This window comes from Nesoenas mayeri (assembly GCF_963082525.1).
Source record: "Nesoenas mayeri genome assembly, chromosome: Z".
Lineage (NCBI taxonomy): Eukaryota > Metazoa > Chordata > Aves > Columbiformes > Columbidae > Nesoenas > Nesoenas mayeri.
This window is the reverse complement of record NC_137542.1, coordinates 52,289,679-52,361,767: the sequence shown is the minus strand read 5'-3', so window position 1 is coordinate 52,361,767 and position 72,089 is coordinate 52,289,679. Positions and strand designations below refer to the sequence as shown.

Below are 72,089 nucleotides of genomic sequence, written 5' to 3'. Positions count from 1 at the left end.
CAACTGGTCTGACTCCAGTTGCTGGTGCTCAGAACTCCACACACACACGTGCACAGGGCGAACTGGAACGGCACCATGTGGCTTTGATGCTGTCAAAAGCAATCATAAATAGCAAAATTTTGGACAGACTACTCAAAACTAGACACTAAAATGACTAACCTCACTATATTAGTGAAATAACTACAAGTGATGAACAGGTAACTGAGATTACCTTTTTTATGTGTCAAATTCCCAGGCAGATAGAGCATTAGATGCATAATAAGGTGAATTACTTAAAATGAATAATTATTTTACTAGCTCTAGCTACAGCCTAGTGAATTTAACATAATTTATGATTATCTTTGGAACTGGGCAATACTGTGTGCTACTCTGCCAAATGAATTAGTTACGCAAGCCTGCCACAAGAGATGTAAGAAATGGGGCTGTGCTGTCCGCCAGTGGTGGCATCACAGGGCTGGCTGGCTGCCCGATCCCACCTTCACTGTAAATCCACATTCCTCTGCCACTGCTCACCAAAACAATAAAGTCAATCTGTTCACAGACAGTAACAACCCCTTTTGAGATTTGCATGCACGGAGGTGATAAAACTACTACAGAAAGAAGAGTAACAGTGGCTCAGAAATCCCTTAGTTGCCTTTTTTTAAGCAGAGCCAATTTCGCTAGTGTGCGCAGGGGAAATAGAAATCTTATCCTCTATGAAAATACCTCAATAAAGCAGTCTATTTGTTGTGCCTGTGTCTCTACCCTGCAGCACTGGAAAGGAAAGATTTATGGATGTGTAAACCTCAGTATCCCAAACAGACAAGCAAAGAAATGTGATGGCCTCACCCTTCACTTCCGTCTTCTGCAGCAAACATTCCCATAACAACACAACACAAGCGTTTTAAGGTGTGCTCAGCTGCCAGACTAAGTGGTCCTCTGGTGACAACAATTAAAACACCCAGCAATGCATACTGCAAAAACCAAACCCGAGAACGTTATAGCCATAAGGTCACACTGATGCCGATGTGTTGGGCTGGGCTGTGTCTTTCCTTTGGGGATTCACCATTTAGATTCCAAGGTCCAGCAGAAGAGATTCTAATAAAACATTTTAGTCTCCTTTTCACTCAGTTTTATGAACTGCTTTCTTGAAAGATTTTGAGGTTCATACAGTCATCTTGGCTACATGCCACAGTGGGTGGATTCCCAGCTAAATTCTTCAGAGCTATTTTGATTCACGATGTTTCAAATAATCATAATGCTGCTCTTTAATTTTCATTTGTTGTCACAGACTTGCTTTTTCTTTGTCAAGGCTTATAGTGTCCTAGTATAATGGTCAATACCCCTCTAATGCTTTGTTCTTCTAATAAGAATAATCCTCTTTCATTGTCCTGTCTAATACTTCTGGCACTAGTAATATGCAAATACTGAGCTGAAGATTATTATACTGTACTTTTGCTGGCTGTTTTCCTGAGAAATGTATTCTATTTATGGCACATGTTGACACAGCTGGTTCCAATTTTCCTTCTCATGCATAGCAATTTGGGGAAGCCTGCCATAGTGCTGTATGTAAAAGCAATCATGCCAGTCTTTTGTTTCAGAGTGTACCCCAGCCTTTGGGTCCTTTCTGCTGCCTGGGGAGGCAATCCTTGTGTTCACTTGCCAGATTGTCCTCAGCTTCCTCAGCAGATGTGTAGACCCACCACTGGGGTCATGGCCAAGGAGAATACTGAGAGTGAGACAATGCTTCTCCAGCCTAAGGCCTTGTTCTCCACCCACTATTCTGGAATAAGAGTGTCCACACATGGAGTTAATCAGGGGTAAGTCCCTATGCAGACAAGCCCTCACACTAAACGCACCAGTCCGAAGGATGCTGAGGCCTCTAACCACATCCTGGGTACTGAATGTTCACCACAGATTCCCTCAGCACTGTGCCTTTATGCTGCAATCTAAACCTGAACATTCAATCTTAGCAAAGATCAAAGAGCACATACCCAGAGCTCTGTTATTAACTTAAAAAGCTTTAATAATTATTATTATTAATGTGATAGCTGTCATACTTTACCTGCACATTTAGAAACTAATTCTTCTTCACAGTGTTATTGTAAAGAAGGTTATCAAATGCCTCACACTGAAATGCTTCACACGTATGTTTAATTTCTGCATGTGTATGTCAGGCAAACCATGCTTGATTTTTCTCCTCCTAGATGAGCTGACAAAATAGTGATGGTTTTATGAGTTGCTTTTTTTTTTTTTTTTGTGGGAAGGCATGGGGATTGATTGGGAAATGATTAAATGTGATGACCCCCTGAATTCCGGTGGGACTCTATGTTGAAAGCATACCTTTTTCTACTTTCACATTTTTTTGACAAAATTAAAGGCAAAGTTCCAAGTTCAATTCCCAGTTACTGCTATGTAAAACTGGAATAGCTCCAGCAAACCCATGGGTATTCAGCTAGATTTATGATGCTCTGAGATCAGAATTTGGATGGCAGGCTTTGTGGTCAGTGCTTGACTATAAAACTTTTTGACTTGAGGGTTTTGTATTCTTCTCTCTCAGAATTCTCTTCAGGTGAATTTCAGAAAGCACTTTAGACAATACTGCATTTTTCTTTTAAAAATCTGTACTTTGGTTAGTGAGCAAATGTAAATGCAGTCTTACAAGTCAAAAGTAGAATAAAGCTAAGGAAAGGAACCTGCAAATCTGAGTTGCTTTAATTTGCTCTTCCACTGATACCCAGAGGGGCAGCACCAGGCCGGTCAGTGGCAAGCAACATGATGGCATGCCAAAGCTCGAGGAGCTGCGTGACAGTGATGAACTGATCAAATGAAGTTCAGTTCAAAAATGAATAAAGTGAATTTTCATGCTTGCTTGGCAGGTTTTGCACTGGACAGGCATTGGGTGGGACCCAAAATATGAGGGCCCTTGAGCTGCATCATCCCTCAGGGCCTGGTCATGCCCCACAGGTCTCTTTGGTGTCATCCAGCTCCTCCTAGCTGCAATGGTACCACTTGTGGTGTCCACAGACTGTCTGTGCAGGTGATAGCCTCGCCATGGGATTCTGTTTCAGGCCCTCTTTCCAGCACCAACATGGCCTCTGTCTCTACCCCAGTGAGAGCTATGCCTCCCATAGCAGGTGAAGAGCTGACTCCATACTCGTAGCAGCAATTTTTACGTAATAATTTTTAATATGTCAATTTATGTCAATACTGCCCATTAACACCAACTTCTGAATGTTGATTTGGGTACCGAAAAAAAGAAAAAAAAAAGAAGACTATAAACAAACACTCAGTAGAACACCTCTCCACACCCCTTCTTTGTCCCAGCTTCCCCTGTGTTTGCCTAGGGTTGAAATTAGACAGCCCCAATTTCTTTGATGAGGCAAAGGTCACACAATAGTTTAAGAGGGGATATGATGGCTTCTCCTAGACTGGCTGGAGGCCTGGCACCTGTTTAAAGTGACCAGAATCAAGAACGCCATGTACAACATCATTAACTCCGTTTACAGCCCTGGTACCAGCTGTAGGCAAAGCAACCATTAATGTTGTGTCAGGGATAATAAAACACTCAGCCATACCAGTGTGCATTAATCATCCATTCTCTAGTCACAAGGATGTGGAAACAATGTCTTGTTTGTCTGTTTTTAAGCATTTGTGACAGTAAAAGTTGTAATCAGTATCATCCTGCTCCTCTCCCAGGTGCTGGGAGAGGTGATGTGGTACAGCCTAAAGCCAAAAGCATCACAAGGGCTGCAGCCCAGCTACTGGTGCTCTGTGCATAGTCATCGCAAAGTGCTCCCTGGATGCAGTGTTTCCCTCAGGATGAGCGTTGTACAACCACTGACACAGTGGAATGATCTGGATGTGTTGTTATTGTTTCACTTTTTTTCATGCTCAGATAGAATAGGATAACTTTGAAACCCACGTGGTTTTTTTTAAACCTCACAAACAGGAAGTCGCCTGTAGCTTGATTTCTGCTGCTTTGGGAAAATCGGCATTTGGTTCTTTTACATATTTGAGCCTTCAACAGCAGTCTGGAGTTTATTTATACATTTCTTTCACTGTTGCCCTTTCTCTCTCACACACACACTCCACCCAGATCCTATGAAGCTATCTTTAGACTTGCAGGCGGTTCAGATAGTTACTGGAAATCACCAGCTAATTTCCTTCTAATTTCAAGTCTCAAAAAAAGGAAAAAGAAAAAAAAAAGTAAATTGAACTTTATACTATCACGAGCTATTTTTTAATATGCAGTCTGGAGGGCTGTGAATTTTCATAAAAGCTTGAGCTCTTCAACATCTAAGCTTTTTCTGGAAGTTTCACCACTACCCAAGTCAGTTCCCGTTAGTAACCTCCTACGCAATAACATATTGCCAATGGATAGGACAGAAGTCAATGAGTCATGGGAAAAATTGGAGAATATCACTGACAGTAAAATGTGATAACTCTATTGAACCTGCACCACCAGGTCCACACTGATGGTCTGTGTTTAGGAATGGAGGAGTGCAGGGAAAGGAGTAGATGTATCACAGCTGTTATGAAATGTCCTGTCTCCATTCAGCAATTGCTTCTACTGTTGGGTAACAAACATTATCAAAGGCTTGAAGCAAAGCAGATACTGAGTTTTGCAACTAGCTTGAGCTTGAGTTAACTTTTACATGTTCATATGATTTAGGTTAACTTGAATTAAGTCTTTTATTAATTGTATTTTCTAGCATAGATGCTATATTTTAGCCCAAACATAGGCCCTTTTATTCACACATTCAACTATTGACATATGCAGGGTGTATTTTCAGGGTGACATATGACTCAACAGTTACATTTTATTTGGCTGTGCTAAAAATTTGCCTTTTAAAGGCCACAGAGCATCTTGTCATGTGTTGCAAGCTAAGCTTCACTGATGTCTTTTCTAAATTATGGATGCTGTCATAGATTCTCACTGCACTACCAGGTTCTACCCAGCTTACATCTCCTCTCTGGAAATAGCTAGCTTCCACATGCATTTTAATCTGAGGTGTTGCTGTATGGCCACATAGTTTTAACTAGTTTGCTGTGAGCTCTGTTTTCTTTACCATTTCTTTCTTCTCCCTTGGGAAATCTGCATTCATATACAACATATTACCTATCTAATTCTTGGGAACAAAGACTGATGTCGTAACCATTTCCAGCCTCATATCAAGGGGCCAGTCAACCTGTCTGTGTCTCTTGTCCACACCTTATTTTTCTTTCAAAGAGACTGATATGTTCTGTACGTCACTGCAGGCAGTGCAGTAAATCTTTTCCCTACACTTAGCACAGCTACAGCTCAAGCACTTCTTTCCCAGGGGTGTGCTGTCAGGACAGCTCCACAGAGAAGGCCATGGACCCAACAAGTATGAAGCAATCTGTGCCTTCAGGCAAGGTAAATGTGAAGCGTCCTATATTGGGTGGTTTATTCTTATTGCTGAGAACAGACCCAGAAGAAACTGGCTGGGGGATAAAGCTTGAATAAAATTTTTGAAAAGAAAAAAAAAGATAGATAATTCCATCAATCACTGCTGTTTGACTTGCAAGGGGAAAGAAGCAGTTCAGACTCTCATTAAGATGAAGTTTTAAGTGACTGCTTCTTACAGAGGCAGATCTGCATGGTCCAAGGCATGCCCCTTCAGTTGAGCCAGTTCATTGTCACAAACTCCCTTTCACAAACTCTTGGATTTCCTTCATGCTTTCTTATTCCTCTCAAGAGAAATACATCTGCCTCTTAGATGTAAGCATTTAGATAGAATGATCATAAATGCTATGTAAAAGCTGAAGACATATAGAGTATATGTGATGGGAAAAAATTAGTCTCTTGGTTATTAAAAGTTTCATGGTACTTTTTCAAAATCATAACTGTGTTCTCTCTCCTTCTCTGGCCAAATTTCAAGTTAGACTGCATGCTGTCAGCTTTTACTTTTACTTTTACTTTGACTGGAAATGTTTCCTTTCACTTCCTCTTCTCCCAAGCTGAACACTACCAATACTTGCTTAGTCCCAACCCAGAGATGGCTGCATGATGGTAACTACTCACACAGAGATATAACTTGCAACTGTTACCATTCCTGCAAATGGTAACACAACTTCAATATAAATCATACCTTCTGCCATATTAGCCCTTCATGTATATTTGTACATCTTGTTCACCTCTTACAAAACTTCCTGCCCCAATGGTTATTAGAATATCTTTTTGTGGTTCTTCTTGTCATGTCCCAAACCCAAAGTCAGGGTAGCACACTCATAAATAAATTGTTACATCAGTAGAGGGTGAAATGAATGAGTGTGAGATGCTGTAAAGCCGCTTGCCAGGGCTGAGCCAGAAATGCCCCCATTGAGGCAGACTAAGATGATCGGGAAGAAAAGCACCACATTCTCACACTCCTGAGATCTGATTTTCCTGCTGCCCTCTCCCATGCAGTTTCCTCTGTATATAGATTTTTGGGTGTGAAGTTTATCGTACTGAGTGCCCATCCTACCTGTTAGTTACAGCAAGGCCTAAGATAGCAGCTTAATCTTCTCCTAGGACTTCATAAATGGAGCCCACATTCTCAGGAATGTCCCAAGGTTTCATCAGCAAGGCCTGAATCTTGCAGACTTAGTGACTTCTTCGAATAGTCACTGAGGTGGGGATTGTGACTTGGTTTTGTTGCTCAGATAATGTCTCAGTCTAAGAGATGCTGTGGCAGAATGCAACCCTCCCTTCACTCCCCCTCTCTGCCCCCTCTCTCTCCCTCCCTCCTTCAGCATGGAGGCGTGGGCACATCTCCTCTCTTTCTCTGCTACTTGAGGCTAATGGCTTCTTTTGTTTGGCCCCGGAGCACCCTGGCCCGGGGCCATTAGCAGAGCCCCTGGGTGCCCACGCCCAGGGTGGGGGATGTTTTTGGGAGGCTTCGGGGGCACCCATAGCCAGTGTAGGGGGTGCGGAGGAGCTTTAACAATGCCTACAGTCAGGTCTGATCAAATTACAAAAACGAGATTCTCGTCGAAACTCCGCCCATTGCCGTGGAGTTTTCTCGGAGCATGAGCTTAGCCACTGCCACCAGGAGCCACGGCCCCCACAGCTCCCCGAGATGGAGACTCCGCTTGCCTCGCCACCACGGCTGTGAGTAAAACTCTCGCAGGATTGTGAGTATATTTATACTTTTCGTGCACATATGCACATATAACTTTCCGTGCTCCATATGAGCGCGTGTAAAATTAATTCTCGCAGGATTGCGAGTATATTTATACTTTCCATGCACATATGCACGTGTAACTTTCCGTGCACATTTGCACGTGTACTTTAAATTATTTCCTCGCACAATCGTGAGTGTATTTTCCTCCCGTGCTTACACGTAAGCACGTGTAATATTCCGTGCACATTTGCACGTGTAAGTAAATTAACTCTCGCAGGATTGCGAGTGTATTATAAATTTACCCTCGCGGAATCGCGAGTGTACACTTTCCGTACTCACTACGAGTACGCGTATCTCTTTAAAAATAATCCTGCTACGGGTTTGAGCAAGTGTGTTCTTCTCCGGGACTCAGGGGCGACTCCGGCATTGTTTTGAGTGAAGCCACGTGCATGCACAATGTGGACCGCCTGTTGTAGTGGTTGCTGCCCCTAAATAATTTTCCTCAACTGATATCCGAACCTTTATTTAAGTCACGTTTGGAATGCTAAAACTCTGTTTCTCATCAGTCTAATAAAAGTTGTTTTGGACCCTGCTGTCCCTTAAATTAACCTCGGGGTAATATTCCGTGACAGACGCCGATCCTGTCAAAAGCTAATTATAGTTCTCTGAATTATAAAAAGGAAATAGAGTTACAAGAAAAAATGGTGGTATGTAGATGCTACTGGTGGAATAGAATTCATTTCCCTCTACTGTGATAACATGGATACGAAAAAAATCACAATTTGGCAGACATCAGCCATAACATGCTTCTATTACTATCTCCAGTTTTCATGGTTTTGTGCTTTTACTTCCAGATGCTCAGAAATTTCTCCACCGTGACCGTTATCCATTGCTTTTTTGGTGTTTGCCATCTTTCCTGACATTTTTCTGCTGGTATTATTCTTCCTGTTTTCTCCTGAGGTTTTCTGTTATCTACTCATGGCTTCATATTATTTCCTCCCTGATCACACCATGCTTATTTTAGCTGCTTTTTCCTTCCTCTTACTTACTTTTTCTACCAATATCCTATGTACTCGTATGTCTTCCTTGTTTTTCTCCATACTTTAGCTAGTTGTCCACTCAGAAATCTCTAATATTTGGACATTCTGATGTGAACGTGGTTCATCAAAAACATCTAGAATCCAGAACAGTTTCACCCTCATAAACAGCACCCTCATCTGATTATGACAACCACAACATTTCTTACTGCTTTCTACCATATTTTTTTCCTTAAGGCAGAGAATCAGTTCCCTGGCTGGGTGAAGCACAAAGTCATGAAAACCTCTTCTGTGTCAGTATATGGGAAGAAGTGGGGCATGAGGATGGAAAAGCCACCAGGAGAGGTGGCAGTACTTCTCCAACTAGCTCTGAGCCTGCAGGGATAACTTATGCCAGTCTAAACTGATGGTGAAACCAAGGGTTTTCTCAAGGCAACCTCTTCGTGCCTTGTCCTTGTCAGTAGATATGTGAGGAAACTGAGCTCAAGCCTCAGACTCCCATTCTGAACTAAAACCTATGAGTATTCAATACACTATTTCCACTTTTGTCCAAGCTCCAGTCAAGGCTTTCTCCTGCCTGGAGCCAGCGAAATGAGCTTCTTCTCCCCTGGTAACAAATCACATCAAACTTGCAGTGACTTTGCTGTAGATAGGATAACAGTATAAGGCTTGCATTACCCTCTCTGTAGTTTCTGCTTTTCTTTTTCCTCTACCTCTCTGCATTATCTTCTGCCTGTTTTCTATATTTTATTTACTGGTTGTGCACATCAAAAGTATAGAGGGATCAGAACAAAACAGACAGAAGTATGTAAAGTACAAATAAAGCAAATCAGAACATTATTAACTACTCTAGCAAGGTCTCTTGCACTCGGTACGATTACTGCAAGTCAGCTCACACTGACACAAAAAAAGGTGCACCTGCATTTGAGTTAAACTGTTCTCTTTCCTGAAGTTTAATTTCACCTTGCAGAATTCCAGTGTTTTATCCTTGCTGGCCCATTTTACTGGGACTGCAGAAAGAGAAATCTCCACTAATTTCCACAAATTCTACAAAAACCAAAACCAAAACCAAAACCAAAACCAAACAACGAAACAAACCCGACTATACGGGCTTACTGTTTGCCTTTGAAATGCAATGTGCAAAACTTTCTTATAATGCATGGGTGAGAGTGTTGCTCCTGGATACCCTTGTAGTGCAACAGAAAAAGCATTTGTGGTTCATTTTGCACAGCAAGCAACAGTGTACTTTTTATCTCAGCTACATCCAATTGGATTGAGCACTGGTCAGCAGTCTATGGAGGTTCTTGTAAAATCCTACGGAATTTTGTAGGAGGAATATAAAATTTTATCAGGAATGTTAAAACAGCCTAGTCAAAAGGATGTCACTGTCTATGAAAAATGATGGTATACTGCAGGTTTTCTTCTGTTGTCCTTTTTAATCCCTTGCAGCTCTGCATGTTGCAGCCACACGAATAGCTGAAAGAGATGAAAAGAGTGGGGAAGGAGATAGAGTATATTCCTACGAGCCAAAACTGTAACATTCTTCATCCTTGGCAGTTATTTATAACACAAATTTAGCAAACTTCATAGTATTTTGCAGCTACCATATGCTGTACAGGGGCCTGTGTGTAATAATAAATCAATTGATAAACATAAACAATAAATTAGAAATTATAAACAATAATACCTAAACTGCAGCCGCATCTCAGTAGTTCATGGTGCGACACCCACAGGAGCTTTAGACCACCCAATATGCCAGCAGGATTGTTAGCTCCTTTCAGAAAGGAAAGTAAACCAGAATTATGCTCACATATCCTCACTATTCAGCAATCAACAATCCAAAGCAAGACAAGTTTGAAAAGAAGGACCATCCTTAATCCACTGCTTTGTTAATGCACCTTGCCAGAGACACAGAAGAGTTCTTTATCTTAGGAAAAAAAAAAAAAAAAAGACACAAAAATTTCAACCAGGAATTTCTGGAGTGTGCATGTGTGTGGAAATGTGTGAGTGTGCTTCTCAGGGGTCTTGAAATGATGAGTGAGATACCAAACCCATATATATTATATATCTCTTTACATATATATGAAATTTCTAAGGGGTCTGTACCACTTCAGAAATAAAGAATGTAAAGGTCTGTGTGTCGAAACAGGCTGAAACATAGGGGCTGGCTGGCTTCCCATTAGGGGAAGTGTCAGGATTTCAAGTGCAATCAGGTGTTCACAGCCTTGCAGTGATGTAAAATTGCTGATCAGTAATTGGGATTGCAAGTGGAAAACTTCAGTTCCTGATGGTTTAATTCTATCCCAGGCAAGTTCTGAGTGCAGGAAAGTGCCGTTGTGTGAAAGTGGGTATCTTTTTGCTTTCCTGTGTTTTGTGGCTTGAATCCAAATCACCATCAGAAATTCATTTATTCTGCTATAACCACTGTAAGACCTATCGCCTTTAGACTCAGCTCAATACTGAACAGGTACAAAGAACAGCCTGTGAAATGATTGCACTAGATTAGGCCTGAACTATGTTTTTAAAAATATTCAAGACACCTCCCTGCCAAAGACTATTCTTTAGTTCTTCTTTTGGTATGTATAAAACTTTGAACTCCAGTGGTGGCCTGTCATGTGTACTGCCTCTAATGGAGGAGACATGGTTGGTCTGTATTGTTTTAATGAATGGCTTAAAGGCAGAGTTCAAGTGCTTAACTTTCTGGTCTTTATTTGTTTAAGCTGAACCTTCTGAAGTAATTTAATCTGCATGGCACATCTTCATACTGTGCAGGTAGATTGAAAAAGCCTTGGCATGTTTTCAGACAAAGCACTATGAAATCACCCTTTCTCAGGTGTTATTCACTGCTTTTTAAAAGTCACTTATTCCCTTTCCCCAAAACTTTGATTTGAAGATATACATCTACACAATTGGATGAATCTTTACAGAATGTGTTTGATTTATAACAACATATCTTCTTTACAGAAACTTTTCTTCAGAAATCATGGGAATGATACGAACAAGTCTGATTTTTAAATGTTGATGTGATGTTTAGCCAATATTTAAGCAGCTCACAATGAGCTCAAAGGAAAAGAAATCAGCCTGTGTAAAGTATTGCAATATGTCCACTTTCAGCTGGTGCCTGCATGCAACACTAGTGTTTTTTAATATATAGCATTTCATTTCTTACAAAAAAGGGTCATGCAAAATCACAGCATCTGAAATATTTCTTTTTAAATGAGAGAAAGGACTTTGTACCTTTTCTTACCATTCAGGGGGAAAAAAAAAAAAAAAGTGGGATTAGATGAACTACCAGATTCTAAAGTCTTTTCGAGTCACCACCTAGAAGGCATTTTGACTTTTGTAGGCCAGGATTTCTCTTTTCTCCTTCAGCCCTTCTGCTGGCCTACTTTACAGTGGCCAGTTATAAACCCAGGAGAATCCTCCTTCTCCTATCTGACTGCTGCCTGATACATTTCTTGACTTGTGTGGGTTTTCTTTCAACTTGAGGACTTCTAACATTCGACATCACGCTGTTAGAAATTTGATTTCCATTACTTTATAAGGGTTACTATTTTCATGCCTGTTATTGCTGTCATTGGAAATTAATGATGCACAAATCACTAGTAATTAACCAAAATATTAACCAAAAAAACTATGCAGAAAGTTTCAGTAATATTATTATCTAAGCAAATTCAAACAGCAAACATTTCTGTGGCAGGAAGCTACAGCTAAATAAATGTGCATGATAAACGAGGAAGCTTTTTTTCTTTTAGCATTCCGTATGGTAAACATCTGGAGGAAATTGTCAGGAGTGGTGACGTAATCAAGTGAAGTGATGTGCCCTGTCAGTTCCGCAGCTCAGTTTCCTCGCAGTAAGACAGGAATACTCTTTGTCTACTTTCACATCCTACAGGATCTACCAGATTGTCCTGAGCATGACAGCACAATTGCAGCCTCTGCCCATGTGGCGAGATATGGCCATAAGGGTCAGCTAGCATTGACTTCTTTGTAGGACAGAGCCACAACACTTGCAAAGCACGCAGCATCCTGACCCTGCAACATTTTTCACATGAGTAAGAACCATAGATTCAGAGGTTGAAGAGGACAAGTAACCATATCAGAGGAGAGGGATATCCTGGAAGGGTTCTCATGCAAAAAGCACTGGCGAGGTCAGCAGCTGCTCAGATGGTTGGGTTGCAGCCTGGGGCAGAGCGAGGCTGTGCTGCACTGCACAGGGTATGCTGCTGGACCCATCAGTGCTGGCCTGACCACATCCCCAGCCTCACTGCATCCCCAACCTCACTGCATCCCCGGGTTTGCTTCCTCACATTGGTGAAGACAGTGGCACGGCCTCATAGCTGGGCATTCAACTGAGCCCTGGGTGGGAATCCCACCTGAACTGCTTGAGAGCTGCCAATGGTTCAGGAGAGGCTGTAGACCTTCCTTGTTCCAGCAGAAGGGCTTCCTCTGTTAGTTGCTCAGAACTAGAAATAGTACTTTCTTACTACTTTAAAAATAGCAGATGCTGGGTTCATTGGGTCATAAATAGAGCAAAACCTGGGATGATGCACAGCTTAATGTGCAATGTCAACAAGATTTCCTTTCAGATTGTATCTCCTTTGCATGGTCTGGGCTTTTGAGGTCATCTCCATCTGGGACACCAGATAATTTAATTAGAAGCTTCATTTTGACTCAAGACCTCATTTATCTTTTGGAGTTAGCATAATAATTCACAGCTTTGTGAGCCACAGTACAAGACAGCTGATCTGCCCTCCACCTTGCTCATTGATCTGGCTGACAACAGCACATCTGTCTCCAAGATCTGGAGTTGGTCTTTGTTCCCCTGGCAGTCTGGCTCCAGGAGTGCAAGCAAGAGCCAAGCAACTGAAGCAGAAATAACATCAAGTAGGAAACAAGCCATTTCCATGCCACTGGAAATGCATGTACAGAGAGCGACCATAAGTAGCCTGAAATTATGTTTGTGAATAAATATTTCTGTTACTGTTCTTAGTCTGAGCTTATTGCTGGCAGTGGTCCTGTGCTGAACAGTGGTGTCATTGAAGCTGAGCTTAGTATTCAAACTCAGCTGAAAAACAACAGCAATGCATGTTTTCTGCCAATTTTAATATGAGCTTAGCAGCTGACGTGGCATTCTCTACACACACCACATTTTGGGAGTGGAGGGATTGTTTTGCAGACCAAGTGAGGGAAGAGACATTAGCCAGCAAGGCATCTCTATCAGCAAGCACATTTTGTCTACAGAGACTCCCCAGTGGTCAAAACACTTGAATTTATGGATTTGTGAGTGTCATGTCTCCATTATCTTGCCACAGCTAAGACTGCCTCCCTTGAGGATGACTCAGAATTCAACAAGCATCTAGATAAATATAGTGCTATCTAATAAATAAGATACTGAATGGACTCAGATGACTGAAAACATGGAAAAATTGTATAGACCAGGACTGGAAACAGGCAAATCAGAAGAGATATTATAGACTTCAGTAAGCTCATGGAGACCATGAAGAGACTTGAGTTTAGGCTTGTTTTCTTCTCCAGTATCTGAACAAAGTAATTTTAAGTTATGGAGTCTCACACCATAGGAACCTATGTATGCAGAAAAACTAAATATGTTTATAAAGTAAGTAAACAAAATCATGTCAGAAAAAGCCACCATAGGCTGTTAATAAAAAACCCCACTTATTTGATTCTGAAAATCCTCAGAGTGGTGGATATTAGGAGCATATTAACAAATATGTATGCATCCTCTCTTGATTCACATTTTGGGTAGGTATCCAATATTGACCACTGTTGGACACAGGATAATGGGGTAGATGGACCTTTGCACCATTATGGTGTTTGTTACAGATTTACCTTCTCAAATTGCTGCTGGAATTATCCTGCTTTTCACAGGCAGGTATATCGTATGTACACTCAGTGTGGAAAATGGCATCTTAATAAACTGGTGATAACATGGAAGAAATGGGCAATATTTTTGTGCAATCAGTGGGAACTACACACTCTAATGCATTAAAACTGTCACCTAAGTGAGAATTTTTTAAAACTTGCAATGTCTCTGCCATGTACAACACATTTTTCTATAAAAGAATCTGCCTACACAAAGGGAAATAGGCCTAAACTAAGAAAGAGCTTGTGAATCTTAGCAATAATATGGCTTCAGGGGAATATTTACATTTGAATGGCACACTCAGTTTTGTCAATTTGTGTAATGCTTGAAATCAATATGTCACTTTGTCTTGATAAAGGTTAAGTGCAGATAATGGATTAATTGGATTATTGAGCTGTAATGAAAATGGTCCCAGGAGAGCACAAATGCACAAAGACACAAGCAAGATTTGGGACTGCCCAGCAACAACTGAAAATGCTTCTACTTTTGATGTGCAGGTCATGATCTGACTTTTTAAATCAGTGATCCAGCGGCATATGGTTTACAGTGGAGTTTTAGAGGGATAATCACTATTGGTCAGATATTTTATTGAATGTCAAGGAAGATACATAACTTTCCCCAGTACCATTCAGTAGTACATGAATATTTCAACTTTCCTGGGTTAGCATCTTAGTTTTACTGGTGACAGTTATGTCACAGTGAGCATTCTTTTCCTCATTTTAAGTAATTTAGACATTGTATCCCGAAGATTAAATTACAGAAGTAATTTTAAAGCATTTTCAATGCTGTTTCCTGGTTTACTGTTTTTAATTTATGATCTGTGGACTATTTCTATGTGATTCACAAGCAGATACAGAAAAGCAAGCCAGTTGTCAGCAGGATTAAATTCCCCCTAAATGAACTGCATGTTCATGAACTGCAGTAGAAACGACTGGTGAGATCTGCAAATTAAAAAAAAAAAAAAATCAAATAGGATCAATTTGTGCCACCTCAGATAGAATTTTTTAACACTTGCTTTTCTCCAAAAACAGTGCCTGTTTTACAAAATGGACTAAGGAAGTGATTTATCAATTTATGTAACTGCAGAGAAGCAGGAAAGGGTGCACTGTGCTTTCGTTAACCATTGCTCAGTATAGGCAACGCATACGGAAATGGATGCCTTCCCTATGTTTTAGCTGTTAATGCATAAAACAGCACAAGTGTTCATGACCTAATGACTGTACAAGGAACTTTCATGCTCTCTGACTTCTTTCTTTCTGTTTGTAGCTCATGGGTTTGGGGTTTTTTTGTTCACACTGCCTCAAAATATCGTAACGAAGAGAAGAAGGAAGTAAATTTAGGCAGCCAATGTAATGTAAAAGTTCTTTTTTTTTTCACACTTTCTGACATGTCTTATGCAGGGACAGATTCTAAGCCTTCTTAAATGTGAAGGCAGGTTAAATAATAATTTTTATTTTTAAAAAGTATAAATAATTTATATGCATAGAAACTTCTACATTGGTCAGATGAATTACTCATAACAAATAATTCATTCAACTCCATTAAATAATTTTAAAACATTGAAATCTCTATGCCAGACTGCTCAGATATCTCTTCTAAGATCATGATCACTCTGCTCTTTTGTGACAACCTGCACTACAAGTTCTGAAAACGCAAACCAGACTTTTAAAATTCCATAATTTTTTAAGGACAGGTTAGGTTAGTGTGGAATCAGGAACTGCCTGTGTATAAATCAGGGTCCTTCCACTGACTCGAAATAATCTGAATTCCCCACAAAGTGAGTAACTGTCTTAGGTTCTTCATTTTTAAATGTGGGTCCTCATTCATATCACCAGAACTGCTAGATCCTACTACAGACATACTTTGTATTTCAGGTCAATTGTATGCAGCTAAAAGATCAACTTTTCCTTGTTTCTTTAGGGGATCACCCTATCTGTTCTCTTCTACATGAGCAAAATTACCCTTGGGAAAAGTATTTATACTCTGACTGACAGGTTAAGGAGCACTTTGCTGAGAAACTGAATTCAGCGTAGACAGCAGCACTTGTGATGTGTGGCAACTGGTCAGGCCTTCATTTTGTCAGGAGAACAACCCCAAGAATTATGATATTTCATTTAAAAATATATCAGAACTAAGCCATTAGATTGGTAAATAGTTCCTGTTTGCTGGCAAATGAGTCTTTTCAAACTTACTCAGAATTTTGTGTCAGATGCTGAGTGTCTGTGGTCATAATCTCAAATTCCTGTTTATTTTCAGTGAGTCAGCTGTTTTTTCTTTTTTCTTTTGCCATAAAAACAAGTAATTTCACAGGACTCAGTTTTTCCAGACATTGTGCTTCTCATGAGTAACAGGGCATAAGTCACTTCTTGTCTTCCTTGATGCTGAGGTCATGAAAACCACTCTGATCACTCATTTCTCTCCTGTTCCCTTCACAATGAATGCCCTCTAGAGCCCATCTGACTGCGAATGGCTTACTTCACAAATATGAAAAGCAAAAAAGCCATTCCCTTCTTGTCTTGCAGAAGAATTCAGTGTCAAGGAGATCAGGACAGATAGTACATAGAAACACAGGTATTTTTGAAAGTTTGGCTAGCACAACTCATTGAAGTAAGCTTTATATGACTGTGAAGTGACTGGGATTACACATTCTTCTATCATTCTCTGTTAGTTTAAGCATTTTGTCTCTGTCTTTTGCTGGTGTGAACAGTTTTTTATCTTTTTTGACAATGAACAGAACCCCAGCTTGATTTCATATGAGGAAATCTCCCTGAGGATTTTGCAGACCCACAAAAGATTGAGGCCATTGTTTGCTGGGACATGACGATGCCAAAACAGTGGAATATACAACTGTGAGCCACAGGGCACTGCTGTTCCTCTGTTGTAACCTCATCCACTGGAGTCTTCCAGTGCACAGGGGAAGAATCTCTAAGAGGCTTAAGATTTTTGATCTTATGTACTTACTCAAACATAGGGTCCAAGACCTCAAACATTGCCAGAAAATTTATGTGAAGTTGTCCTGTGTCATGCTATACCAGCTGCGTACTGAGGTTAGTGCTGCTCTGAAGTACAAGGCATACAGGTTGTGCTGGGCAGACCAGTGCTAATGAGTTAAATAGTGATGTGGGATGTGCTTAGGCATCAGCACTCAATGCTGTTTCATCGTTAGAATCATCCTCAGCAAGGTTTTGTTCCAAGACAACAAACTGACTCCCAAAATTTCCTAGGCATGGTAATTTCCAGTTGTGGCCATTGTGTTTGGGAAGGCAATTGGGGTCAATAGGCTACGGGAGCTGCCTTTGTCCCAGAACAACATCTCTGTTATGCTTAATTTACCAGCACAGATGTAATCACCAGGATGAGCTCCTGATTTCTGTAATTGTGATCTTCAGGTTTTATGATTACAATAGCTGGTATCTACAAATGGTACTGTGGCTCCTAAATCTGCTCCAGAAGATGCACAATACAGCATGTTAGAACCCCTCACTGTAATGCCTTGCTATGTGCAAGCCTCCTGACTTAACTCTGGGTTCAATCCCCCTTGTCCGTCCTCCTTCTGAGGCTGACACAAATGATGTGAGACCTTCTCTCTCCACCTGCACCTTCCAGTGGAACATCAGAACTGATAACTGCAGAGGTGGGACTTGGGAGCCCCAGCACACAGATTTCTGGACAGCTAACACAGGAAAATGGAACTTGCCTTTGGAAAAGTAAAAAAATCAAAGCACTGACAAGTACTTGTGCTTTTGGAATGAAATCTAAAACTCATTTTTCCTGGATGGGAAGAGAGAACAAATGCAGTCAACAGCAGCTCAATCCAAAGAAATCAATGGAGGTTTTCTTGTTTATATTTTTATGAGCAGACTGCATACAAGAAATGAACAATTGTTTTGAAAATTGGATGGATGGTTGCTGTTTTTTTCAGATTTTGCTCTTCAGATACAATTGTAGCAAACACATTTAACAGCCTGTGTTCTGTCAGAATGAAGCAAAGGGATGCAAGTTTCAGAAAAAGCTAACAGCATGTAGGCAGTCATCTTTACTCATTGCATCATTCACTTAAAGCAACAAGGGTCTTATAGAAATAAATAATTTAAAAAAAAAAAAAAAGTAGAAAAGGACTACCTTATTCTTTGTGCACTTCAAGAGTGCCTTGTTATTTAAGCACTTGTGCAATGATTTTTCCTGATATTTTGCACCCTTGTTTTTTCCCTCTGTGTTTCCCTTCCATTCCTTAACCCTATATCAGATCATGGAAAAATAAAATTGAAAAGGAGAGGTGCCTGTGGAACTAAAGGGAAAAGAAAACACTGGGGGTGTGGAGGACAGAGGAAATCTACAACAGTGGATTCAGCTGCAATTTAAGTGCAGTTCATAGCCTCATCTTTCCAGACTGCCCAGCAAGCGGCCACATTGCCCAATTCATCATGTTTTGATGAAAGAGAAACCCATGACTGTTGCAACCAGGAAATGTTGACATATTGGAGTTACTAAGAAAACCTGAATGTTAGTTCTTCTCCACATTAGACACATTGCATGCAAGGTCACACAAGTGTTATTCTTTTGTCTTGACAGGGTCTATGACAAACAGGTAAATAGTCTTTTTTTTTTTTTTGTCAGTGCATGAAATGAAACAGCATTTTCCACACACACATGGAGCAGAAACCTATTGAGGCTGTAGCGTGGTTATATCCTGTGAATAGAGAACACGTTTATTTCAAGGAAGGGGCATCATTGAGAATTGACAGAACGACAGATTCAGACACGTGCAGGTATCGTTCTCCTCCAGTTGCCATCATTATCACTTTTCTAATGCCCGTGAAGAGATGTTAATCCTATATTTAAGACCTCTCTTAACACTGAAAAATCTGGACAATGAACTGTCTGAGATTACACCACACTTGGAAAAAGAAAGCATCATTACAGGAGGCAGCAGCAGCTCGATATATGGAAGACTCAACCAGTAAATTCAATTAAAGAGAGTTACCAATGTAGGTGGCATGAACTGTAAAGGAGAAAGGCAGACTAAGCTGTATAATCTGAGCAAGATGAACAAAGCAAGGAGAGGGATGGAAAAGGCATGAGTAGGTGTGGGACCTCATACAGTTGTGGTGGTGCAGATGGTTTCTTGCCTCTGCGGTGGGAAATGAGGGGGTTGGTGCCACTGCGGGCCACAGGACCACCTGCGTGCTGCATGCCAGGGTGGTTTGCAGGAGAGACAGTGAGAATGTGAGTTGTGAAAGCAGCACAGCCAAACCAGTACATCTGTTTTTGCACCCCAGCCCACTGCTGAGACTCCTGCAGGGACCTTTACTTTCAGACCGGTTTTTATTCTCACTCATATGTTTCCCTCTTAGCAGCAATTCACTTTCCACAATCTCCCACTTTCCCAATAGAGGAATATGGCTGAATTCCGTTGTTTCATTCAAAATGAAGAGCTCCAAAATCCTCATAAAAACATGAAGGCATAAATATTTGTGTCAGTTCAGTGAAGGTGATTATTGCTCAAGAAGTTTGGGGCAAACAGAAGATAATGCATATGCATTTATTTTGCTGTTGTTCTTTGATACCTTCATTTTTAGGCCCCAAAGATATGTTCAAATGGTCCCCCCAGTAAGGCACTTCACATAGAGACATTGACCAAACCAGTGCCAGATAGGATCAGAAGCCAGGATTTCTGAAATCTTGATCTTACTATCTTATTATTTCCTTCTTTTTGGAGCAAGTGAGCACAGAGGACCCATAGATCAAAAACGATGCAAAAAATTGAAAATATTTGGGGCTTATATTGAACTGATATGCGAGGACTGTATGAGCAGAATTCGAGTTGCTTCTGTTAACACCCCTGCATGCTGTTAAGCTGGAATTGATTCTAGAATACAAAACGTTTCTTTTGCTTAAAAAGGGCATTAGTACATCAACTTTAACTGAAATAAGCATGAATGAAACAGAAGCTTTTATTTTCCTGTGAAAACAAGTGACCATCAGTAATTTTTGGTTAGGGAAACTGGTAAGTTGCATGATGGGTAGATCTCAGGCAGAACTAACCACAAGTACGTGTCATCCATTATCCACTGTGAAGCTGAGAGGGTAAAGCTGGTCTTTCACATTTGAAAACGAAAGGTCACACTGAAAATATTTTCAAGTTATTAGTAAAATTAAGGCTGTTTCCTCTGCTATAACCCTCTAAACATATAAACACTCTGCTTTGAATATGTATGTTTAAATATACAGTTCTTGCTGTCACCAATGCAAACCAAGCATTTCAGGGTCCTGAAAAACACCCATTTGGATTTACTTATGTTTGTAACTGAACTACAAACAGGTTTCTAAGGGGATGGTATTATACTCTAATGACTCCAAAAAGCATAAAACTACTGACTTAGTGAATCTAATTTAAATTCCACTCAGAGAACAGGAAAAAAAATCCACTACAAACCTACTCTTGCTGAAAAAAAAAGAAAAAGAAGTGGTTAATTTGTGATTGAAAAGTTGAAAGAATTTTCTCAAGCCTGATCTTTTGCTGACATATCATGCTACATAATAATAATGTAATATACTGCATATTTTTATCCTGGGAATGACTCATCCTCTTTACTTCTTAGTCCGTGATCTAACGATGTCCTTCCCCCATTACTTCATTTATTGCAATAGTTTGCACTGTTTTCAGCAGTTTAACTATCACAGTTCAAAACAGCAGCATTTTTAAAAGGTGTCAACTTGCTTTTATTTGTATTTTTTCTAATTTAATTTGACATTTATTTCCAGACTAAGAATCTAAAGATAGGCATACAGCACCCATCATATGGGGTTTAATACTAGAAATACAGCAATACTGAAACTTGACATTAGGGAGTCTCACAACACTTTTATGCAGGGGGCGGAGGGGCAGAGAGAGTGCCAGACGGAAACAAAAATCCCCTGCCAAACCAACCAGAAATCTTCCACACTTTAATGGTCTGAAAAATTAAATTGAGCCTATTCATTATGGAAAGGTTACTTAGACTGTATATGCTCCCAGGATTCTGGCCTCTTTACTAATTACTCTGGTAATTTCCAATGTTATGAACACCTGTTCTCTGGATATTCAGTTCAGACTACCATCCTTGTTTCATCAAGGACAATAAATTGCGGCTAAATAGCCTTTTTCGGAATTTTAAACCAAAAAGAGAAATAAAGCCTGCTTTTCTCCATTTGCTTAGACCACGATACTGTGAAAATGCAGGACAGAACAGCTATAACATTTTCCTCCAGTGTCGCAGACTTTTCCTTGCCTTACTCTTTAAGGTAAGATAAGAAGTTCACTCAGGAAGAAATGCCAGTGTCATTTCCTTTTGGAAATGGGGAAGCACCTGAAGCAGGTCCACATGGCGCAGCAGGAAAGCTGCCGTGCTCTTGGGGCACAGCGCTGCCAGGATTGCCCTTGCTGGGCTTTGTGCAGGCAAAGGTTACTTGACTCTTCCAATGTAAATATTAGCTAACAAAAGCCTAAGCAAGTGTAAGGCAACCCTTCCCACCCTGCTCTTTCCTTCCAGCCCTTTAGCTTCCATCCCAAACCAAAGCCTCACTAGGTTTTGGGAAAAACATCTGCAATGACACTGGTGGAATACACTAGGGCTAACATTTAAAACATGAGGCATCTTCAGTTAGACCAAAAAACGTCTAGCAGAATAAGTATATAGTAGCCAAAATCAAGGAGGTAAAGAGCATACTACAGCTCTTTTATTACTTTAGGAGAGCTCCAGGCTCCAACTTGCCCGTCAGAGCAAAGAGTGAGACAGGCAAGAGCTGAACGAAAGACCACATTTTGATCTCACCACCACAGAAGTCTGTATTCAGACAAGCAGTACATTCAATCCCTGGAGTCAGAGACTGGAAAGTGTTGGGATGGGAGAAAGCAGAGGCCAGGGAAGAGAGACTGTGTGTCCTGTGCCTGGAAGGATGTGCTTGGGCATCTAGATAGACCAGTGTTCATTCCCCTTCCACAAACAGATGAGGGGAGCAAGATCCCTTTGCTTGGCTGCTGGCCTTTCTTTTTTTACCTCATGTTTTCATCAGTACACTTCTGCTTGACAAGGCTTGATTCAATCCTCGAGTTCACCAATTGTAAAGCAAAATAATTGCAGCTTACTGTTCTTCTCATAAGAGGGAGGGGGTTGATTTCCTCAAATATTCCCCCTCACCAATCCACTTAGTTTTAGGTTCCTTTCCTGCTTTCACTACTTTTTCGAACATGGACATTGGCAATGAAAAATCTGCTCTTTTTCACTCTCATCAATGCAGTACCGAGACAATACGCCTTCCTTAAGTCACCAGAGCAAAGGGTTATCTTCTTTGATCTAAATAATTGAATTGATGATCAGGCTGAACTGATTTCTACTGTCATCTGTAGCCATTTGTAGTTCCTGTTTAATGTCACTGCTTTTTAGGAGGAGGCAAATTTCCCTTTGACTTACAGTCTTTTTCCTCAGATACAGGCGTGTGTGAATGTGGTTGGAGGTTTTTCTGAAGCCCAGTCTCCCAGTAAAACTGAAGCAAAGAAAATAAAAAAGGGGGTCAAAAGGAAAACAAAAAAGCCCAATAACTAAGAGTACCACAAGGAAGAGAAACTGTAGCAGGATTTATCCTTGACAATCCCAGAACATGTTTTAGACCCTAATTTCTCATTCTTAAGCTGTCCACATCACATCATTTTACCAGATTGCTTCCATGTAACCGTTTTACACATTCAAGTCTTTCAATGTATGCAACACTGAAAACTTCTCTGGACTCTCTGAATTGTTCTTCTTTCTAGCCTGGTTTTCTAAGGGAACAAGCCCTGTGCAACTATGCCATCTGCCTGTCTGCCTCCCAACTCCAGCTTGAGTGCAACACTCAACTTTAGCCAATTTGGAAAGAGTTGTGAAGGTCTCAAAGATGCTAAGTTCTTACAAGTTCATTGAAAACTGCCAGTCAAAAAGAGGAAAGAAGCCCAATTTAGTACCTCATCGTGAGTGAAAGACAGGCCTGAGTCAGCAGCTTCTCTGTTTGAAGACGCAGTAGCCATCCAACCAGTGTGTAGGCACATTCTGGCTGGTTTGTCAGGACACGTGTAGCTCTGAATGAGCCATAGAATATACTGAAGATTTTTTGTGTAGGATACGTGGGAAGGTGCTGAAGGTGAACCTGAGGAAGGGTAGGACTGCACACATCCAGGGGAAGCTAGACTATATCTGTCTTGCTTCTCCTCGTCTTCCGGTGAGCCTTTTAATAAATTACCACCTTATTAATGAGGCTAAGGAAAGGAGGACCACTGATAACTTTTGGGCTCAGTGCCACATCATCAGTGATTATAATTACGTATCTTACAACAATAAGGAGTGCCAGCACAGCTGAGACACCAAGAAACTCCATGAGACCCCACAAAACTCAATGAAGAGATGACTGCATTATATTAATACATCTGTTGTGCTATCTTGTTCCAATGCATAATCATCACCTCACACCATCCTTACCATATGTAAAAGATGTCTGTGCAGACTGAATGAAATATTTGAGCTGATAAAATTTTATACCACCTTCCTATTAAACATCCTTCTTACTTATGCTTGAAGAGGGGCCTTTCTTTGGGCTAGGCAATATTGTTCCTAACCTATTTGTATCTTATACACTTGCAGCTGTATTATTTTAATATTAATCCAGAACTAGGTTCTGAAATGCATGAAATCTGATGGCAAATCACAAGAGATTTTGAAGTTGAACCCTTCACTCTTATATTACTATTCCTATGCTCTTAAAAGCAGCATTTAAAATAAGTTTAGGCAGTGTTCTATGAAGGCTCTCTCTTGCATTTTTAAAATCAAGCCAAAATAACTTCTTGTAAAGTGGTTCCAAATAGAGTGGGTTATAAAAAAGAGTGTGATCTTGTGTTGTACCTATCTGAGAAAGAGACTCTGCTGTGGCAGATTCACAGCTGCTGCCAACAGGGGTCTTTTATCGGATGTTAGAATAACTGATGCTGAAGCAGCCACAGCGAAAAAACCTGTCAAGACAGAGCAGCCATAGATGAATGTAACTCATAAAACTTGAAAACAGAGTAAGCATTGTTGCAAAATCAATGGGAAAATGTGTCAGTCGGGTAACTGCTGTGTGACAGCAAAATGTCAGAAAAATTACTTCGTCTGAGACTGTAGAGAAATACACGATATGGTTTCTATGGGACTGTTTATCTGAAAACAGAACACAAAAAAATAAAAAGCTGTAAAACAATAAGGGAAAAAAATCCTTGTCACTGACATCTAAGGGCAGTTGTCTGGAGAAGAAAATTTATGCATTGTCTTTGCCCAAGAGGATTTTAATGCTTAGACAACACTACACTGGGAGTCAGTGGCCTTATATTACAAAAAAAAAAAAATTAAAAATTGAAAGTTAGTGAGTTAGATACACAAACTCATGCACACAGTGCAAAGGAGCATTAGATATCTGAAAAAGGGTTTTGCAGTAGCTGGTGAAATGTGCCTGGAGTTGCCTGACCCATCCACAGTGGTGGAAAGGGCAGAGCACTGTCCTGATTCACCGCAGGCTTGATCCCCTGAAGAGCACCCTAAATCATTGTTCAGGTTCTGTCTCCTTGCTGATTTCACATTTTTGCAGAGTACCTGTGGCTCACAGCTTTGGGCTCTCTCCAGGGAGGCAAAGGGACACAGTTGTTACAGTCAGATGGGTAGAACATTTAAACCTGGATTTCACCAATATTATATGAACACCCCAATCACCACTCCTGCCTGCCACCAACAACTCTTTACCAGAGTGCGTGGGATTTGCAAATATAGTGGCAAGGAAACGTGTTTATTTTATTAACCCAGACAAGGTGTAAGTTAGAGCAAGATGCCAAGACTTCGTTTACTCTTCAGCAATTGTATATATATGCTCAGTGGCAGAAACAGGAGTATTAACAGATTTTGAGACATAATACAGTTGTCAAGCTTAACTATCACAGCTGTACTGGGGATTACATTTGGCAGAATGATGAAAAGTTCAGGTAATTTGCTATTCTGAACTGCCAGTCCTGACGTATCTACCCCATCACTGAGGAGGGGGTAGGTCCAAGACAAGCCTGAAGAATAGCCAGTCTAATTTCAACCTCTCCCAGCCAGAACAGACACCACCAGGACTCCAGGTACTGAAGCATCGAAGGTTTTGTGAGTGCTGATACATGTCACTCTATGTATTGGGGAGTGACTAAGCAGGAGCAGTGATACCCAGGTCCTTGTTGTGGTTTACCTTGGAGTAAAAGAGCTCATTAGACATACTTCCTTTTTATCAGTTGTTAGGGCCAACACACTAGATTTCAGAGGTGAGAAACACCTTGGTGCCAACAGTGTTCGCTCCCATTACACCCCTGTGAGAAAATCCCCTGATCTAGGTTTGAAGGATAAAATTGGCACAGAGAAGTGACTTCCAACCAGTCACGCTACAGATTGACTATGTAACTTTCTGCATTTCCAACACTTGTGTTCATTTCAGAGGATGTAGTTCTGTGTCTGCTCTGAAAGCATGAGAGGTCATGCTGTTTCCTCTGTCTGAGGAACCTTCAAAGGCAGATCACTGAGACTTTGAGTCAGCCGTCTCCTCTCCAAATCACGTGCTTGTATGGAAGCTATTAGTCACTTCTGGCACCCATTCTGTAGCAGCATGGGACAAAAAATGGAGCTCAGTGGAGTACTTTGTAACAGGTATCTCCTAATAGTAAACAACAAGTTCTGTTCCTCTGTGGAAACCGTAAACAAGAAAATAAAAGAGCTTCCTGAGATATCTGCTAGATTCACCTTTGGTATTTCTTAAGCATGTGCTGTCAGTGTGACCAGTTGGATGATTTCCCTATACAGCTTCCCAAACACATTTCCAGCTACAGCTGCTCTTCACTTGCTGGAGAAAGGCAGTTGTAGTCTCAGTGGACTCTGCACAGGCCACACAAACAACCGGCTTCATCATTTTTGCTATCTTTCATTTATTATATCAATAGCTAAGAAAGAAACAGATCTGTGTGTCACACCATCAGCAGAGTATGAAGAAGGCAGGGCAAAATGGATTTTGCTACTTAACTATTCTACTGGAAAACAGCTACCCATATATAGAAGGGTTGGCTTGTTTTTTCCCAAAGCAACAAAAGTTGGAGAAGTTGCCAACAGCAGCCATGCTATTCCTTGAAATACACTCAGCAGCTCCAAGAGCTCTGGAGTGATAGTGACAAAGACTTTCAACCATTTGAAGTGCTAGAAACTTTCTGTTCCAAAATCCATGTACTGGAACAGCTTCTGATCAAACTTTCTCATAAACTAAAGAGACACATACTGGTGACTTGCGACCACTGAGTATTAAACCATGTAACAATCCCAGAACAGAAACAAGTAAATCTCATAGGCAGTCAGAATTGTTTGAATAAAATTACAACATCCACAACTGACAACAAGGTAAACTGTCACTGCTATAACGTGCAAAGCTGGGTTCAGGTATGTACATCTGTCCTATATACATGGTAGCTCTAATGCCTGGGAGGTGATGTACTGTTTGCAAATAAACTATTACAATTGCTCCTAGCAGGGGCTCTGATTTATGTAAGTGCTTATAGAGTCTTGTTCTGTATTTGTGGTCGCCCTTCCATGTAACACAAAAGAAATATATATATATATATATATATATATATATATATATATAATTTTTTTTTTTAAGAAAAAAAGAAGTTAAAACTCTAAAGCAGAACATGGGTCCATCGATGTTCCTTAGCAAAGTGCTGTCCTCTGCTCACAGCAGCCCGCCTGAGAATCCCCCAGCAAGGTGGAAGAGGGGAACTGGTGAAAGCAGAACACAGCCCCGCTACCCAGTGGCCTCTGAGGGCACTTCCTTCTGCAGCTGCACCGGTCAAGAAGCAGGAGAGGACCCCTCCCTGACAGCTGAAGGGGTGCAGAAAGGCTGAACACAGTGAAGCCTCTTGCCCTTTCTCTGTGAAACAGCCTGGAATGGTGTGAAACAGCCCGCCAAATAACTGAGGTCTGCAAGGTGCAACACGTGCTGCAGCTGCGCTGGGTACCAAGGGCAGAGGCAGCTGCTTCCCAAGCTGTGGGATCGCTGAGAGGGACATCATGTTTTAAAAACCTGCAGACTTTCTGGGGAGTTTGTGAAATGGAAATGGAGTATACAAGTGTAACTTGTGCTTTCAGATTAGAGTATGACACAACTCGAATCAGTGGTGACCAACAGTTACCAGGTCACTGGCTACTGAGCAACACATACAGAACTACTGGGCTTCTGAGAGTAGACCCCATACTCAGGACCAAGGACCAACAAAGAAACATCTCAGAGACCTGGGAATTAGCACAACAGGGTAGATTAAATGAAACTATGTCCTACAACCAGGAGCAAAGTGACTTAGGGAGGGAAAATGGGCAACTTGATGGTTATACTGTATAGAGGACCTTGAACAGACAATCCAGATTGACTAGAAGATGATAGAAAGTAGCAGCTGTTTGTTCTTCTGGACGATTGGTACCACTTCTACTTACTTCTAAACCTGTTTTCATCTGAGTCCTCGATCTGCTCTTCAACGGTATTTTGTGCAGCCACCTGTAAAGAACAGTTCCCAAGCTACTTTCATTTCTTTCAAGGGCTGAACTCAGGTCCATAGTAATCTGCATTATTTAGCTCCATGCTCAAAATTCAGACCTCCATTGCCTTACTTACAAATACCTTTCAGTGGCTGCAGATAACTGGATTTAGCATTAATTGTTAATTGCAATTGCAGCCATTCAAAACCTGGGGCAAGTTCACCCTGTTTGTTTCTGCACTTTGACCAAGACACTAGAAACATTGCAGCTCTATTTTTAAGGCAGTATTTGTGCTAACGGGCTTTACAATCTGAGTTACACCCTAGGCAACTCAGCTCAGCAAGCCTGAGTGATGGTTTTGTAAGGAAAGATTTCAGTGATCTGATCTGATCTGATGAATCCCTACAACCAGACATCTCGACAGCCCAGCATCACCTCTGCTTGTCAAATAAGACCATGGGTCTGCTTCTAAATCACCTCCCCTTGTTTTGAAAACTCCATCCATCCCCAAAGAACCTGTCTCTGACCCACCCTCCCACCTTCCTCTGCCACCTGAACCAGGCTCTTCCTCAGCACCTCCTGCTACCAAAGCATCTTCCCTGGTGGCTTTGCCATATCTCGATCCAACGATCCATATCTCTCTCTTATGGATCCAATTTCATTTAAATGTACTTGAGTATGTGTTTGTATACGAAATATGAACTTTTGATTCCTTGAATTATTTTTATTCTCTCAAGAATTTCCTCATCAATCTGCTTTCATGTACCTTATATAAAAGTTGCTATGCAAGATGAAGTTGTACAGTGTTTTAGCTGGATAAAATCACCGTGATCGATCACACACTATAAATTGCACATATTTATTCTCATCTATCGCCCGTGTTGTTGCAGGAAATTCTGACACTCAACATTGCCCCATACCAGGGCTCAATCTCCTCAGTCCCCATTTTTCCTAAAACAAATTTATCAGAGCTGATGCCCCTCTTACAGTAATTCCATACAAAGCTTTTGCAGCTAAAACCTGTCTGCAAACAACTTCATGTCTAAGTAGCGATTACTAGCATGTATAAAGCATTAGCACAAAAATAACCAAGCAGCAAGACTGGAAATGAGGAAGCAATCACGTAAAGCATTTCACCACACGGTCTCCTACAAACAGATGTGAAACTATGGATTTCACCAGTGGCAATGAAAGAACATTTTGTTCTGGGACTGCATTTGGGATATGCAAGGTCTGGCAGGAATCATATAGCTTGAAATGAGTGAAGATACATTAATAGAGTTTCCACTGAAAGTGCCAGGACAATTATTTTCAGCCTGTTTAAAAATATTCAGGGAATGTACTTCAACGTAACATCACAAGGACTGACTTGAAAATGGTGCAAGCATGATGCGAGCCTGTAGCTCAGGACACGTAAGCAGATTCACTCCTCAGTTTGGCCTTGCGGGCAGTAACAGGCTACTGCTGCCAAAGCTGTAGCTGGCCCTTACTCATATTTTAATAAAAGGAAAACCATAAAATACTTCTGACCACTTCTGCCCTGCTTTCTTCCCAAACCAACACTTCCTGAGTCACGCAAAGGGGATGTGGGGGGGCATGGCCCCGAGACCCAGCGCCACTGCTGCTGACACAGATTTCTGCGCTCAGGACGCTGACTCACGGCGCAGGGGAAGCTGCTCCCCAGCCTCCAGTGCTTCTCGCATCTCAAGAAAAAAGTTCCTTATCTCAAGTTACAGGAACAACTACTAACCAGCTAAGTTCTGACTAACAAAAAATCAAAATCAGGTCAAACAATCCATTTGGCGTCAGGCTGGAGTGAGTGTGTATTTTTGACTGAGAATAAAAGATAATCTGACAAACTTCAGAAAAGAAAAAACCTAGAGTTTTTAACGTCAAAACAGTGCTAGTGTAGTAACATTTAAGGGTTTGATATCTTAAAATCTTCTAAGCACACACAGTGAAATGACAGAAAAACCTACTGAAATAAACCCAGTGCAGTCCTGTTTCAGCAAGTTCAAATCAATGCATTTATTTTGATGTTACATGCACGCAACTGCCGAACACAGCCAGGCAAATGTGTGATGTCTCTCCTGTTCCAGCCAAGTGCATTATTTTAGAGGCACAACGCTGGGCACAGCACCACAGCACATGTGCAGATTAAAAAATAAACATCACAAAACTTGGAAAAACATTGTCACTGGCAATGGGATCCTGTTGCGTTTCTGCACTGACTGCAGAACTCTCCAGGTCTTTAAAAAAAGCACCAAAATGTTCAGTGTGTGGATTATAAACAAAACAATTTATTGATTTTATGTATGTCTTCAAGGCACTTTCATGCTGCAGTTTAGAATTACATTTAGTAAGAAAGGGAATTCTTCATAAACCCCATCTTTGCTAAACAAAACACATAAATCCAAGGTTAAGTGAAACAACAAATTCAAACTAGATTCTGACCATAAACTATGTACATTTGTGGAATCACAAAAAGAATCCATAAGTACAAAATGTTTTTCCTGAGGACTTTCTAGGTTGTTATTTAGGAAGCCCAGGATGAGATTCATCCTGGTGAGTTTTACCACCTCAATATCAGTTACAATATTACCTCTGCATTTCATATGAAATCCAGTAATCACTGACACAATATACTTACATCCATATAAAGTTCTCATCAAAACATTCCAGACATTTTGGCACACTTGTCTCACAGTAGCACCAACTGAGGGAGAAAACTGAATGCTGGCACACTTCCCTGATGAATTACGCATTTTGGGTTTTTTTATTAAAACAAACAAACCAACCAAAAACCCCGAGATGCTTTAAAAATCAAATGCTCAAATGCTCAAAATACCATTCCATAGTGTCTGATCTTCTTGAACATCTGTTGCTAGCCAAAAGCATTTTCGAAACACAGAAAAATAGTTCAGCTCATTATGCTAAAGCCAAAAAAGCCAGCATAAATGCTAACATTTCTGTATTTTTCATGTATGATTTCTTGCTCAGAGCATGCACATGCTGCAACTCAAGAATTCTCATTCAGTTGTCAGTTCTAATTGCATTGCTGTTTTTTGTGACTCAGTCACAATCATGTCATGGTCTCATTTTTTACCATTGCCAGCACTACAGCAACCCTACACTCCACCGCCACTGCACACTGAGCACTGCGGCTTTGGGCTTACTTGTCTTTACAAAGACAAATTTAGCAAAATCTCACTAAGCACACATTTCACTTCTGTATTTCTGTTCAGCCTGTCACAGGTCCATAGTGTGAACTTCGTCACCAGACTTGAGCAGCTTTCAGCACTGCAATATTTTGGTACCATGTAGAGGCACATTGCTTGGTCTCCCAGAAGGTACTGGAGTATGACACCTCTTTTGCTGTTGACAAGCAGGTCTCAGTTGTAGTGAAATGCAAGACGGGCTTCTTTAAGTGTCAGGAAAAGTGTTGGATTATAACTCCTCCTTGGAGTGAGGTCTTGGAGGAGGTGTAAAGCAATCAGGTTCCTGCTACCAGCTAGAAGGTATTATAGGCAGGCTGTAGCAAATGCTCTGCTGACAGCTGGGATCTGGAGGATGCTGCAGTCTGCATGGTGCTAGAAGAAGAGGTCTCAGAATCGGGGATGGCAACAGACGTACATTTGCAGCTCAGTAAAGATGCTGGGTTGTCCCTGCGATGGCTGGCAGCACCACTTACGTGTCTGAGAGTTCCCAAAAACAGTCCCAAAGATTTTCTTTGGAAAAGCAGAAAAGGTCTACAATGTATGTCTGCAGCAGACCAGCTGGGACACCTGAACACCCCAGCATTTCACACTGACCACACTGCTTGAATTCAAACCATCTCACACCGACATTAGGCAAAAAATGGTAATGACAGAAAAACAAAAAAATGTGTATCAGGCTTTTTAGTTTATCACATGTTAGGCTGAGCATACAAAGGGTTCATATCTTCAATCTCTAGTGCCCAACTAACTTGACCAGGTGAAGATGCGGCTTGCATATTTCCCACTTACACAGACTTTTCTCCTTGAAGTGGGCTCTGAAAAACACATTGCTTCACAAAGCAGAAGAATCATGGTTGACCACAGCACAGGTGCTGAAGGTCAGCAAGACGGCCCCACTGGTCCTGTGGTTAGTTCCCAGAACACAGCAGTAAGCAGAAACTCAACCTGGCCCTCCTCTTGGGTGAAAATTTCACATTATTGAAATATACAAAAGACAGAAACACAGCTAACCATCAGCAATAACAAAAAATTCATCCAAAACAAAGCAGTGTGAAATTAATAGCACCAAGGATGTTGAGGTCCATATACCCATTCTATAAAAGTAAAAGCTGCAGTACCTAGGCTAAAACTTAAATGTTATTCCAGTGTTAACTGATCACAGTGCTAAGATTGCCTCCCAACACCAAGCACAGTGTTTTAACATAGAAGCTACCTGGAGGCTGTAACAATGCAAAAGTAAAAAAAAATAGATGAGAAGCTCAGTGGTTAGTAAGAGACTGGTTATCATCACAGCACCATTCCCTTGAAGTCCATTTGTTCTCTGGAGTCAACAAGAATTTTGTTTTTGTCCTCAGTGGAAGAAAGACTGGACCTTTGTAAATCACTATTGAGCTTGAATTTCCAATAATACAAAAATATTCCCTTTGCAGAGAAATCATTGCACATTTTACCACTAGAGCAAAATTAGAGTAATACTTGCCATAGTGTGTAAGTCACATGTGTTCAGTGTTCCAGGAGATGAAGAGTAAACTGTGAAACTTCAGAATATGTACTTCCTCGCAGGATTGTTTCTGTCAGTAGCTCCACAGCACAGGACCTGATTCTATGTACTGTCATCTGCGTGAATGCCCAGACTCCAGAGAGAGTTGTGTTTGCTTCACCAAAGGTAGAATTCAGCCCAAGGACCAGGAAATTTTGGTATGCAGTTCCAGACACAACCTAAGCCTAAAGATAATTCAGCAGACAGGCTGACTGTCAGATGCACAGTTTTTACCACATGGATTAGAGGTCATAGATGCATTTTACCAGTCTGTAGACATTAAAGGCTAGAGATTGGTATCAAATGAGGAAAATGAAAAAAATGAAAGAACAAACAACAACTCACAGTAAGGGTATTTTACCATGCTATCACTACTGGACTATTGTTGCTGAGTTGAATTCTAGATTTCCAGTTCAGTGACCCAGATGAACACCTGTCAAAATAATCACAGCTTTGTTTCTTTAGTAGTGGCCTCTGAACTGCCTTCAAGGTCAAAATGGCATTATTGAGATTAGCACTTTGGCAATTACTTACACAAACAGTTGGAAGTTCTTCAAATAGAAGTGGTGGTTCAGGAAAGAATACAAGACCTTCAGAGCAAACATTGTTCTTCAAAAAAAGTAATTATATTAAAAATATATAATCCATGACAGAACATTCTATTTTACTTCTGCCATGGGAAATAAAAAAAATATTGCATATACAGGGTGCACTCAAAATCTAGGTGGCCAAATTCTGCACTGAATTGAAAATTTTGATGAAGTACCAATTGGAAATCTTGTTTTATGGCCACTGTAATCAGTAAGGCTTTTATTATTATTATTTCATAGGCATTTGGATTTTATCTAACAAACCATGCATCATTTGACCTATAATAAATAAATGTAATAAAGAACAAATTACATGTCAACCATGTATATTCTCTTTTCCATACTGCATCAATTAGCATGACCAAAACTGACCACCACTACACCCAGTACTGATTGCGCTTCAAAGTTGGGTTTGTTTTTCGACAATACTGGATCATTTCAGGATCAAGGTTTAACCAGCTGTTTTGCAGAGAGTGTTCTACAGTTGGAGAAACCACTGTGGGAAGTGGCTGTTCACATCTTGCTGCCATGAACGTTGAGGCTGTACTTTTCTCAACCCGCTTCGGGAGAGGAGTCACTGTAACACTGGGTACAGTCAAGCTCCGTTCCAGACATCGATCTGGACTACTAAGGGCTGCATCCATTTGACTTCTGACAAGTGGTTTTGTGTTCTCTTTCTTCTGACACATCAACCAAACGCACACAGAAATAACAGCAACAATGAGTAGCACAGACACCAGGACCAGGGGGATGATGATGTACCAAGGGTTGCTGCTTTCAGCTGCTGGCTCTCTGGGACTCCTGCCATTAAACTGGTTGGTGGTCTTCGTCCCCACAGATCCACTTGTTCCCATTGCCAGATTTAGCAATGGACCTTCCTCATGTAGATTTCCCCAGCGACTCTGCCCTGGCCACAAGGTTGGTCCAGGATTCTGCAGTGCTACTGTGGGCTCTTCTTTCTGAGAAGAGGCTGGTGCCTCACCCTTTGAGGTAGTGTGAGTCTTTAAAGTGGTCGTGCTGGTTATGGAAGGCACTTCAGCTGTCAAATCCTGCGCAAGTGGAGGACTGTAAGGCACGATGGAGTACTGGAAACGGCCACGGGCAGGCTGCACAGCATCTGCCCTGAGTATAAATGTGAATGAGTCATTTAACAGATCAATGCCTGTCATATTCGTATCTATGTCTAGAAACACAGCACCACTATCAATGTCAGCCTGGGTGAATGTCCGAATATCTTCAAACACTGCATCATTCATAAACCTTTTCTTTACAATCCTTCCATGAGACGGAGGCACTATCACCTCAAATCTAGGATCACTGTTTGTCAAATTAGCTAGCTCAGAAGCATCCAGGTCACTGCTTCTGAATTTATAAGCTCCTTGATTTGAAATCTGCATGTCAGATAAAACTTGTACTAAAGGCTTCACTGTAATGTTCAGCACTTGCCCTGTTAGATTGCCTTCTGCAGTGAAAAGCATGAACTCCAGTACTTCTTTGGATGCACTGAGATTTGTCAGGTGGTAAGACAGCTTTCCTGAGTACAAATCTGCCTGCTCAAATTTAGTAACCTGCTCATTTCCAATCATCAGGTGCCCATATTTGAGTGGCTGAGTTATTTCATACATGATATTAGTGCTTCTTCCATTTGTGACAGCTGAAAGCTGCACGTTAGTAATAGTGACAGATGTCTGGCCCTGTGGAAGTGCAACATCAGTGAGGTTGACCAGAACAAGAACAATTGGTATGACTTCAAGACTGAATAGTTTGTATAAAGGGCGATGTTTACCATCAGTCACGCTGAAATAAAACACCCCAGAAGATGAACTTCCATCCTGTACAAACCAAACTTTACCACTGTTGACATCAGCTTGTGTGAAGTCATTTATAGAGACACTGAGATTGCTTTTCATTGCTAAATAACCATTATTGGGGTTGCTAACAATGGTGTATTTGAGCTCAGCTGGGGCATTATCTAGGTCTTCAACTTTCAGATTCTCTGGCCCCAGCACTGACGTATCTCCCTGCAGGACTTTCAGGTGCAGACTTTTAGTCTTCAGTTCTGGAGCTTGGTCATTCACCGGAACAACAGTGATATTAAACATCTCCTCTAAAACTTCACTATGGGGCTTTGTTGCAGACTTGCTCTTTAGGTTTAACCAAACAGCGAAAGTGAAATTGTCATTAAGTGATTCAGAATTATCGTGTACATACACAATTCCAAATTTGTTCAGTATGTACTGGGAGAAGTTAGGTTTTTCTTTGGTAATGTTTCTTTCTCCAACAACAATCATGCCATGTTGGGGTAAAGATACAACTTGATACCAGACTTCATACATGGAGCGCTGTACCTCAGGTAGCTTAATCAATAGATTTGAAGCATCTAAATTTGTTTTGTTGATTAATACTCTACCTCCTTCCTGGACTGTGGCACCTAGCAGAAAGGAAAAGATAATCTTAGAAACTGATCATTTTGTAGTTGCAGTATTTCAGAAATTAGATATCAAACATGGACAATGCTCAGAATAGTTTCTCCTTCATTGTATCCTTGATTTCCATATGATTACCACTATTTTAAAAATACAGTCACATGTAAGAGACAAGATTTTATACTGGTGGACACATTAGAATTAAAGAAATATCAGTATTTCAAAGCTTCTGACAGTGTTTTCACCTGCCATTATAGCAAAAAGGAGAATACCCACTCCAGCAGTAGGAAGGATCAAACATAAATAGTAAATTTCATTTTTAAAGATTCAGTAATGCAGATTTCCAAGCTACTATCTACACTACATTCTGTGACAAAAGTATTCTGGTCATTTGTTACTCACAGATCCAAAACAATTCGGAGCCAAAACAATACCTTTACCTGTATTTGCCAAAAGACAGCTGTTCCGATCATGCCTGGAAATTTCATAGGAAATGACAATATGGAACACCTGGAGGTCTAGAGCTGATGGTGGAGAGGAGACAGTAAACGTAAAGAAATCTTCCGCACTCCAGTCAGCTGACTCAGCATGTAAGTGCTCATAGATGATCACACCTTCATCCACCTGTTTCAGGCAAAGAAAAGCCATAAGTGTAAGAGGATAATCATTTTAAACACAGAACTGTAAGGAGAGAAAAGAAAACCTTAAGAACATTATTCAAGAGAGGCCTTTGTACCTCAGTCCATACACAGTGTATATGTAAATTACATTGAAATATCTTGCATTCCTCTTAAGATGGATTTTCTGTTGTCAGATGGGCTTACTTGAAGGTAGGTGAAATGCTACTAAGGTACAAATGCTCAGTAAAGGCCTTATGTGAAGAACAGAGATACAAAACATTGAGAAACTCATCTCAAACTAGCAATAGTAATGGTGAACAAGAGCTCAGCTGGACTACATCTTTAGTGAATTGGACTATTGTATGTCTAGGATTTTTTCTTGATAAGGATACCAGCAGGGCTGGACTCATTTTCCTGAAAAAGTGTATTAATGACTGAAGGCTTGAGAGGGACCTTGATGAGATGTTTTATGGTGAATAGCAAAAGATACTTGGCAAGAGACTATGGAAACTTGGCAAGAGATCATGGAAACCAGAAGGAGGTGCAGTGACCACTGACTCTTGTTTATAACCAAAAAGCTGATGGGGTTCCATGGTGGAAGATTTCAGAATCCCAGCAAGAAGGGGATTCCTAAGAGACAGGAAGGAACCTGGCTTGTCCTACACCTGGTTTCACTGACCTTGCAGATCATCACACCCAAGAGAATCCTATCAGTCCCACCATGAGGATTTAAGCTTCAAAGTAAAGTAAATCTTCAGATAAACACATATTTATACAATCACTTAGCTCTTTAGGCCCCACAGCAAAACCCAGTATTTTCAGAATAGGATTCTCATCAGTTGGAACTACACCTGAGCTTTAAGATCGATACGATGAAACTACAATAGGATTCCTAATAACCACAAGACTAGAACACTTACTAAATCTCATCCAGCAAGTTCAGCATCTGGTCTGCTTGATAATTTGTTGACTGACCTAAGGAGAAGACAGCTTTACCTATTAAGTCCTTGGCAACTTCCCAGGCAACTACAGACCTGGTTTGCATGTCTTAGTTTATAACTGCCAGAGAGATCTCTGTCTGAGATCATGCCAGTTCTAAGTTTACTATTTGTAACATACTCTACATAGTTTACAAACACCCCGAAGGAACTAATTAGCACATGTTCCCATCACACATGCTTCAAAGCTGTGAAAAAAGGAAAACAAAAAAAACCCAGCTGCTATGATGGATTAAGCACTTTAGCACTACGGAATCTGAGCTGTGACTACAGAGAGTCATAATCTTGAATCTACTGCAACAGCTCCCACAGAGATCACTAGGGAAACTGGGCTTGTAGGGCCAGTTTTCTTAGCAGTCTCTACATGGTTCAAACCATCCCATCTCATTGTATAAAAAATTCAGACTGATGTGATAAAATCCTATTAATACATGCCCATGTCCAGGTTTATGCTTTATTTAATTGTTCATGGCTATTACAGTACAAAACAAACAAAATTGATAATAAAAGGATATGTTGGTTCAGGATTCCAAAGGATTCTGCTAAGACTTCAAGTTGGATAAAGCAACTTTTTGTAACAAGAACAGGCACAACATATGTTCTTAAAATTCAATGGCATTTAGTATCAATCTTTCTAGGGTTATCTTTCTTTTTTAAATTGCAAGCCCCTGCTCATATCTAGGCTAAGAAGATAATGGAACTGGTGAGGATTTCTGTGTTTACCTCTGTAACAACTTATAAGTATAATGAAGAAATTGCAGCTTGCTGCAAGATGAAAATACAATGTTCGTAATACCCATGTCATTTTCTCACTGATATTTAACTTCATGTGGCTACAAGATGCTACACAGTGAAACTTTATTTAGGATCTCTTTTCTCTTGGTTGGAATGGTATCCTAACTGTTCTTGACCAGAATAAATAGCAAGCTGCTTAGGATACCTTATTCTACCTGTAATAAGTGAATTAGCTCTGCTTGTTTCAAGTGAAAATGGCCAATACAAACACCTCTGACAGAGAAGAAAAGCACAGACATTATTACAGTTCAAATCCTTGCACAAGTTCAAATGAAAGTTACTTATACACTAGTAAGAACTAAAGCTACAGAGAACAAGTGGCATGTTCTGACATTCTACTGTCTGACAAACACATGTAAAGAAGCAAAAAGGGTAAAAAAAAAAATAATAAATCTTCAAAACCTTAGCTGAAAGATTTTTCCATCTGACATGCTTAACTGTTTCATCTAATGCTCATAAAAATCACACATTTTAGGAACAGAAGGGAACCGTGTCATTAACCAGTTAATCTCCCTCATAATGAAAGACAAAACTCAGCAACTATTGCAACATGACTAATAACATAATGGAACTTGAACACAGTGTTATGAGAAGCACTCTGTGTTCATCTTGATATATAAATTTCAAGTGGAGATGCATTCCACCACAAAACCTAACTAGGTTATTTCGAAGTTGATGATAACTAATAAAAATGTCAACCTTTTTCCAGGTTTTATTGGTCAAGTTTCAATTCCTGGCCAACAGATTTTCTTGTTCCTTCATATCTTAAATCAAACAGCCATTTTTAAAATCTGTAAATGTAGATTAAGACCAAATTATCTCTTAAATTTTCCTCCAGCAAAGTCAGGAGATTGAGCTCCTTTTATCTCGCCCATTTAACTTTTCTGAGAATAACTTACTGCACGCAGATCACACAGCTGTATTCAGATACTGCACACAGACACAAGTCACTTCTTTTCAGTTGCAAAGGAATGTTTTCCGTTAAGTTACATGAGCTGCCACATTTTAGTCATTCAAGTATGAGGCCCTGTATCACAGTTAAGATTCTTTAAACACTTAATATCACAGCCAATCAAGTCAATAAAAGTCCACTTGGGGACACTCATGAGGATTGCATACAGCTGAAATGAATCTGATACTTGGACTTTTCATAGAGCAAAAGGCTACTCCTTCTGCCAAAAACTAAAGGCTTCCAACCTTGGACTGCTGGTTAATGGCACCAGATCAGCTCTTCTCGAAAAATACTGTTACAAGCAAAACAGTGGAAATTGCCAAGACCCTGCTAGTATCCAAGCAGAGGGGAACAAAGGCTCCTCTTGCACTTATTACTAGATGCCAGATATTTAATGACACAGCAAGTCTGGGTGACTGCACTGATGGGTCACATATGCCTGGTTACTTAACAGATATAAGTCGATCAGACAAAAACAAGCAACTGAGATGCCCTTTGAAGTAACAACCTACCTCTGAACTAGTTATTATAAAGTAAATGCTTACCATAGATTGTGTAAAACTGAGGATTTCCTGAGTGGTGTTATCAGAATTTACTCTGATCAGCCTTCCGAGTTTTGGGGAAGCTACAATCACAAAAATTATAGTTCTGTTTCCTGCATTGGTCACATCATTGGTTACGGCTTTCAGATCGTGTCGTGAAATAGGATTCCTGGAACCTAAAAAATGTCAACTGTAAGCACCATAGATTTGCAACAGCAAAAGGTATGTTTTGTTTGAACAACCCAACCTCTTATCTAGGTATTCTACTTAGAATTTTAATCACGTAAGTTCAGCAGGCTTACCCTTTTTCTAGCTACCTTTTTGTTACAACTCTTCCACAGCTTTTTCAATCAAAAAGTCCATAAGTAAGATGTACCTTTGTTTTACAGCAATGAAAAAAGTGTAGTTCTCTTCAGCACATGTATTCGCTGAAGACTAGCTTCTGCTAAAGCAACACAAAGTAGGAAGCAGACCATGTATAAAAAGCCCTGTTCCTATATTACACGTCTAGAACTGAATTCAAACTCCATCTGAAGTCACCATTGTTAATGTTTTCGGAAATCCCAGCTGCCCAGAGAAGGCAGGGTGATTTGGAGGGGAGAAGCCCTAACACAGCAAAGATTCTAGTGAACACACGAACCAAACTTGATTATTACCACAATCTTGAACCACTCTTTATTGATATGAAAGATGACTTTTATTAAATGAAGAACATCACATGACAGAAATAAAGGCCTGAACTGAAATAATGTATTATTAAGATGTATGGAGACAGAGGAGCAACAAAATCCTTTTAATACATAGCACCACACTAACCAGTACCTTGTGGCTTAAATACTATAAAGATTATAAAGAGCATTCTGGCATTTAGGCAAACCAAGACAATTTTTGACATAGCTGTAACAAAACCAAACCTAGTAATTAAATGAAGTTTTATTTGGCTTCTTTTTGATCCACTGTTTCATGGTACACACTCAGCAAACTAAATCTCATATTTAATGATACTTTTGGAGGAGCAATAGATTCCCATAATCCTATTCACCCTGTCCCCACTTCTGCCTTCATTTTTAGATTTTATTTTTTCTTGAGCAACAAACTTTTTTAGGTATCAATACATAACTTCAGATGCTAGTAGTATATATCCTTGAAGTCTGAATTATCAATCATCTTCGATAACAGATAACATTTATGCAGGAATAACACAAAATAACATCTTCCTGCTATAATATTCAGAAGAAAAAATCTGGTAAGCAAACTGAAAAATGGGGATGTTTTGCAAGCCATTATTAACATCAGGATGCTGCCTGCTGACATGTAGTTCTGCCATGGTTCAAACCACACCTACTTTGAAACAGAGTTGTTATAATTAAATGAGATCTTCTGGCTCTGCCTGTTTTCCCCTTCTTCATGCCTCTCTGCGTCAATACAGCTACAAAAAGCAAAGCAGACCCCGAGGTCTACAAAAATTCTCCCACACTGTATCTAATCAAGAAGTCTTCCTCTTCTTCCTGTCTTTTGTTTTGCCTTTTTTTCACGACAACAAGACAGGGAAGCACAACCTTGTGCTTTGTGTACAGCAGATGTGGTCAGGAATGTACAAACGAGAGCATTAGTTAATCAGACGATGTTTACCTGCACACATAGTTATTTCTTAATAACCTTCTACTCATGTAAATTGGGCCTCATTGCCTTAACAGAGTAGACAGAGTAACTCAAACATTACGGTAGTGATGGAACCTACCGCTCCAATTTTTCACAGCCATAGCTGTTTATCACACCACCACCATCACAGTCCAGGGAGATGGGGACAGAGGGTGTGTGCCACAGAGCCCGTTTGTTGCTAATAGACATGATCTCACTAACTGCACAGCACAGGCTGAAATACAGCCTAGGGCCACAGACAATAAAGTCTCTCAACGGCTTCCTACAAAATGGGATCCTCCTCTGAACATAACCTTCTCCTTCACCCACTTCTGTCCTGAGACACAAGAACCTTTCCCAGCACCGCTCTGGTCTGACACCGCAACAGAGAGAGGAAGGTTAATTGCCAGTCAGTAGACTGGGTGAAGGTAACAGAAGGGAGAACACTGGCTTCTTGTTCCCAAACACAGAGATTGCAAAACCAACCCGACTCAACACAGCAGAAAGGAACAAAGATGGGGAGGAAGACACATGGTGGAGCACTGGAACAGGCTCCCCAGGGAGGTGTCACAGCCGCAAGCCTGACAGTGTTCAAGAAGAGACTGGACAACAGGGACAGGAGTTGGACTTGATGATCCTTGTGGGTCCTTTCCAACTCAGGACATTCTATGATTCTATGACAAAGATGGGTGATGTAGATTAGGGCCAAGCTAATCCATAGAAGTAGAATGCACCAGCATAAGGCCATCATTGGTACTTAATAATTCTGGCATCCATTTTTACTTCCTGTCTTGAAGATTTGGAAAGTGATTTGTCATGAGCATTCTGCATATAATTGCTGAACAGTTACGTATCATTTCATCTAGTGGCAGCTTAGACAGCTCTGCTTCTGAATACCTACAAGTCGGGCTGCCTCTCCTTCCCAAAGCACAACCACATTCCTTCTCTGAGCAATTGCTTCCCTGAAGAGAGCAAATGCTCATATTCTAGATATCTAGCATAGGTAAGAAAAAACTCATATCTAGTAGCCAATTTACTAAGCATGATGAATAAAACTCCCTTCTGTTAAAGGGGAAAAAAATCACAAATATATGTATAAACAAATCTGGTATGCCCAACACAAAAGAAGACAGCAGTACATGCTCTTATAAAATTGCAAAACAATATCCTTGAGATAATAGTCTACACCCAGTCATGAAGACATGGCAAATTCTTCACATTCAATTTTTACTTCCCTAGAGAGATGATTCTTCAAGTTGCCTCAAAATTAACTTTTCCTGCAGTGTTATAAAATATAACAGGACACTGGCTACTGGTTTTATGTGTATTAACCATTCGGCACCATCATTGTTGTAACAGTCATTTCACGATGAGCAAGTACAGCTGAAATCCATACAGCTCCAGAAAGTCTTTTAAAAGTATCAAAAAGATAACAGGTGAAAAAACTAGTACTACTTTTTATCACCAGAACGGAATTTCACTAACCCAAACTAAGTGAGAATTGAGGAAAAACTGAAGCTTTAGATGAATACAGATTGCAATGCTGAAAGAAATATCGTGCTTTGCAAATTGCAGAACTGATGGAGAGTCTAGAGCAAGGGTGTCAAACTCATTTTCACTAGGGGCCACATCAGCCTCGCAGTTGCCTTCAAAGGGCTGAATGTAATTTTAGACTGTATAAATGAAACTTCTACATTTCCTGAGTTTACTCTGATCAGCCTTCCAAGTTTTGAGGAAGTTACAGTCACAAAAATTACAGTTGTAACTACTCCTACATTTATACAGTCCTAAAATTATTTTTGGCCTTTTGAAGGCAGCTGTGAGGCTGATGTGGCCCCTGGTGAAAATGAGTTTGACACCCCTGGTCTGTAGACTTTACCTTCTATGGAAGTACCAGACATACTTTTCTTACAATTATCTTTGCTTTAAGATGAATTCCTGTAAATCCTTGTGCCTGGGGCGACCTTACACACCAAAAGTGCAGATTCATAAGCTTTGTAAGTGGATTTATGTGAATTCCATTTATATCAATTGAATTACAACATCATGCAGCTACAATCTCATTTTTTGTTGCCTGTGCTTACATGGCTTTTGTTGCAAGTCTTTGTTTATGCATCTTATATTCAGGAAGTTTAAGAAACTAAAGTGTTCCTCTTCTGTATCAACTTAATAAATCAAGGTACAGATTAATACCTACAGTGCTTTACCAGTTCTCAGTCTCTCTCTGATTTTACAGATCACGTTCAGAGCAAAAAGAATGTAGTGCAAACAGAAGTGTGATGCAAGACATTGCTGAGAGAAGAGTAACCCTCATTTCTCCTTTAATCCTGCAATTAATGTTAGATTAGTACTCAATAAGGGATTACTCTTGCCAATGCAAAGCACTAAATGGCTCTGGTCAGACCCTCTTAACACATGAACTCCTGCAGGAGTAGCATTTCATTAAAAAAAAAATACTCAGCTGCTGATACAACTAGTTCCAAATGCACAATATGAACCGAAGTTTTTCAGTCTTTCTGATTCACCAGTGAGTCTCTGCTGTTCTCCATAACTTAGCTCAAACAAGAAAGAGAACTAGTGATCTGGCCAGCCTACACATGCTATTCAGCAACCCATGGGCACAACCTTCACTCTACTTCTACCAGGCAAAATCACAAACAGCTAAGACACCTCTAAATGCAATATAATATTGAGCTTTTAAACAAATCTGAATGGAGAATGTTCAGCACCTAGGCAGGCAGTATTATTGTCACACTGTGCTTATCTATTCCACTGCCAAATTCCATTAGTCCAAGCACAGGCACATACTAAAAAGTTAAAGGTTACAAAACAATAAAGCAATATGTCGTTTGAGAAAACATAACCATTCCTTTAAAAATCAGATGGAGCAATGTTCCCAGGTACCGTTATCTACAGTTTAGCCAGCTAGGTATCTGACAAATAACCGTATATTCTGCTTTCAAGTGGAGGAAATCATGATAACCTTTAAAAACAGACCTGGAAAGACTCGAAGTCCTTTGTTCACTTCAAGGCTAATGATGAGCGTCTGAGCTGTGATGCTAAAAATCTGTCGAGGTGCAAAGTTCAAACCATCTGTTACCTGAAAGCTGAATGCTCCAGACATTGCTCCTGTAGAAAATTAAAATGTAAATTTATTCTTGTATTATTCTATTTGTCATCCAAAACATACAAACACACATCAGGCACTTTTTGCTCTTGGCTGCAGTGAGATATATCCAAAATCATTCTGAAGCATTTTTTGATCAGCACCTTTGTATCTTAATTAAATAAATTAATAATGCAGAGAACACCTTTCCAGTGAAGAACAACTGGTTGTTTCTTACAATGAAGGCCAGACATTCCTTAGAGGTAAATTAGCAGAGTGCCCCCTTCCTTTCTTTATTCACTGACCCCAGCAGAGCTGAAACCAAGTTAAACTTAGGGACACAATGACTCCCAGATTTCCTAATCCTTTTATATCTTAGGAGCAACTGAAGCACTTAAGCAGTCACGTTTTGACAAAGAGGAATTTGGGAAGAAAAACAACTAGAATATTCTCTTTCATTTTGATTTATTTAAAGGATTTAATCAGCTCTCAGGTTGTTTCCTTTGCCTCTTTGCTTTGTTTCAGCTTTGCTGAAGAGCCTATGTTGTCACAGCTTAAACTATTTCAGAGGTTATGTGTACTCATAATAAATGCACATTTTTTTCTTTAATCTTAGGACCTGTATGTACTTTGGCACAAGCGATAGCAAAATGCCTCCAGGAGCCTGAGTGGATTCCTGCAAAAATACATCTCTTGGAACTGACTTACTGAGGTGTACAGAGCTTCCCAAATCTTGTTTTAAGGAGAGGTCCAACAGACTGTTTAATTAGGTAGAATGAAAAATTGAAACATTAACTGCTACAAACAGTTTCCATTGCTCTTCTACTTGCTTTGCTCAATTTAGCCATGAGATCTTGCTACATGAATTTATATCCTGAAAGTGCCACATACTTTCACATAAAGATCAACACTCATTCCCAACTATAAATTAACATCAGAAGAATCAAAAGTGGGTTCTGAGATTACAGTTAACAACTACCCAAGGCGATTCTCTTACATCCAGCCAGGCACTGAAGCAGCTCGTGAACACCAAGTCATATTGTTTTTATTTTAAAAGCTTTTATACTCTGGTGTTTTCTCTTGACAAAAATAAAGCAGAAGTAGTTGGGCATTTTAAAAAGGCATCAAGGCATCTGGTATTTGCCTCAGCTTGGGAAAAAAAGGCTTACTAAGCCTTACTTGCTTTTTTGGCTAATGCAGGTCAACTGCCCAATTGACACAGACATTTGTCAGTATCAGAGTCAAGAACAGAACTAAATCCTGAAGTGCTGTTTGGGTGGAGAGAGTATTATTTCATTGCAATTCGTTTTTAAAGGCACATTTGATCAGAGGTGATAAAAAGGACATCAGAAAGAGGATTGTAAAAACTGCACTGAAAAGACAGAGAACTGTTGGTTCAGTTCAATACTGTCCTAAGGAAAACAGTGGCAGGGTTTAAGGGCAGACCCTATACTGCTGAAGCAGGATGAGAGCACCCTGGAGTGAAGAGAGGGTGGAACAGGGAAGGAATTCTCACACAGGAAGAAAAGCACAGAAAAGGAAAGGTATGTTCTGGTTCTGTGTCCCTGCTAGTGACAGAACAATTGGGGATTACAGAAGAAACAAACACAAAACTTAAAGGGGAAAACATGAGAACAAAGAGGGAGATTTGCAACTAACAGCACAGAACAAGCAGCATAATGGAATTTGCAAGTCTGAGCAAAGATGAAGATAAAATTTTATGAAGTTTAAGGCTGAAGTATAAAAGCAAAGTATGGTAGTACTTTATTTGGCAGAACAAAATAACCGGAGGATGGAGAGTCACTGCCATGTAGAGATGTAAAAGATCTGTGGTGCCATGAGGAGTAGCCAGGGAATGAAGAGCTGCCTCAGCCAAGAAGATGCTACTCTTCCCCTTGGAAAGGGTTAGAGCGAACAGGAGGAGCAGATGCCAGGCTGTGGAGAGCACAAAGTGGGGATGCTTCCTAGCACGAGCCAAAGAAGCCACCACACGTTAGAAGATGGAAGACAACCAACAGAGCAGCTGAAGACAAAAGCAGTAAAAAGTTGAATGACAGCAACAAGATAAGAAAAGGCCACAGAACGAGGAGAGAAGGTGAGAGTAACAAGTACACTCCTAACAGTCCAAGTTGAAGGAGGAAAGAAAAACACAGACTGAGAAAGGAGAAGCAGCAAAATGTCCAGAGTACTTTCTGAAACACTGGACCCATGAGGCTGAGCAGATGGCAGAGCCAGAGCAGCTGCAAGAGCTGACACATGACCTGGGCGATTTTACATTTCAAATTTACGGTGCAACCCACACTCCAACTCATAGGAAAATGAAATCTGCTATTCTTTTTACTTTTAAATAATCAAGATTCACTTCCTAAGGCCACAGATGTGCAGTTGCCCTTTCTGGAACACAGATTGGATTCATTTCCTCACACTGAGACTACCAACATCCTACCACCATAGGGGTTTTTACATGTCAAAGTCTCCGTTGGAACAAGTTAAACAGCTTGGCTCACTTTTGCCATGCTCTTGACCTTTCACTTCCTGACCAAATTATTTGAGCAGAATGCTTACAGTTCACCGGCAGCTGCCGGTAGAGCAATTTCAGCAACACATGCACATTTCAGCACTCTGCACGACAGTGCACTGGAGTCAAGAGAGCTTCAGCCTGCACCAAGCCTCATAAAGACACAGCACAGGTCTGGAGTGACTGCTGCACCCAACGGAGCACTGGAAATAATTTCAGGCTGCCTCGGGGCTGCCAAGAGAGTGCTGTACCTCTTCCATCTCCTTCCCTAAAACTGGTGTATGCCTTCTTTAGCACCCCTTTTCTTCTTTCAGCTGAGGTAACATGATCATAGAGCTGAAGAAGGAGAAAAGCAGCTATCACCCCATAAAAGTCTCACCTTGTCTGCTGGCTGGAACTCCACTGGGATCTTCATTCCTGTGGTTTCCCAGTCCTGCCATTCAAGGATGAATGAAGCTGCCCTAACTTCTTTTTTTTATTGCCCACACATTCTCCCTTTAGCATCAGCACAAATAACCCAACCCAATCTCTAGCTCTGGCCACTGGCAGAAAAGAGTCAATGGTTAAAACTGAATTCCTTCACAGACAGAAACAGACACTGGTATCACCCAGATGACCCATAACTTCATTGCCCAGAGCTGCTCAGGAACATGATGACACTGTGGCAGGTTCTGCACTCTACCAACAGAGAAAGGCTTCAGGAGATTCTCAATTACAAGGGTGAAAGAAATGGATTTCTTATCTCTGAAAGCTGCAAGGCAATATTCCCTTAAAGCAAACCTGCATTCAGAAAGATGGGTGCTACCTACTGAACCACTGGTACACCAAGGCTTCTTGATGAGCACATATTTAAGTACTCATCAGACCCCTTCCTGTTTAGTTTATGAGATCATGTATCACATAACCAGTGCTATGAGATTTTTGTGACACTACAAGGAGATCTTAAAAGGATAACAAACACAAATATACTGAATAGGAGCAGTATTTTGGTAACAGAGGTGGTATTTTTGAAACTACATACCATTGTGTACAAATACCAGCTGCCCTTCAATTATATGAGCCTGGGTAAAACTAAGGATACTCTTGCTTGGAGAAGACTTCAGAGCCAAATGCCCATTGCTAGGTGGAGTAATGGAATATACCAGTTCTGATGGTGATGAGTCCTTGTCTTCTGCACAGAGGTCATCAATAGTTATTTCTGTGACTGAGCCCTCCCAGACCTAGAAAAGCAAAAATTAAAAAAAAAAATAGTAATCATAAAGAAAATGCATAGAAAAGAAAATCGGGACATGTGGGGGAAACCTTCAAAGAAAAGGAAAGAATAAAGATTTGTGCTGAGCAACACCAGCAGCTATGACAAGTTTCCTTACTGTCTGTTCAAAGCTCTCATCATGGCCTGGAATAGTTAATGTTGGTAAATGGTTTTCAAAAAAAACAAGACCATGAAATAATACAAGCAAACACACCCTAGATCAGTTTAAGTTTTAGATAACTGCAGCACAAGCACTCTATTTGTCAGACTCCATCCAAACTCTTACAAACATAACAAAATTGTACTTTGATAACTGAGTCAAGGAGCTCCTTTCCACACATACACATGAATATTAGTGTCATGTACTTCACAGCAGGCAAGGCATTCAATATGCTTAACTTTCACCAGCAGAAAAGAAAAAAGAAAAACAGCATGGACACAGCATAATCCCTAATACAAATTGAAAACTTCTTGTAGCTGCATTATTTCCTTCTAGTAACACACACTAAAGGCCCTTTTTTAGTGCACCATACAACCCACAGAGATGCTCAGTCCAGAGGGACATGAAGGAATCAACACCTCCAACAGTTGCTTAGTACTTTGCAAGGTCATGCTTCCAGAAAAAATAGATATCTAGCATTTGGAAAAACAGTGTAAAACCCATTACTTAATTTTAGTAAACAATATAAAACCCATTACTTACCTTTAGTAGATCTAAATGCCTTTTTTTAAGCTTAAGATATGTTCAAACTGCAATAGCCTCCTTTCAAGCAGAAAAGACTGCTATCTGAGGTTCATCCATATCTCACTGGATAATTTCTTGTTAGGAAACTATAAGCAACAGCCCATTTACTCTTCATTTTTCTTGTATTTATTTGGAATTACAGAAAAGAGTACTAACAAAGAACAAACAATACATATTTATTTCAACACAAAATTAAATTCCTAAATACATCAATACCAATTCTTTCCATGCAGAGTTCATACAGTGTACAACCTTAAGAGCCTGAGCCTTTAAAAACTTCAGCTGGAGCTTCAAAAACTCATACTGCATCGTCCCTCCCTGACCTGTATCGAGTCTCAATAGACTTAACAAATACCTGGTAAGAACATCACACCAAATGTTTGAAGAAATGTGATCCCTGACAAAGGGCATTTTTCCTCTGCCAAAACCAAAAATCAGCAATCACAGATTTTTCCCTAAGTATTAATTTCACTTTTTAATAAAAATCATGGAAGAAAACTTTTTAAAGCCACTGGGATTTTTGCCATGACATTTCAATAGAGGAAAGACTTCAGACTACATTGTGTCACAAAATATGTGCCATGGAAAAAGAGATACTAAAATGAAACTACGTGTGTTTTCTAATTAGAAAAAAAGCTTGAAAAATAAGTTTGTGTTATATTTTATAATAGAAAATATCCTGCAAACAGGAAATAACTATTTTCTCCCTTGAAATATGTATCAAAGTTCAATAAAAGATGTTACCTATGAAAACATAGGATGATAACTAATAACAGAAGATGACTTACTGAGCAGTACCAAACAAGCACATCAGTGTCACTGGTTTGGTACCGAGACCCTTTAACTCATCTCAGTAGCACTTGATTCAGATTATCCTACAGAGAAAATAAAAGGTCACAGACAGAATATGCAAAAAAAAAAAGAAGACAGGACAATGCAAACATGTTACTACAAATGACTCATAAAATGTCATAAAGTTTTGAAATTGTTTCTCTTACTACAGGAAAAAATAAGCTTTTTTGTCCATATAGCCAATATTAATTTCTGTTGTTCCAGCACAGTAACACACAATACTTTTGTAAAGTACTGTACGTGCTGAATTACTTCATGACCTGCAAAATGATCCTTGAAGAGTGAAAGGAGATCCAAGAGCTGAAAAGGACTGTAGGGGAGCAGATACTCAGAATATGGTAAACAACTGTATTAAGTGGCTTATTTTCCACATCTGCAACCAAGTCCTCCTTGAAGAGTGCCATGAAAACTGTATCTGAACTTTCACAATGTAGCATTACAGTAATTTTCTATGTGCCTAACACATTACACAGACACAGTCAGAAAGAAGATTCATGACCCTGCCCACTGGACAGTAATCCATTCTGCTCTACTTACAGCATTCAGCTTATCAGCATCTCCTTGAATGCCACATATCCTAGCAAACACTATATTCGCGGCCATTTTAACACTCTGGCAAGTGATTTAAAGGGGAAAAAAAAGTGTTTGAATTTGTTTTTTAAAAATCTAATTCTAGGAAAATATTGCCCTCTTGTGGTGACAAGAGGATATGGTCATTTCACAGCATCACTACCCATAAATATATTTAAGCACATACATAAATGTAGCAAATAATGCCAGGATAGCGATTTCCTTAAAAATATTCTATTTCCCTACCTTATACCCACCCCATTAAAAATTACTATAGAATCTACGGAAATTTCAGGAAATTATATGTAAAATGCTGTATCATTTTCACAACCTTGATGGTGTTCATAACCTTGACAATAACAGACAAGATTGTTTGAAGACGGGATGTTCTGGGTGCCTCAGAAGTGAGGAAGCTGGAGTTGAAGGAGTCATTCAGCATCTGTGCACATGCTCAACAGTTTCCTGCATTTGGCCAGAAGCCCCATGACAAAGGCCAAAATTCACTTTTATATAAATCTATGCCAGCATCACTGGCCAAATAATGCAGCTTTTCAAAGAAGCTATTTCTCAGCAGCAGATGCCAAAAGCTAATCTATTTATTATTTGTTTAGCAGTTCTTTCTAACTCTTTATACTGAGATCTGCAAAATTTCTGAGTGCTGAACTTCGGTCAACTGAAATGGTCCTACTAGACCTCAGTTTTCACAGTAATGGTCCCTCATTTTATACTTTTTTACATTTTGTACATTTCCAAACTTTCAAAAGATATAAAATAGCTACTGCCTTTTTAAAACAATAGACAGTTTATTACTCAACATTCACTACTAGCAATGTCCTTGGGGAGCATATACTACTTGGCCAGGTTATGGTGCCAGCAAGTATCAACCTACACATGAATGCCTGGTTCACTTCAATATTTAGCAACACTAAGGAAAATTCATTTTCTCCCACTTACTTGGAATGTTCAAGTTTGCTTTGAAGAAGGATTATCTCAGTGTATTCCTCACAGTATATAACTTGACTGCCAGCTTTGCTTTAGTCTGCACACAAATTCAACATCTGTGTGCATATGAGTACCCACTCATGACAAAAATAAAAGTTATTTCTCAGCAATATCTTATGCATGATCAGCAAAGCTACAGGTACAAAGGCAGCATCCTGGTTCTGGGTATGCAAACTGCGTCCCCAGCAGAGAAGACCAACTTTGACTAGGTTAAGCTCTGTTATCATTGCTCTTCAGAAGCCTAGACTTACAGATATTTTTAGAAAAATCTATATGCTGTACTGCAGTGGACTGCACAACCTCTGTTCTGTTAACAGACTGAAGTTCAATGCCAGCAATGCACCAGAAGGGAAACACTGAAAAACTGACTGGACATATACCCCTCTCGTCTGTGAACAGACAAACATTACTATGTGCTGCACTGATGTCTGTAGACTACCACTGTGACAGCGAATCGTACCACCAGGGAAACTGTACCACCCAAATGCTTTTGAAGTGAGTCTGCCCTTCTGCCAGCAATCTCTGCCCAGAGCAGAGTATCTTGTGTTGTGGGTATCTGTAGATTGGCACAGATTACCTGCTGTCACTGCAAAGCTGCACAATACTACCATTATTACTGTTAAAAAATCATGTCTTTTCTTATATGAAAAGGCTAAATACACAACAAAAGGTTATGATCATCTTTACAGTAATCCATTCTCCCTCTGCAGTACACAAATAAACACGTAAAATTAAATGCCTGGTTTAGCTGCCATCTACTTGTAAACTGCATCACACAGCACTGGGGATGACATAGTCCCAAAACACCCTAACTTATTTCAAACCTATTCCTAAATATCTCCTCTGTCTTGGTGCCTCTCAGCTGGCTTAATGTGACCACAGGTTCATTAGCTGACCCATTTCCACTTTATTCTGCTTTTCAGAATCACCTAATTTGTTTTTACTCATCAGATCTCAGACTGGAAGCCTTTTGCCTTACATGGGCACAGTATCCATAACAAATTTGTTCTGTTTACTGAGTGCTATTATAACACAAAAAATAATCAATCTTATAAACAAATAAATCTGGAAAAGCTCTGAAACTGAAGTGACAGTAGTGACCTTCTTCAAAGATCAAGAGATTAAAAAGACAGGTATGATTATTAAGAGCAAAAGGCAGCATCAGTCAACAATTTTGTCATTTTCTTGAGGAACGAGGGCAGGGGCCAGATTTAGAAACAAGTCAGCATGTCTTTTTTTTAGCTCACAGTATCACACAGCAATAGCTTCAGTGTCTGCACTAATACTTTTATGGCCTCTAGCAGCCTAGATTTTCACAGATTGCATTCTATCATTCTTATCAGGAACTTTTAAAGACGGGAACATTCCTGTTTGTATCAGAAATACCCAACACATAACCAATTCTCTAATGAAGTGCCAGTGAGAATGCTGCTCTCTTCTCTTGTCCTGTCCCACTGCAGATCCAGAGAGCAGCAGAGAGCAGAATGCACCTCAACAGGTCTGACCCTTCGGCATCCGTAACAGCAAGAGGCACAGGTTGCGAAGGCTGCGCAAAAGACAACAGCAAGATGTTTGCACCCTCATCATCACTAATTACTCCTGGTACTTTTCTAAGCTATGCTGTTTGTTAACAGCCCTCACGACAACTTAGCAAACAATACCAAAACACAACAATGATCCAGGTGCAAGCCATCCCACCTACAAACCTGGTGTCAGTCCAAGAGACTTCATGTACCTTTAAGATTAAAAAGAAGCTCAGTCAGTCTTCTAGATAAACTTTATATTGCAACAGCAGAAAATGTTCTTCATGATGACTAGGATCTCCCTAAATACACATTACTCATCCGTTGCCTCCCTTCATTTACACTAATTTATTTTAAATCCCAGGACCACCATTTATTATATTGACTAGCCCATCAGATACAAACCTAGTAGCCTGTTAATGAAGATGCACTAAATGGTAGCAGGTTAGAAATAACTTTAACATTTCAAAATGTTGACAAACATACCTGAAGAACTCTGTTAACTTTTATAACAGGAGCTTCATCATTTACTGCAGTAACTGTTACAAATAGAGTTTGGGGCAAGCTTTGTTTCCACAATTCCGTGTTATTTACTATCACAGTAAAATTGTCGATCAGCTCCTCGCTGTCATCATGGACATAGTAGATTAACCCTTGTTCCACCTGAAAAATATAACAACCTGAAAAATTAAAGAGGCTAAAATAAAATAAATGCTACATTAAAAAATATCCAGTCTAGTCATGCTTTTCTGTATTTACTGCCTCCACGTTTTATGACTTTAAAGACTTCATTTATGCTCACATCTGATCTGTACCTCTATTTTTGTTCTGTTCATAACAGAAAATTTTACACCTCATCTGTCTGTTCCTCTAGTCGGAATATCTTAAGTTGCCAGTCTTGGCATTCCCCCTTCCCCTGAAGGGAAAATGGAAAATACAGTCCCACTATATTTACCACAATGTTTCCTGGAATCTATAACTGAACATAGTATTAGTAGATGGTGACTTATGATACAGGTTTGCCGCTTAGAGCTAAAAGACCAAAAATCAGCTTATTATGCATATACTGGTTCTCTATGAGCAAAGACATGACACCACCAAATTGTCTCACTGCAGGCAAAAATTAGCTTTTAGCGGTACAAAGATATAATTGTGACTATAGCAAAGCAGATTTAAATGCATTACCTGTTTTCTGGTAAATGTGGTTAACTTTATTCCAGGAATATGAGAGTTTTCAATATATCCGTGCTTCGGCTGCTCAACTAAAATAAATTCACAGCTGAGTCCTGCAAAATGTCCACTAGAAATTTTTAGATAGTCTTCCACCAGGGCTTTCGAGCCCCCTTCAATTACTGTGAAGTTCTGTACTTCCAGTGGAATCATTTTGCGGATGATGTCTACAGAGATCTCTATTCCGCTCACTGTCTGGACACCATTGGTTACATCCAGAGAAAACCGATCATCTAGTTGGTCAGAAACTGTCTGCATGTACTGAACTTTGCCCTCATCAACATCTTGCTGTGTGAAGCTCAAAACTGGCCTTTGGTCAGCATCAAGCCAACTTTCTTCTGAGGAAAACTTCCGAATGTATCCGTGTACTGGAAGCTGTCTTACTGTGAATACAATATCAGATGGAGGACTGTTTTCATGAACAACCTTAAATTCAAAAATAGATCCCAAAATTACTAAAACAGAAATGGGTGAAATTCTGTAATTATCTTCTGAATTTTTCACTTTTAACCCTGTGTAGCTAATTAATTGGCATTCTTTACTTGGCTTACACAGTTTATCTGAAAACTCTTAATACAATACAATACAATACCTAAGTAGACATGTATTAAACAAACATGGCATGTGAGTGTTTTGTAACCCCACAAAGTATATATTTTGTAAATTTTGAAAAGAAACACACTGCAGAATTAACTAGTAGCCTAAGAACTGTAGATCCCTGCCTGAAAGAAGGATTTGGGCAGCACAGACATGTGCTGCCTGAGCCTCCTCACAGTGATTACTGAAAGGGTACATACAAACAATGGGGAGGAAAATATTAAACAAAGAGAAATGATCTCATGTCTGTGACTTTGTTTTTAAAATTTTGGATGCAAACCTCAGTGTTAACTGGGCAAACTCCAAACTGAATGAAAAAAAGCCCTTTCTTCCTCGGCATTTATGAACAGGTCAACTAAGAATGATTCATGAAGTACAAACAATTGTGGTAACTGAAGTGCAGCATCTCCTAATCTTAACTTTCTCATGCACAAACATAGTGCGGTCAAAGACTATGGGCAGTTTTTTTCTTTAACATAACTAATTTTCCTTAATAGAAATGGAAACTTGCTACTGTTAGTCTCTCCAGAATTATGCATCCAGAATGCAGTCATGTTAGTGAAAACCAAGAGGAGTTAAATAATACAGAGAGACTAAAGGTATTGCAATGGCTGAGAAAGTACTGAAGAAAATGTGCTACAAGACAGAAGAAATGGACAATGCAGTTAACTTACCTGCAATTTCCCTTTACTGATTTTAACTGGTTTTCCTTCTTCAACTAAGAGATTGTTTTTGTTCACAACCCTTGGTGGCCACCGGTGACTTTCCAAATATACACGAACATGCACTCCAGCATTCAAATGGACATCTCTAGCATGGACTGTAAAGTTAAATGTGTCAATAAGGTTGTTGCTGTCATCATGCCTGTAGATCACATGCCCCTTTGTCAGATCAAGTTGAGTAAAGGAATCCACCAACAGATTATTTACATATACTCTTCCATATTTGGGGAAAGATAATATCTCATATGTAATTTCATTATCATTTCTGATGTCTTGGTTTGTAACAGCACTTAGGTTAGCTGTCGTAACAGTTTCTTCTTTTCCTTTTTGAACCAATAAGCCCGTATTATTTGCCAAACTAACATAAGCATCAGTGGCATTAACTTCAACAAGCAAAGAGGTATAGTGTTTGCCATCTGTCACAAAGAGCACAAAACGCCCAAAATCTGCACCATGGTGTACGAACAGGACTTGCTTTTGCTCCAGGTCTGCTTGTTTGAACTGGTATAGTCTATGCAAAGTATCACTTGTTAGCACCAAGTCCCCATTGGAAATACCACGTCTAGTATACAGTAACTGTCCATCATCAAAATCAGTATCAGGATCATGATAGCAAAGATCTGCCAATGTTAATAATCGCTGCCCATTTCTCACTATGTTAAATGTTTTATCAATTACACGTACTGGTTTCTCATCATTCTTCAGCCGGACAGAAATGTTGAATCTAATTTCCAGTGACAATGGTTCCATTTCTTGATCAAAGTCTGCCCACTTTCCTGACTCTTTACTAGAAGCTCTGACAAGAAAATCGTCAAACACTGTCTCAGAATCATCATGCACATACATAAGGCGTTCATCAATTATATCTTTGTTAGTGAAAGCGGTGAGATTGTCATTACTCTCAAATGAGCCTGAAAAATTAATGAGTCTTAATTTCCCATGCTTAGGAAACTGTACAACTTTATACTGGAAAGTTTCATTATTTGGTGTATGTACAAACAATTTTGTGCTCGTTATTAACTCTCCTTCACCTTCAGTAACAGTAAGGCCATTGTTAGTCAAAATAATGTCTCTGAAATCTGATTTGATGTAGACTTCAAAGCTGTATACATTTGATTCCAGGTACTTTGTAGAAATGATGAATCTAAATGAATCATGGTTGTCTGCATGTAGTCTACTGATTAATTCATATGCCACTTTTTGATAGGTAATATCTTTCTGGCTAAAGACTGAATCTTTCTTCAAAGGCTGGTCATTAAGTAGTATTTGTCCATGCATTGGTAGGGACAGCAATTTAAAATGAAGCTCATCTTCAGGAATTTCTAGATTTGCAATCACAGCAAGAAGATTATCTGAACTCAAGTACTTCTTTTTTGATTTTTCAATTTCTAGAGGCACATGTTTCAATAAACTGTACCTTAACCACTTCACTTTGATTGGAAATGTGTGCTCTTCACTGATTTTGTTTCCTATGACAACTTTGAATTTAAATTGGTCAGTAACATTTTCCAGTTGAATTTCTTTAAAAGTGCTACAGTATCTCACACGGCTGCGCTGAACAGAGCGTTGAGAAAAAGAGCTGACGCTCTTCCATTCCCCCCTTGAATGCTGCCTTTGGACTTCCCCAAACTGGGGTAGCTCTGTGATCTCGTACCGTATGTCCAGCTCCTGGAGGCTGGCATTTGTTTCAACTGCCAGATGCCTAGGTGTGATCAGAGCTGTAACACCTTGGAGTAGTTTTATGCCCGAGTTGTTAACAACTCTGTAATCCAAAGGAACTGCCATGACACGTAACACAACAGTGTTGCTCACTTTTTCACCATCACTCGCCCTCAGAACAATCCTTGAGTTCTTGACACCTGTGTGGACAAAGAAAACAGTGCCTTCTCTTAAGTCCTCATTAGAAAAAGTAGTAATAGCTTTCCCAGGATGCTTTGAATATTCTAAAAATCCCGCATCTGCATTCAGATTTCCAAGCACTGAAAGACTGAGACGCACAGGATCTGTATCCTTATCTAGAACTTTAATCAGCTCACTAGTTAAACGTTTCTTTGAGTTCTCTAGGAGAAAAAGCAAGTTTCCCTTGGGTAGTATGATCTCAGGCGCATCATTTACTGGAGTGACAGTAATGCTAAACACATGCTGCTCATTTCCTTGTAAGTATGGAGGCACAACCTTCTCACTGGTCGCGAAAATGGAGAAATTAAAATAATCATAAGTGTCCTCAGAGCCATCATGGACATAAAGAATCTTCCCTTGCCACACGTCCTGTAGTGTAAATGTATTTACCTCCCGTGCTGGGTCAACATCTAGTTTCAAGTCTCCATGAGAGGGTGCTTCCTTTATTTCAAAAAGAATTTGTGATTGATTAATACCTAATTTCTGAAAGTCTAAGTTGGCTTTAATATGCTTAGGTTCAAGTAAAGCTTGTCCACCCTCTAGCACAATCAAGTTATTGAGAACTAAAAAGTAGCTTTTGTCTTCTTTCCCCAGCGAGACAGAGCTTTCAGGGGAAATGGCAAATGTTGGGGCTGCTTTCACAGTAAGGTTCTTTACAGTGACCTCTAAAGAAAGATTTGTATTAAAAGCACTCTCCGTTTCACACCCAGCTGAAATGTCCTTTGTTACCAGAACATTCTTAAGTGATTTCTTTTCTGAATTGGCTTTCAGGTCTCTTAGACAACCTTTGAAGGATCCTCCTCTGGCATACTTCCCAGTCACTGATGGTAGTTCTAATTTAATCACTTCTGATCGTGTGCTGTCATCTACACCACCTACAAAGAGAGACCCCTTCAGAAGTGGCAGCTTACTGTTGGGAGGCAATGACTTTTTCACCGTTTCTTCATCCAATGTCAGCTGCAAATATTCTGCAGTAAATTTCAGTTCAATGTAGTGCCAATGACTATCATTGACTGATCTACGAGACGAAAGCTGGGTTCTATTTTTGTGTTTTCCAGTGTAGGCTTTAATGAATCCATCTTCCATTTCCATTGCAATGAAATCTCCTACTTGCCCAGAATGGTAAAGCAGCAAGCCATGTGCAGCTGAGGTTTGCAATGTATACTGCAAGATTCCCTCATCATCAACACTCCATAATGGGAAAGAAACATAGGATCTGGAACTGAAGAAACTAATGGGTTCATCTTCACCTGCAAAGAATTCATCACTGCACCCCACCGAAACTTCACGGAGATTTTTAAAGCCAGTGGAAGGTCTCAGGGGCATCAGAATGTCTAGCTCATTGAATGACACATCATCAATACATCCTCGGAAATTTGGCAGTGCTCCAATGAGGTAAGGAACGTCAAGTTTACTAGTACCACCTACATAGAATCCATAATCAATATTTAATTCATAGAGAATGCCAGGCATTTTCACACTAGTTCTATCATTTTTATCAACTACCAATGTGACATTATCATGCTCATGATGTAGTTCAACCAGGTGCCAAGCTAAATCATTCAGCTGAGACCTTTGCTGAGAATGCAGCATTCGTTCCCCCATGCCAAGGTTAATTTTCACCTGCAAGAGATAGAATTTTAACTATCAAAATCCAAAGCAGCATTTTTCACAAACCTATATTAATATATCATTAACAGATTAATTTTCAAATATTGTAATATTAAGTATAATTTACAAAATGTAACTGAAAAATAAAATCCCACTATAATTTTGTGTAGGTTTACTTGCCATCACAAATATTACTTGAATAATTGCAGAAGAGGGAATGGACTCCTCTGTAGTTCTGCTAGGTTCAACAGCTCCTGATAACCCAAGTGACAATTATCTTTCAATAACTTGCAGAAAAACTATTATTTGCATCCAAACATTTTCTATGATGCTAACATCATAAACCTGAAATTTTGCCTTTACTGAACCTCATGCTTTGAACACAATGATCTTAAGATCTAGAGATCTCAAAGGCTTTTAGAGGCGAAATTTAATAACTATCATTGTTTGGGTTGAACTAGATGATCTCCAGAGGTCTCTTCCAAACCTAACCATTCTGTAAGAATACCATATTTTGAAATTATTGATTATAGTATGTAATTTTTCAATTTTTTTAAACATAAACTTAGAAAATTGTTATAGATAGCTTGAAGAAAAACACCATACAGGCTGCACTTATCTTTCAAGCTCAAGTTATAAACCATACCTGTAAATTTCCTGAGCGTAGCTCAATTAAACAATAATCCTTCTTCCCAGCTGCAAGAAAAAGTAGTCCATATGGCCTGCTTGTTCGAAACCGCAACTGTAAGGATGTCTGAGAGGATGCTTCTGCCCTGTTCAACTCCACAAAGCTATTGCCGTAAAATGATACTGAAAGAAAGGAAAACAAACACACAACAAAAAAAAATCACACATAAAACCCCTTTTTCTCTTATCTACAGCTAAACATATGTATATAAACTTGATTAATTCTCTAGATAATTATTTATGTATAAGTGAAAATAGATCTCAGTTATCAAATTCATCAGTCCAAGCAACTGGGTGAGAGGCCAATGGCCGCACCAGTGTGGACAAGGAGTGAACATAGCCCAGTATTCTATCTCCAACAGTGATGAGAGGGAATTGTAAGAACAGTGCAATCATATTTAATACTTCAATACTTTAACAATTATTTTTTTGTTTCGGGTGTTTTCCTGAGCTTCTCACAGTTGGTCTATTTTGTAACTGTCGAAAGATCTCTCTGTGAAGTACTCCTCTAATTTCTCTTTGGAAATATCTCCATCTACAACATGCTGTCACATGTCTGTCACAGACATCCTCTGTAATCTCTGATAAGAAATCCCACAGGCCTCCTGCTGAGTGACCTGTATGTTCTCATCCTTCTCTTCTCCAGGTTGAAGTGTCCTCTTATTTCATGAATGCAGCCTTCAACCACCTCCACCACAATGCGGCCCAGTCACTCAGTTCAGTACAGGCCTCCTGAGATCCTTCACTCTCTTCCCTCCTCACGGCCTTGAGGAACAGTTACACCAGCAAACTTTCCCATTTGACTCCATGCATTTACTATCCCTGTTATTACTACACTGAACAGCACAGATCCCAAGACCAAATCCTAAAAAACTCTGCTGGTAACTTCCCTCCCACATACACACACACATAAACCCAAACACACAAACAAAACCAAACCAACCAAACAAAAAACCACAAACATCACACACACACACAATAATTTACTCCTTCTCCTATCTTTTAATCTATTACTTAATATACAAACCCTGCATTCCTATCCAATGGCTGCTCAAAAGTCTTTGATGTCAAACTCTACCAAAAGTCTTTTGCCAATCTAAATCTTAGTAATCATTGCTGCCCCCATCAAAAACACTACAAGAGGTCTGTAAAGCAGAACTTCTCTTTAAAGAAACCCTGCTGACTCTTCCCAAGTTGATCCTACTTCTGTGACTTTTATCTTTTGTTACAATACCTGTAAATTTGAACTTTATGGATGTCAGTCTTACAGTCCTGTGGTCTTGTTTTAAACAGTGGCAATAAAATTTGCCAGCCTCCAGGCTTCAAGTACCCAGGGATTTTAAAGCTTGAGATCAGATATTACTCTTAGCAAGTAAGCAAGTTCATCTCTGAGGATTTTTTAGGTGAAACCCTCTTGTGTCACACACACACCCCCCACTCCACCACCCCTCCCCCCGGGTTCAGTTTGGGAATCTTCCCAATTAGTAGTAAACACCATTTTGTTTAGCTTCTCTGCAATAGCCATGCCCAGAGTGCTTCTTTTATACTGATAACTTAATCAACTAGACACACAGACCCTCCACAGGGTTTTTGTTCTTTATGTATTTAAGAAGGATTTAGTAAAAGCTTTGATTCCTTCAGCTAGCTGATCCTTGACCTTTCTTTTTCAAGGCCTGTCTATTTTCACATTACATTTGCCAGGGTTTATAGCGTGTTTGGACACAACCCTTTAAGGATACCATCAATTAAATATTTGTTTTGTAGCTTCTAGCTTCATTCTGACATACCTTTCCCATTTTAACACAGTACTTTTAAAACAAAGCATAACTGCAGACAACTCTTGAGGTTTAATCGTGCTTGTCTCTACATTAGCTGTCCCTCTGCTGAATCTAACACACTCTGATGACTCTTACAAAGTGTGGCTTTGACTCAGACTCTGAACTGGACCCGGCACATTACAAAGTAACAAATCAAAGGTCTCATTAACAACCTGTTTCATGAAACCATCCTGTAGTCTACAAGCAAATTTTAGGCAGCTTTCCCAAAAATAAGATTACAGCAATCTTATTGCATAAAAGAAGCTTTTATCAAGTAGCTCTAATATACCTTACAGGTCTTCCATAAAATCTATACAGTAAGAGAACCAATATCGTTTGTTGTATATAGAAACGTTATTGCACCGGAGTTAATAAAGACCTCCCTTTTAAAGCAAGTGTTGGGAGTAACAGAACTAGGGACAAGCTCCCAACATAACTAAAGACTAAATTTTACTAATTAAGCCAGGAAACAGGTTAAATGTTTATAATTTTTATATCATGGTAAATTCAAATTATGGCAGTGGCTAGGACTGTCATTCCCGTACAGACACACTAAAAGAGATTGTCCCGACACTGTAGAGCTCTGGACCCAGTAACACATGTAAGAGAGGAGTCCTCTGATCTCCATCTCAGAAAATGAGGCCCAAAGATACCTTCTTCCTCAGGTCACAGGAATCATAACCTAATTGTCTGAAATAATCTGTCTTAACCAAAAGATTATTCCATTTCCTTCAGCCATTGTAGTAACATCAGAACATCCGTACAGTGTTATGAATGCAACAAGGTTTCACTTTGAGAACATGGACCCTTCTCCACACCTTACTGAGACCCCAAGAAGCAGCTATGTTCGTTTCACTACATCACATCTTAGCAGCCCTACAGAACTCGCAAGTACAAGACTTCATTATAATTTTATCAGTGAAGTTCCTCAGAAGCTAACAAATGAAATACAAAGCTTTCACAGATGTTAATGTCCCAGAAGTTTCACTGTAACTGCAACACAGCCCCCAAATTTCATTGGTGAATTTTTGAATCAAAACTAATGACTGCTGACGGAACTTAAAAATCACTTTCAAAGACATCACATTTTCATCAAACTCAAGTATGTGGGGAAAAAACATTGGATTTTGAGGGAAGAAATTTAGCAGAAAGATAAACATATATGGATTGTAAGTGCAATTTAGAATAACTAGAAATGAAGTTGTAGGATCAGTATTTTGTAGTGTGCCACTCAGAAAGTTTCGTGTTTATACTATATTTGAATATCCAGGAGGAAGAGGAGCAGAAAGAAACATAAGTTAAAGTTTTTGCCTTCCATAAAACACTTCAGAGTCAGAATTCATCACTGAAGGTGGGGCAGAAAACTCAACATCAGCCCAAGCACTGATCCAGCACTAAACAAGACCTTGGGCCAAGACCACCTACACTGCCATAACGTGATTTCTGCTTCGGTACCTGCTGAACTAAAAAGTATGTTTTTAAAGTAGAAGAATCAAGTTCATCTAGAGCAGACATTTTCAGAACGATTTCTGGCTGAAACCGTGTTACGAGTGACCTCAAAATGAATCTGGTGCCACAGCTTTGGAAAATGAGACATTCTGTCATGGACCATCTGATGTTAATCGTACCATTACAAAACACAAGTGGAGTTCAAGCAACAGTACCAGCCTTGAACCCCTCTTGCTACTGGAACGGATTCACCATATCATATAGGAATATAATTATTTCTCTGGAGTGCCAGAGGAATCTATTCTGTAACAGCTCTGTGCCTCAAAGGGAAAAGATGGGTGGAAGCAACTGAGAATAAGAGCCAGATCTACATCAGCTATAATGTCCCTTCATGGATATGGACACAGATACACTAAGGCCCCAAAAAAGCAGATGTGTAATAACCTGGAATGACAATTTAAAGATCTGTTCTACCTGAGTTACTAGCTAATTTGTGGTCCCCATCTCTCCTCCTTCTCCCTTAGATCCAACCCTCAACTCCGAACAGAAATACCACATTGGGGTAATAAAACCTTCATAATATTTCCATGTTAACAGGTAATGTGTATATGGGAAAAATAAGTTTTGAGAATTTTGTTTTAAGTAATTTTACTGAAGATTCCTGACCAGCTCTGTCCACAACATCTTTCCTAGAAGTAACCATGAGAAATCAGGCCAGGCACAGCAGCAAGTGCCTTCATAATCACTGGGAAAAAGGTTCTTCACTTGTCATCTAGTGGTGGCATTAGGCTGACATTTTATCCTTTTGATCAGCTTTCATTCTCTAGTGTTAAAAACATCATCAAATTTAAGAAACAGCTACACAAGATTTTTTCCTCTTGGTTTCAGTACCTGAGGCAGTAAAAGCCCTGTCTCTTCTACATTGCCAAAACCAACAACCCCAGAAGTGTACCTACAAGGAGCCAAACTCGGACTCACTGCACAGTTACCACAAGCTATGCACATCCAAACAACAATAAAATCAAGACTCAAGAGCTAACTGAAAGAATGCATTTGTTTTTCTATTACTTCTGTCAGTATTCCTCATTTCAGACTAGCTTACATGTCCTCCCAGCAATGCAGAGGGATCATAAGGAAGAACAGGGATCTTGGAATCACAATTCCATGCTCACTTCTTTATTGGATGTAATTTCATACAGACACCATGTCTGCTCAACTCTTTTTGGTCTCCACTGTGAACAGGAAACAGCCAAAGCTCCAGTTATCTCAATTCTCACCTTCTTTGGATCCCTTCTTTCCAAAGAAAGTCATATGGAAAGACTTTCTTTACTGTGCCTGAACCACTAACCCAGAAAGACTTTCATACTCATGTAATCCATAAAGGCTTTTACATTCATGCCAGATGAAAAAGAGAATAGAGGCATTTTACCAGAGCCTTTCCCTGTCCCTAATATCCATCCTTTTACATGAAAGAAGTTAAATACATAATTTTGTCTTCAAGCAGAAAATAAAAATTATGTAGCTCCTATGTAAGAGTGTATTTGGACAATGTTTTTGCCTTCAAAATGTTGAGGAGGTATCAGTGCCAGGGTCCTTTAAAGGTAATTTTTTGGCCAGAAGCCTATAGTGTAAGGAAAAACTCATGCAGACAACACTTAAAAGTATATGCAGATATCCCAGATTCTTCTGATGTAGGCAAAAACCTTTGTCTGCTTTTAATAACCAACATATTGATCTTCTGTTTTCAACACTACAATAAATATCATAATGAGGGCACACAATTACTGCTGTTCAGACAAACTTCTCCCATGTAGCCTGCTAATTTGCAGTGAAAACAACTATATATATGACTTGTTTTATGGGGTGAGGGGAGAAAGCCATACAATCTATTACACTACTTAGTCATTAAAATTGTAAAACTAAAATATTAAGTCTATTATAGCCCACGTATTTTCAGTCAGGATCCTCTCCAAATGCCACAACTGCCACTCCAGGAGGTTTTGTTGGCTCGTTTGCCATCCTCTGCCAAGACAAGAGTCACTTCTGTGCCACACTGGCTTTTCAGATGAGACCAGAGTTCTTGCAGTGGGGTCACTAATAATCTGTATCAGTGAGCTCTACAGGCTGGCTGTATAAAAAGGAATTTAAAAGAAGTGGGGTCAGGCAGAAATTGGATTCACTGGTTTTGAACCTGCTACCTCACCCTCTACTTTTGTCCTGTGGTGCACTGGTACCTAGGATGCCAAAACAGAGAGAAGGTCCTTATCTGCTAGATGTTTGATACACATCCCCACCAAGATACACCAACTGTACAAAGTCTCTTCAAGAAAATAAAGGTGCTTATCTTCCTGTGTGAAATACACAAAGTCAGAACACAGGTTAATTCATCAATCCTAACAGCACACTCAAAGTGCAACAAGCACATAAAACATCATTTCTAGTGTACCTAGAGGCAACACCTGTTTTAGTTACTTGAATGAATAAGCTCCCCATTGTCCAGGTCAGATCTGCACCTTGAAAATCCATCCCCTATAGCTCGTTCACAAACATGTAACAGGAACAGAAATCAGCTGGCACAGGTAGCTTAGATAAATATTAATCTTCCAGATGACAGTGGTTTTTTATCTGTCCATTGACAAATTCAGGTATGTTTTTGACTCTCTGCTATTTTGGACATTCAAGTAGAAGCTCTGTCTAAGAGTGCAGTCCATTTTTTCCTGTGGCTGGTGAAAAATGTGTGACCTCTTTTGCGGAGCAGACCTTTTCAAACTACTGTTGGACTACTAAGCACATTATGCAAGAACTCGGGGCTGTAGAGCAACCAAAGTGGTATAACTTCATCCCTCCTCTCTGCCTTTGTCCCTCCATTCTCAAAACAGAGCAGCTGTATTTTGTACTGATACATTTATTTGGTACTACTAAGTCTTTTAGGGTACTCCAGTAAAAGGTGGAGAGGTTGTAAAACCCAGAGATGAAGGCAGGCTTCCACAGAGTAAAAATACTTCCAGGCTGTATAAAAGTACAGCTTGAAGCCTCATTAAGGGTCCTCATGTGCTAAATGCTAGGCAAACAATGAGAGACGCCCCGAGTCTCAAATAGCTTCTGCTGTAACTAAGATGAAATATACAGGTCACAGCTTCTTCTCCCTAAACCACAGGAAAAACAGCACACAACCTCCAACACAAATATAATAGGAAGGCTTTCCCTTGGGACAGGATTTGAGTGATGGAAACAAGTGTTCAAAACCTATTAATACCAAATATAAATAAGCTGTTGCAATATTAATAACTTTTAAAAGCCTTGTTTACTCTGATTGTATGGCACAAGTGGAGACAGATTAAAAAGGGAGAGAACATTAGTGGAAAAGTGCCAAATTCCAGGTATCCAGTGTAACAAGCTTTTAACAGTCCTGTGCAAGGAAAAAAAAAAAAAAAGGCAGAATGAGAGGAATGAGAGATTAAAAAATACATTTCCAATTATTCCATGGGCTCACATTCTGCACTACAAACATGCTTAGAGCTGTCCCACAGAACCAAACCATCCTTCTAGCTCAAGGGTGTCAAACTCGTTTTCACGAGGTGACAGGGGCGGGGGGAAGCACATCAGCCTCATGGTTGCCTTCACAGGGCCGAACGTTACATTTATACAGTCCTAAAATTCCATTCGGCCCTATGAAGGCAATGGCGAGGCTGATGTGGCACCCCGTGAAAATGGGTTTGACACCCCCTGATTCAGCTCCTTCCACCTAACAGAGCTTTGCACTCAGGCACAAGAGTTCAACTACTGCACCACCAGAAGAGCAGTCAGTCCTCTACAAACTGAATTCCCTACTGTGTTCTACAAACATTGACTCTACTATCGCAAAAGTTTGTAGCTTTAGCGTGTTTCAGGTTTGTGGTGAGGGCCTTAGCATGAATCATTTATCAGAACAACCGAGCCAAAGTGATTCTTTCACACGCTGCAAGTATGCATTCCGAAATTTTGTGATTTGTACATTTATTTCCCTATCTAGTTGTTCTTTCTTCTTTCACCTTGAATCTGACAGTAATATCTTTAGAACCATTGTGACAATAGGAGAATCCTAACTTCAGAGTATATAAAAATATTTTGGATAAATGGATATTGGGTTCTAGCACTCACAATTACAATTACAATCACAAGTACAATTACTTTAAAAGTGATTAATTTAAACAGCTTCTGAAAAAGATTTCCCCAAGTGGTATGACAAAGATGCTATGAAGAATGGATAAAAAGAATAATTAATTATATGAAGCTGTCCTAACTAAAAAATAATTATTTCGGGCAATATACTTTATATGACTAACGTATTGTGAAACTTTGGAAAGGTCTGTGTATATATAGCACATCAGCGATAAAAATCACTATTTTAAAAAAATATAATGCAAATAGTAAAAGAAATTCCCACAGGTTTCATGGATTTGTCAGGAGCTGCATCTTCTAGAAATAAAGATGATCAGTTCTGATGATTCAACGCTCAAGTAAAGTAGCAGTTAGCAAAATAAAATTTGACAGCAATTACTTTCTTCAACTAATTTCATATTTGCTATTTTGCTTCTGAATTGCAGTGAGGAATCAGGGTGATAGCTTATTTTTCTTATTTTTGATTGAAACCTGACCTCATTTTATAAAACCTTATCGTTTGTGTGACTGCCCATCAAAACTAAATTGAATGGGCTTTAAAGTTCTGGCTAGAACTTCATGAGCATGATGAAACAAAGAATGTCCTTACACAGCTGCAATCTGATGCTGATTACAGCTCTGTGTTTCACAATGAATCTCAGCGTCTCTCTCTTTTCCAGGTGGAGTAAGAAGTGAACCTCCTTTCAGTCTCACTCAGCAGCAATTACTGTTAATTACATGGGGAAAACATCTCCAGAGAATATTAATAGATCCTCCAAAATGACAATGCACGCATGGTTTCTTCATTTTCTCTTATGACCAGATGGCACCGTATTTTGAAAGTTTCTTTTTTAACTCAGGACTTGCTACATCACAGATACGATCAAATGCAAATGGTGAGACTGAAAAGCACTACCAGAATCACAGAATACCTTAGGTAATATGCTTTGCTTACAAATCTTACACTGTCCAAAACACAATGCTGACACTTGAGGAGTTGTTAACGAAGCTTTGCTACACAGACAAAGAGCAGAAATAATGCAGCAGAATGACAGAAAGAAGAACCAAAATAGGATGTTTCATAATGAAAGATACTGCTTCCATCTCTGTCCTTTTAACTAAACTGGTAGCAGATGACATCAACAGCACATAAGGGGCAGAAGAAAAATCCAAGTGGAAAATGGAGCTGCCAGATTCACTGGGAATGCCCTTGTAGGCTAATATAACCACCACTTGAAAGTGAATTCTCGGGGCTGATTCACACTTTCTCAGTGTAGGTCTTACAGTGAGATTTTCTGTGTAAATCCAACATTCCGAAAGTCTTTATGCCTCTTACACTCACCTACAATGTACACAGTGAGGAACATCCATGTGTTGCATCTACAAAAGCTTTTATACAACAGATAAGATGATGTTTAAAGGTCTCTTCCAACCCAAAACATTCCATGATTCTATGATTTCCAGATAAAAGACAGTCCTGTAGTTAAAGCACTGCACGTCAACTGAACAGAGCTGATGTTAATAATTTCTGGTTTTATCACAGAAATTCACTGAAGAGTTGAGAAAACCGCTTCATGCCTAACTTCAGTTCACTGCCTATAAGTGCTTTTTTTTTTTTTTTTTTAGCTTCCAGCCTTTGATAGGTTTTCCATTTCACTCTAAGATTTTGGGGAGCAGGAATTCTCTCTCTCTCGGTACAGTTACAGCTATAGCAGCAGCTGCAGTAAGAGAGGAGAGCTAGAATTTAACAAGCTCACCTGGCAGTGATGCCAGCCCACATGGCTCAGCAGAGCTTGGCTTGAAGGCAGCTCAGCCAGAGCACCCTGCACTGCTGCAGCTACGTTAGCAAAAGCAGCAGCAAGCTGTGTTGCTGATGTCCCTACCCTGCAGTTTGGAAATGTACCCTCTGGCTTTGCCTTGTGCTGCTTGCAGCGCTGGGGATGGAGGACACTACTGCAACAGCGAGGCATAAAGTAGTTTGTTGGCTTTGCATTTTCAAAGTAGTGCTGGTTGGCCTAACATTACCCTTTGTCATGACATTTAAGACAAGGCTACTGTTACCAGAGAAATTTCAGTGGAAATCAGATCCTCCTGACACCCTCAATAGCTCTGAGACACCTCTTTGAGCAATAAAAAATGCCCTCTATCCTGCATACAGGCTTTTTGTTCACAAAACCGCTGAGCTCCACACATTAAAATTCCCTTGTGGAAAGACAAGAGAGGTGTATTTCATTTGTAACATCTGAAATTAATCCTGCAAGAAAAACTGCCAATTCAGCCTTCAATAATCTCTCAAGAGCTAAAAACTATTCTTTAAAGCTACAACTCAATATTAGGCGTTCATTTATAACTAGTGTTCTCAGCTAGTGAAAACAGGCACCATACAATCACAAACACTGAGAAGACACTCAACATTTCTAAAGAAAGGGAGTTATGCCAATTGGTTCGTGTCACATGGACTGTAAAAAGTAAGAAAAAGCACACTTCTGCAACTGCCTGCTAGTCCATTATTTGACTACCAGTCTTTCATGCTCTAAATATAATTTACTGGAAGATGTATCACAAGAAACTTCAAGTTTTTGGTTCTCCCAATGGTTTTGGTGACTGTCCAAGACATGCACCTGAACGTGCACCAGCATCAGTGAGAGCTGCAGGCCCTCAGTATGGCTGAAAGGCCAGACATAAGACAGATTAATCTAGATACCAAAAAAACAAGATACTTGCAGTAGCCAGCTGATATTTAGCATTGTGATTGCTACTCCACACGGATGCCAAAGCAGGGAAACAAATCACAGGGAATATTTTCACATGCGCCTTAGCGCTTTCCTCGGGGCGTACTAGCGATACAGTTGTGAAAAAATACACGGGGGGGTGGGGAGAGAACTCACCCACGTTGCTTGGGTTTTGTTTGTTTTTATTAGAAAGCCTAAGCTATGTCAAGTCTCAGCATCTCCGCTGTGGGAGGTGAAACGGGCACCAACACTGACCGAACACCTGAGCTGACAGGCTCGGCCTTCACCTCAGCGGCGGGAACAGCCACAGCTCCCCGGAGCCATGCCGCCCCAGCGCCGGCCGGGAGCGCCAAGCACCAGCGCCCCAGCGGCCCCTCCGCCGCCCAGCGGCTCCCGCCCCACGCCCCGCGGCTGCGGCTGCTGCCGGGCCTCACCCGCCGGGGCCGCCAGCCCGGCACCAGGCAACGGGGCACCCCCCGGGCAGGCTGCTCCCTTTCGCGAGGCCGTTTCAGCGCCCAGGCGAGCCTCACGGGAGCCGGGCAACGGGAGGCCCGGCTGGGCCAGCGGCGCCTCTGCCCACCGCCGGGACTGCCGGTCAGTCTGCGCCGGGCCGCCCCTTCCCCCGTCCGGCGCAGGTGCTTTCCGGCCGCCCGGCCCGCAGCCCGGCGGCGCCTGCCGCCATTGCGGCGCCCCGCGGGCAGCCCTACCTGGGACAGCCGGCCGGCTGGCGGCCAGCAGCAGCGCCAGCAGCAGCAGGGCGGCGCGCACGCTGGCGCCCAGCCCGACCGCCATGCCGCTGCCGCGGCGAGGCCGGAGCGGCGGCCCGACCAGGCACCACCGGCGGCGGGGCCGGGGCGGAGCGCGGCCCGGGAGAGGAGCAGGAGGAGTGTCACCGCCCGGCCCCGCTGGCGGCTCCCACAGGGACCCCGGGACGGCCCCCTCGCTCCTGCCTCACAGCGCAGCTGCTCCTGCGTTCCGCCCCCGCTCCTGAAACACCGGTCGGGCTGGCAGGCGGGGCGGCGGGGGCCCCAGGGCCCCGGGCCGGCCCTTGGGGAGAGCAGCAGCGGCGGCGGGGCAGCGCAAGGCACGAGAGCGCCCGGGGCGCCGGGCCTCGTTCAGGGTGGCCCCGTTAGCCGCGAGTTACGCTGTGCAGCCGGGCCAGCCCGCTCGGGGGTTTGTCGCTCACGTCTCGGAAACCTCCGTGCAGGGAGGCTCCAGAGCGACCCCGGACCCGCCGCCCCCAGGGCCTGGCTTGACTCTCCTCACGGCTGTGGTTCTGCCTTTGCGTGAGGCGGGAGCTGCCCCGGTGGTGTTCACAGACTGTGTCACCGCGCCCTCCGGTGCGCACTCCCGGTGTCCTGCCCTTTGGCAGGAGGCTGCTCTGAGGTGTCCCCAAATTCTTACTCCATCCTGCCCAGAGCTGCACTGTCCCTCACAGTATTTGCATACCGTGCACAAATACATACATCATACTTCCTTATGGAAGAAACGTGTAACAGGTAGACAAAGCATTTGGAGCATGAAGTGAGATGATTATAACCTGTACAGGAGCTAAATGAGGCAAAACTTTGCCTTTCATACCTCATGGTTTGTGTCTTGTGCTTGAAAGCACAAGGTTTTAAAAGGCATTTTAAAGAGCTTACTTGAAGCATTCGTGTTTAAGCCACTTATCATACTTAATTCAAATATGCAGACGTGCCTTCAGTTACATACCTCATCCATGCCAGGAACAGCCTTGCAGTCATAAAGTTTTCTCTGATGTTATCAGCTGGCAGAGTGCATTGCAATGTGTCTCAACAGGTCAGGGGTTTTTTTCTAACTTTTTGCTCCCTTACACATAGGACTGGAATTTGTGACCTGAAATCTGACACTAAGAAAGCAGAGTAAGTAACCGAGATAATATTCCAAAACTGCAGAAAGAAGAAAAATGGTGATGGCATGAATCTCTTTTCTGGGTCAGCCGTCTGGTTCTTCTCTTCCTTTGAGATTTACAGTCATCATTTAGTCTAGGTCTTCCTCAGCAATTTGTGGCAAGCTTTGCTGCCTTTACATTTTCAGAATAATGCACACGGTGGGAGGAGGGATCTGTGCCCAAAGGGAAATCATGGGGAGTGATCTTCACCCAGATAGCTCTTAACAGCTTTGTTAAACGTCCCAAAGGCAAACGCCTACTAAACTTCATTCTCTTCAGACTAGAACTCGAAGAAGATTTGTGAAAACCTGGAGAAGCAGCTGTAAAAAAGCATCAGTCTAAGATGTTAACAAGAAGGAAAAAAAGGATTTAACATGCCACAATCGATAATATGGCTGAGGCTGGAAAATCAGACCTCAGGTGCGCAGCATTGAAACTCTGTGCTGAGAAGGGAAAGTCTGGAGAAAAATGTTGCCTTTGCACCATCCATGTGTTACACTGGTCTGACTTAACATAGGGTTATTTGGTTTCTCTAACCTTCCGCAGAGAAATTTGCTGTGAGGGGGTCCTTGGATATACCTCAAGAGGGACAGCCTCAGTGACATTGTACAGTTCGGGAAGTAACATTCAAAAGCACATTAGGAAAAAGCCCAACAAGACATTTGAGTGAGAGCCAGGAGGTAGATAAATGCAAGCACCCCCTACATATGGAGGTGTTTTGGGGCTGAATGCAGAGATAGTGGGACATGGAGTGCAAGAAACCCAGTATTGCCCATGGGGCTGGTGAGAC

At 40.5% G+C, this 72,089-nt stretch overlaps 1 protein-coding gene across 1 annotated transcript; it reads right to left on the bottom strand.

The window, feature by feature from the left end:
• Positions 1-33,338: 33,338 nt before the first annotated feature.
• Positions 33,339-70,179, bottom strand: LOC308052148 (chondroitin sulfate proteoglycan 4-like; the record flags this gene model as incomplete). Its single annotated transcript, XM_080362946.1, has 10 exons — positions 33,339-35,392; positions 35,828-36,011; positions 39,298-39,470; positions 43,933-44,064; positions 47,581-47,779; positions 52,990-53,166; positions 53,689-54,159; positions 55,005-58,574; positions 59,209-59,372; positions 70,095-70,179. 10 exons carry the CDS (start codon positions 70,177-70,179, stop codon positions 33,339-33,341), a joined length of 7,209 nt encoding a protein of 2,402 aa, XP_080219072.1.
• Between the last annotated feature and the right edge of the window lie 1,910 nt (positions 70,180-72,089).